This window comes from Phlebotomus papatasi, chromosome 3 (genome assembly GCF_024763615.1).
Source record: "Phlebotomus papatasi isolate M1 chromosome 3, Ppap_2.1, whole genome shotgun sequence".
Lineage (NCBI taxonomy): Eukaryota > Metazoa > Arthropoda > Insecta > Diptera > Psychodidae > Phlebotomus > Phlebotomus papatasi.
In genome coordinates this window covers 59,196,396-59,250,797 of record NC_077224.1, presented here as the reverse complement: position 1 = coordinate 59,250,797, position 54,402 = coordinate 59,196,396, and the positions used below count along the sequence as shown (strand labels likewise).

The window sequence follows — 54,402 nt, the reverse complement described above, 5'->3', positions numbered from 1 at the left end:
AGCTCCTAAACTAAAAGAGATATCGACTTGCGGTTTTCGGCAAAGGTTATATATCGGGTGAAAATTGCAACTTGGTGCATAGACCCCTCACCCCCCACCCCTCCTTCCGCCATTTTGAAGACCCCCCTTTTTTTGTTTTCTCAATAGCTCCGCCCCTATGGCATTCAGCGGACTCAAATTTTAGTATGTTATAGCTGGGCCTTAGAGCTTTCCATCAATACCAAACTTAAGGTCCCCTGACCCCCCAGACCCGAGCTATAAGGGTCCAAAAAAAATTTCTTAAAATGGCCATAACTCCGGTTCTAATTGTCAGAATTTAAAAAGTGAGGGCTTTTTGGAAAGCTCTCGTGAAATGCCACTTCCCCTTCTAACATCGCAAGTTCATAAAACCACCGCTAGGGGCGCTTTTTTTAAAAAGAAAATTTTTAAATCTTAAAAGTTAAATAACTCAAAAATTCCATTGTGCATCGGGCTGAAAATTTAGTATGTTGTAGCCGTTGATTATACCTATCAAACAAAAAAAACCTTAAGTCAATCTAAAACCCCTGACCCGAGCTATAAGGGGTCAAAGTTCGAACATTGACCGGCCTCTATCTCCGGTTCTAATTAACATAGCGACCTAAATTTTACCTTTTTGGTTTCGTCTCGATGAGCACTTTCAGATGGAAGTTCAAAAAGTCACCACAGGTGGCGCTGTGATAGCGTCAAAATTCATCGAAATTCAAAGTCACTTTTCTCAAAAACGGCATTGTGCAAGTTAATGAAATTTTAGTATGTTGTAGTCCAGTCTAGGACGTTTCCAAAATGGTGCGTATGCGCGCTGTGGTTAAAACAGAACCGGAGATATGAGGGGTCAAAGTTCACAAAATTCAAAAAATCATATCTCCGGTTCTATGTGACCGATTTTGATGAGTGAGGGCTTAAACGAAAGATCTCACTAAATGCTACAACTTTCTAGAATATTTGAACTTCGTGGGACCAACACCAGGGGCGCCCCAGTCGAAAAACCAATTTCAATATCACATAACCTCAATTATCTCTACTGTCGCTGAACCGATTTTGATGATTACTTCAACATAATTGTAGAGGACATTTGTCTCTACATTTCGTCCATACATCATTTTCCGCTCAGACTACGCTATCACTCCGATTTTGCCGTTTAAGTGTGAAAAAAATGATTTTTCCCATAAAAACGCTTTGAAATCACTCAGATGCCAATTTGACTGCCTCTACTCCACCAAGACACTTAAAATAGGGTTTTAAATGGAAAGTCCCACAAAATACAACAATTCTTTGAAATAGTTGAAGCTCAACAAATGACTACTTGGGGCACTCTGGATGAAAAAACGAGTTAAGAAACAAAAAACCTCGCTTATCTTGGCTTCTGAGTAATCGATGAGATCATGTTCTATGGGAAAATTATAGAGTACATTCTGGTCTACATTTCACCCATATATTACTTTTCTGCCAGTTCATCCAAATCCTTGATATTTTGGTTTAAATACAAAATTTGTATAATTTCACGAATTTGATTCAAGATAACTGAATGGCGTCTCCCAACTTCAGCTCTAAATCGAATTTGCATGCACTCCGAGCTAGCTCACGTTAAGAATCTCACCTACATAAGCCGGTTAGGATTATCTGTCCCTTTTTATTATTCGTTGCGGACATTTATTTCAGAAATGCCGCCAAATTTATATCTTGCGTGATTTTTGGAACACCCTATATATCAGGCTAGAATAAACCATTTCGATTTTGCTGAAATCTTTCTTTCAAATATTTTACTGTTCGAACTCAATCTTGGAGCTTAGAAAACGGTAAAAGATATCCACTTCCGGACTTAGATGAACCACGAACCCTAATAAAAACAATATCCCCAGATGCTTTTTTCTCCTCACTCCACTCCTTCCAAAACCATGTTTTTTCGGTTTTTCTCAAAATCGGCTCAAGCCTTTTCAATGGTTTAGAGGTAGTCTAGGCGAATATTTCGTCCAAACATACTAATGACCGGAAAATTCACATTTTGACCTAATGAAGATCAAAGGTTAACCACTTTGGAGGGCCTATTTTCAACCGATTTGATTAAATTTGGATTTTTATACCAAAAGATCATGCAAAAATCTAAATCACGAAGAGGTCTATCTCGTGAGTTCGAGCATTCCGAAAAGCTGGTACACTTTGCCATCTCTTTTTTTTTTACTATTTTCCTTTTCATAATGCATGATTTACAGTGCCCGGCAAAAGTTACCCAATATTTTGCAATTCTGTATAAAAAATTAAATATTATTTCATTATGTAATTAATATATCTACTTAAAGTCTTTTTCCTTAAAAGCTGCATTCTAAAGCTAGGGTCGAAAGAACACCTCTTCGACAGGGAACCCACATTGACACTTGTATCAAAATTTTGGAATTTATTAATTGGCTCTAATAAAATTCAAGTAATATGACGTTTTTTTCATTAATCTACGTTTTCCGATAAGGATAGGTATTCAAATTTTGTATTCCAAATAGTACAGAGTAACGTATCAATAGGTCCTGACACGAGGTGTTCCTTTCACCCTACTAAATGTGACTCATGAGGATTTTTGGAAAGGTACAAATATTTTTTAGAGCCTTTTTAAAAGATACACTTTTTTAGATACGTTCTGAAAAGGTCTTGACGTCAGCTACAACATACTAAAAATTCAGCAAAATAGGATGTGTTTTAGATTTTGACTGTTAGTCAAAATGGTGGAGAGAAACGTCAAATCAAGATAGCAACCACCCCTGCTTGTAGATCTCGATCATCTTACGCCCTTGACACACTTACGACTTAAGCCGAGAGACAGCTTATTGGCAAATGATAGAAATGCGATTTAACCATTATTTCGGATATAATTACGCTAAGTCGTCCCTCGGCTAATCCTCAAGTATGTCGAGGCCCTTATCCTTAAATGTGAAGACCTTTCAATTTTAAATTCAAATCGAGTTATCGATTCAACACTTCATGTTGAATCGATCGATATACATCACTGATCGCCTGATGCCAGTCAGTGCGTGAACATGGCGCTTTGAGGTGGGCCACACAGTCCAAAATCTTAGTCCCATGAATGTTTTTCCTCTTATAAGACTCTTCAAGTCTTATTCGGGCTTCAGACCTAAGGCTTAGCCATATAGCACAACTTCTCTAATTCTTTATCAGTCCAAATTTTTTTGGAAAATTTTGAATTAGGATTAGATTATTATAGGTAGGGTAAGTGTGCCAAATTTCGGCATAGTTGCATGCAAGCGCCAAGGTCTCAAGTTTTAAATGCAATTTTATTAAAACAAATTGAGTATTTTTATTACTTCTTCTTAAGGAGTATTGCTTGGAACCTTGTAGACAGTTTATCGTTTTTATTTACTCTAAAATCATTCTTAATACATTTTAAAATAAATAAAAAATGTTGACATAGCTTTGGTGCCTTATTTCGGCCACCTTCATTCTCATAGTTTCTTGCCCATCGGGAATTCTTCAAATGTCTTTTTCACGTAATTTTGTTTGTCGAAGCTACATTTTTTGTTATTCTTTTGCATTGTATAATCTCTAGAGTACGTAAAATCTAAAAGTTCATGGAAATTCGAGGAACAAAAATGGTGGCCGAAATTGCAAGCTGGCCGGAATTTGGCACACTTACCCTAAATGGTTTAATAGATTTTGAAAAAGTAATAAAACTGGTTGTTGTTTGGGATGTTCCAGGGCTTCAGGAAATGGGCTAAAACCTCTAGTTTGAAAACCACCTTATACTTGTTGTTCTTTTCGAAAAGAAAATCTTTATCGTATCTCTTTTAGAAGATTGAATTCACTCGAAGTATTTATAATGTAAATTAATAGAAAAGAATAATAGATTTTTTCAAAGAGCCCTAGTTGGAATTTTCGTGTTATAAAATATTTCTTCAGTTAGGAAACCTTTTCAAATTTTGGACTGCTTCCAATATCGCATAGTTTTTTTTTATTTTTTATTTTTCAAAATATTGTAAATAATTAGTTTTTTTTTTAATTTCTGGAGGATGAATAATGCCTAAGGAACATACGGTTATGGTCTCTATAAATAAAATGATATAGAAAAATTCTTGGACGAGTCCTTTCGAAAGGGCAAGGGACTACGGGAAGCTTGGTGTCCGATATTATATTACAAAGCAATTAAATTTATATTAAACTTTTATATATTATATATTTTATTAATGTTTGTTAAAGTTTTACTTTCGAAAGTTCAAGATGGCGATTTTTTTAGATCATAGGTATGTTTGGACGAAATGATTGCCTGGACCACCTCCAAAAGATATCCAAAAATAAAAGAAATCGTAGGAGCCGTTTTCGAGATAAACCAAAAATACATGGTTTTGGAGGGGTTGGAGGGGGATGGGGGAAAAAGAAAAAAAACGTCTAGAGATATCGTTTTTTTAACGGAGGTCTTCGAAGACTGGAAGTAGATATCTCTTACCATTTAAGCTCTAGGACGACAACAAATTGAAAAAAAAGTCGATAATATAACTGCTCTCTCTTTGAGTTTAAGCAGTAAAAGCAGACCGAAATGTCGCAAATTAAAAGAAAATCCTGAAAATATTTTGTAATACCCATGAAAAAAATTTCATTCAGAAACTCAATTGAAATTCTACTCAAGTTTCATTGGACATAATTTTAGCAGTTTATTACGTAGTTAATTTTGCAATCAAAAATTGAATGTTCCGTGATATTCAGTAATTGGAGGTTTCAAGTACCATAGTCCGTTTAGTCAAACGAAATTGTGCCAATTAGCACAAGTGCGATAATTAGAAACAACCTTGAACCAGTTCAATGCAAATTAAGGATAATTTTTGGACAAAATTTCAAAATTGCCATAGCAAGCTCTGCAAATTCTAACGTATACTTCCAAGCAACTATATACCCCTTGACTGGTAATTATTCTTCTGCCTCTTGCATCAGTTATTGCAATAAAATTGATTGCTAATGTGACTCTCTTCATGCTCCATTTGGTGCAACATAATTGAGGTGGAAGGACAGAGAACCAGCGTGTTAAGTTGTGAGAAGAACCACAAAGAACCGGGAGCTGCATTTACATAATGAAAAAAAACATCCATAGCATGATTCACTCTCGCATATTTACAATTAAAATATTGTCATTCGCTTTATTGATTTTTTCATTCGATTCCGGGACCAATAATCGTTTAGACACTAGCAATAAATTAAATCAGATCACGTCTCACGATGCATCTCTCAGCTGCCGCGACGAATGGCGTCTCAGTGGACGTATTCATTGGGCATGTGGTAGTTCTGCGGTTCCACGATCACGCTCGTGTACTGCGGCCCTGGCGTCGCCTTATAGTCTGCGAAGACGGGCTCATGGTGCGTCAGTGGCGCCCCATGGTGATGGTGTAGTTGACCAGTGTTTCCGGGAACAGCCGCAGCACCAACGGCGGATCCGGCGAAACAATTCATGGAGTTGAATTGCTGATGGTGACTCAGCTCTTCGCCGTAGCCGGTGGTTTGTGTCTGAGCTGACATGGGTGGTGTTTGAATCATATGCATACCTCCCATCTGTTGCTCACCTAAGGAATGAAAGTTTCATGAAAACTGTAATATTGAAATATTGCGAGAAATTCTGTGAAATTTTGCATCACACTGTGAAAACTTTCTATTTTTACTCAGGGAGCTGTTTAACGACCTTCAATTGATTTTAATAATTTTTTTCGTTTATAGGGGAAAGTACTCTCCCTTCGAACGTTCATGCCTTCGAATAATGTGAATTTTCTTTTAGTTTTCCTAAGAGACTTACACATTTCTGTTAAATATTACTTGGCTTATCATCAATTGTTGATATTTCCGTGACAATTTAGTGTAAATCTCTTATGAAAAACAAAAGAAATTCACATTATTCGAAGGCATGAACGTTCGAAGGGAGAGCACTTTCCCCTATGGCCCTTTACTGTCATAATAAATACTTTTAACTTTTTATGTTTCACTTCTCTACCTAAAAAACAACATTACACTGTTTTCTAGCAGAATTGACTTCCTCAAGCATAAGAAAAAAGAAAATAACTTAAATTTTCCAGTAGTTTTCCCCTATTGAGAGAAGGTTGCAATGAATTTTAATTATGTTGCTGATAATTACTTTGGGTTGGACAGAACTATTAGAATTAAACTTTTCTAAATCGCTTATTTATTTTAAAACTGTAAAGCCTTATCCTTTTAAGCTAGAAGTCCATTCGTAACTTCAAGTTGAATTAAATTTCAATTATTAGACTGCTAGAAAAATTACAAGAAAAGATATATGTTACGTTAGCTGTTCTAAAATATTCCTTATGGAACTGAAACAAGATTTTTGGAATTAACGAGTAAGTTATAGAGAAAAATATAACAGGAATTCCAATAAAAATTAAACCTGTTTTTTCTAGCACTACTGTTCCTCATGTGCTTCTACATAATCGACTTTTCTCTTGGTTCCGTCACGACTGTTTTGTGGTTTTAAAATACGGCGAGAACTAGGGAAAACAGTCGAGACAGGAATTAATACAAATTAAAGTCGATAATGCAGAGAGCACTTGAGAACAGTAAAACCATATTCATTTTTCCTTAGAATAGCACCGTTTCTTTTTTAATCCTAACCAAAATGTTCTTGATTATACCAAATTTTGCAATGTTTTTTTTTTCATAATTTCTTTTTAATTAAATAATTCCTTGTTTCCCAAAAAAAAGATTTTTTACATAATTATCCAGTAATACTAACCTTCAGAACTACTACAGCTATTGGAACTAGCTGAGAAAGGCCTCAGGGCAGCATTGGGATCATGTCCATCGTATGTGGCAAAAAATGTATCGTAATAAGCATTGTCCGTTACAAAATCCCCCTGCAGTCCTCCTTGATGGTGGAGGTAGGAATGGTAGTGCTCGAAATCCGAGTGAGTCTGGTAGTTTTGGGATATATCCTTCATGGGTTGCTGTGGTGGTGGATGATGATGAGCCGCGGCGTTTTGTGACGGCGCAGCCACTTGATGGTGCTGAACTGTTGCAGGAGCACTAGCAGCCACTGGGGTCATTTGAGGTGGTGTCTGGGGCGTAAGAATTGGGTCATTTCGAACTGGTCCCTGGACTTCATTTAAAAGCAGATCCTTGCACTCCTGGTCGCTCAGCACATAGTTAACGCTAACGATGCAGTGCGGCCGCGAAGAGCGAGTATTATGAACAACGGTTGCATAGGACTGCACCCACGTCCACCCACCACCCTTCGTTAGGAATCTGTAATACTTGGTGGTTACTTGCCCTTTGTACATTACTGAAAGCAAAAAGAATGAAAAGAATACCTTGTGAAAATTCTGTAGATACATAATTATGTAAGACATTTTTATATGATTCATTGAGTCAATAGGACAGACTGGGGCAAAATTTGTCAAAACGAAAATTTCAATATTCACTATTTTCTAAAATAAAAGAAACTGAGGCTTGAAATTTTTAATATAGATAGCCTTCATGAACCTTCTTAAACTTACAAAGTTTCAAGGGATTCAAGGAAGGATTTTGTAAAATAAAAAATAATGAAATTTTGAGCCCTATTTTTGGAATATTTGGCTTAAGGAAAATATCAATACATTAGCTCAATTTAAGCACATTTCTCGTTAAGATAGAGAAAAATTATCCTCAAAAAAGTTGTAGAGGAATAAATTTCTTATAAAAATATGTCTATTTGATATTTTTAACGTTTGCGAGAGTAAAACGTCACAAATTATCCGAAGACTGACAAAATTTGCCCCAGCAATTTTAAGAATCTCCACAAAATCGACTTTTAGAAAATGATTCGAAAATCACATTTCTTTCGAGATAGAGGAAAATAGTCTTTTGCAATGCTGTAGAGCTGTAAATTTCCTATAGGAATATGCTCATTATAAAACGTTTAAGTTTTCTCAGAGCTCGTGAAAGAACTAAATATGAGTTTTGACAAGTTTTGCCTCAGTCTCCCCTACTAGTTGAAACATAAGTATTTTAAATAATATTGCATTATTTCTCAATAATACTTAAGATATTAAAAGCAGTGACAAAGCGTAATATGCTCTGCGAAATGATCGATGACCGGTTCGTAACCGATTTAAACCGATTCATAAAGCACTCCCAAAATGGCTTAGGAGTAAAAAAATTGATTTTCGTATAAAAATTAGTAAACGGTTAATTACCAATTTATGACTGATTTGAACCAATTTAATCCTAACAGAAATTCCAAGACATTTTCAAAAACCCAATCATGATTATCATTCGGTTGAGAAATACGCATTCTAGAGCCTTTTAAACATTTAAACCTTTGACCTTTGTTTTAATATAAATATAAAATGTAAAAATTTCACAGACATTCGTTTTTAAAAGGAAAACTAAATATTTATAACAGTTTTCTTTTCATAAAAATTAGCATTGACTTTGATATCTAATTATTAAGGATACTACTGTTAATTTCGTAGATAATATGAATTTTTCAAAAGTGTATTATATTTGATATATTTCGCAAACTTGAAAATACTTCATTATCTTTAAAAATCAATTTAGTTATTTCTTGAATATTAATGTAACAGGAACATAATCTATTTATCAAGTTTACTTATTGAATATTAAAATATTATTATGGGCGACCTAAAATTGAAAAATACATTAGGGGCTGCCCAAAGGAAAAAATTTCATTTAAATTTATAACATGGGGAAGTGAAAGATTTTAAAACATTAATTTCATGATTTACCGTAGCCTAATTTTCAAGATACCCAAACATGCATTTTAATATTCCAGATGGCATAGGATTTGAGAGCACTTAGAAGAGTCGTTACAACAACCATTTATATAAATTTTAGTTTGCAGTAAATTTAATATTTTTTCTTAATTAGGTAATTAACCATCTGCAAGAAGTTAGATTCCTTCAGAAGAAGGATCCTGAAGTGTACTAACAATCTACAATTTTGAATGTGTTTTCGCTTACAAAATACAATGTAACGGACAAGATGCCTATCTGAGCAACTTCTAAAAATATAATCGAAAATGTTAAAAATTATTAGTAACCTTCTCTGGATATCGCAACAAGCAAGTTTATTTAAAAAAAAATTTTAAAAAAAAATAAGGTAAACGAAGCATAAGACATTATAAAAAAAAATAATACCAAGTTCGATTTGTGATAGAAAGGTCGCTCAAACAGGTAAAAGTCTATTATTAAGAACTTTTGAAATTGTTATCCGGTCGATTGCAATTTTTTTTAATCCTTAAGAAATTATGTAAAGCGGTCTTCAGACTAGAGGTTTAGCCCAGTTCCCTTAGGTCTCAAAATCCTAAATAGCGTGCAATTTAATTGCTTTTTGAGGGCCTAATAGGTTATTAATTTGTCTTTAATAATCCAATCCTAAGTTAATTTTTTTCAAAAAATTGTGATTAATTAAAAATTAGAGGAGTTAAGCCATTTCGCTAAACTTTAGGTCTGAAGCCCATATAAGATTCTCTTCCTATATTCATTTTCCCAAATTTCCCAGAGAATGTCTAATAGGGCATATTTAACAATTTTTGCAAATTAAAAGTCTTATTCGATTGCAATTAAAATTACCTCTATACCTAATTCAGTTTAGCGTGCGCTATACGAATAAGCTTTGAAAATTTATCATATAAAATAAGGACTTTATGAAGTAAATCTCAATCCAAATCAGTCTGTAAGTATCTTTAATCTTTTAATAAAAGGAATACATATATCCCATTTCAAATATGCAGTCCTTCTCGTCAATTCTGAGATAAATATTAAAGATTTAATTTAAATCTTTAATATTTAAAACAGTATTTTAAAGACTGTTTCTTATTCTACAATAAGTTCTTTAGTTTGAAAATGTATTTTTTTTTAATTCTTTAAATTAAATTTACTGTTTAATAGCACAATAACTAAACTGAAATGACCTTTCAAACTTAAACCTTTAAATACGGAAAATTTTAAGGCAAAATTGGAATAAATAATGCGTCACTACTAACTTCAAACTTAGAATAGACAAACTTTAACATTTTATTTAACTCAGATCTCTAAGCTTTCATTATTTAGAATTGAAAGTTATTACCCTCAATTTCAAAAAGAAAAAAAAACTTAAGAATTTAATTTCAGTATTTAGTGCCAAAATTAAAAATTTACGATTTTGAATTAAAGGCTTATGACACTTTATCAATTCCAATCTTTTCTCATTTCTTTTTCTGCATTTAAAGGTTTAAAATATCCTACAGAACAGCTTTAAAATTGAAGAAAACTTAAATGAGTTTGACTGTAACAATTCACTTCGGTTATCGTGAATTATTTTGATATATTTTATCTTAGATTTATTTAAAATTAAAAAGCCTTTATCGGGGAATACTTATCAGCTTTTAAAGGTTGATTTAAAGACATAACGTTTAAAGTTTTATCTCAGAATTGAGAGGAACATTCGTAATTAGGTTTATACTGTATCTAACTCCTTTGCCTCAGTGAATATAAAAAAATATTTACTTTATTACCTTTTAAAAGAAATGAGTATTGTCACAAAGGAAAATCTATAAAAGTTTGGACTGGAACCTATGGCACATTTTTTTTAAGAAATTGCACATCACTTGTTCTGATTGTTACCCCTTTCTGTGCGCAAACGCAAAAACTCTTGGGATTACGAACAACGAGCAGAAGTCTGTTCAAAACCCTCGCAGTGATTTAAGGAGTTATACGTGGTTATAAAAACTGGTAAATATCATTGTTTCTTAATTTTTTTCAGCATAATTAATATTCTTAGTTCAAGTTTCTTAAGCATATAAAAATACAACATTTTAAACTATATTTTCTGAAATTTTCATTTAAAATCTTAAAAATCCAGCCTTTGTGATCTTATTTTTGAAAAAAAAACTTACTTTTCGGTGAACAAGATTACCGACTTTCCCGTAAGTTTTCCTATTTCCGCAAAAGTCGCATTTGGATTTTGTAAATGTCAACTATCTGATGTCGTATTCTCTCCATCTTCTTGAGATATCTCAATCGAAAATCAATATTTTTTAACGAGAGTGGTATCAAAATAAAACTAATGAAAAGCACTAAAAATGACAACTGACAAACAAAAAGTAAACAATAGTTGAAACTATCAAAATCATATCCAATGTTGGGGAAATTCAAACGATTCCACGCTTTAGTTTCCCTCATCAGCTAACAGAAAATTATTTAGTTTTAATAAAAAAAATAAATTTTTTTTCGAAAAAGTTTCTGAAATCGAGTCTCATGGGCTAAATTTTTAAAATTTTTATATAAGATTTTCAGAAAACATAGTTTATATGTTGTGCTTATTGCCCAACGCACAATAACTTTTGTTTAGTAAACATGTTTTTGGCATTTCAATGAGAGTGATGACCAGCGCACAATAACTTTTGTTTGTAAACATGTTTTGAAAATGTCCCATGAGAATGAGCGATATGACTAGATCTAAATCTCACTCACTTTTAACATTTTAAACATGTTTTTGACATTTCAATGAGAGTAAGTGAGATCTAGATCTAGTCATCTCGTTCATTCTCATAGGAAATTTTGAAAACATGTTTACAAACCAAAGTTATTGTGCGCTGATCATATTATGCTGAAAAACAATTTTAAAAACTATGCAATTTTTTAGTGTTCTTGACCCATGTAACCCCTTAAGAAAACCTGTTAGATATTATTTATTTGCTATTGCTAAAGAATTTTATTTAATATTGATAAGTTAAATAACCTTAATACTATTTTTAAGGTTTTCCACCTCGTTTTTCAACAACTGACAGAGAATTGTTAATAACAAATTTCCTTTTGTAAGACGTGCACTAATTGTAACAATGTTATCAACGATTAACCCAGCTGTAATGAAGAGCTTTATTCCAACTTAAAGTTCCCTTATGTTATGCCTAAGATCTCAGTAAATAGAACAAACATAAAATAACTTTATATATACTTACAAATTTGATGTGAATATCTAATGTGAAGTATGTCAGCTGCATGGATGTACTGATAGAGTGTCTTCTCGATTAAATCCTGTGGCTCGTAGCCCGTCAATTGAGATACTCTGCAGACGATAAGATAGGAAAATATTTTTGAAAGAAAATTACAAAAAATAATGGCAACTTTCTTTCTACACCACACTCAATACACTTTGCAAGTGGAAAATGAGTGAGAAACAGTGTATTGTGCAAATGAGATTTAACACGTTCTGCGGATTTACAGTGAATTCACTTTGAATGAGACAACAAATATTTGTACAAAATAGGGCTGCTGCCGATTTATTGATCCACCATCGTTTTGGCGTCATTGTTATCAACTTTCACGCCACATCGAAGAGAATTTGAAGAGGGCGTAAGCAAAAAAAACGAGCCATAAAGAGACTTTTTTTAGCACCCTCATCTCGACAACCGGAAGATATCAAATTTCCCATCGACAATATTGTTCTTTATTAATTTACATGACAAATTTGCACGCGTAGAGTACTCACCTCGCATCGAGAAAGATCAATTTCAGATCCATGCTCGCCCTAAACATAAACATGTTCTGATGCAACTTAATTTCTGTGATTGCTGACGGTGGCAATGAATGCCCTACAGCGACTAGTCCTAGATTCTGGACACAACTGTGTCCCTCGCCATACATTGAGTCCATCTGAAAGACCCTTGCCTTCAAATAGCCCGAACAGTGAATCACCTGGAAAATAATGGAAAATAAACCCTTATCAATTGCAACTCAAATTCGAATTCAAAGATCAAATTCGGAAATTACAAATTAAAAAAAAGAACTCTTTTGAACAAATGGAATTGGAAGCAGATTGTTGTGCAATAATATTTGTTAAATATTGAAACAATGTTGCAGAATGTTTGTGTAACGTGACATTCAACAAAAACAGCACAGCTGAAAGACGTGATTTGTGGCAAATAAATAATTAAAATGCGCTTTGTTCCCATTTCACTTGATACACCAATGCAATTGCATTTAAGCATTACACTTTGCTTTGGAACCCGGCAAAAGAGCCCCCATTTAATTGGAAAAGCAACGTCAGAGACGCCCAAGAGGGGATTTTACGATGGGAGCTGAGAAACAAACTTTCTCAATGGAAAATTAAATTGAGTATTTTCCAATTAAGTGGTCCAATAAAAGCAACTTGTGGTGTTGTTTTTTTCTTTCTGAATGAAATATGCAGCATATTAATTAGTTTACGGTTTGATAGAGATTACTACTAATTGTTTCTTCAAAACAGCTTTTTTAAAGAAATTTGCTTAATGGTCAGCTGGGTAGCTTTTCAAAATACAAATAAATAAATAACTAAATAAATAGAAAAAACGGTATGATCTATTACCGAAAACGAAATATATAAGGAACAACACAAGAGAGACATGAGATTGTTAGAGTTATTTCTCTTTCTGCTACCACCGCCGTCTTATATAGGCTTAACGGGCTTAACCTAGTGAACCTAGTGATTGGTCTTATGGCTTAACTGCTGTAATTTCACGATAAACAGTATTTTTGATACAATTTTCATTTGGTATTGTATATTTGTTGTATCGGACTTAATATATATTGAAAAATTACTACAATAATTGAACGTTGTTTAGAATATCTAGTCCTTTGAAAGCTGCACTGAGAGAAATACGGGTGTGAAAAATGCACAAATCGGGGGTTATTTTTCACACCAAATTCTAACCCCGAATCAACCAAACCTCTCCGGTAGTAAATTTGGTAATAGGCGGGGGTTAAAAATATTGAATAGAAAAATCAAACCCCATCGAGTGTGGAATTTACACCGACGCTATAAAATAAATTAGGAACCCCTATCGAGGGTTATTTTCACACCAATGGTATTTAAAATATGCAAACCTCATCAAGTGCACATATTACCCCTCTTTCTTTGAGAGGTATATTCTCCATACATCCCATTAAAAAGTATAATTGGTTTATAAATTCTTTATTTTTTACTTGTTTTTTTTAACATATGTACATATCAATACAATAGTATTATATAAATATATTCAAAATTTCATTGCCTTAATATTTTTCCACTATCAATCTTCTTGGAAACTTATTTCTATCAATATTACATAAATTCTTTTTTCTTCTAACTCGTTCTCATAAAAATAGGCTACTTTACTAATCTTCATGTTTGTTTCAAAAATTTTAAGCTTCCCAGATAAAACATATCGTTCAAAATATCTTAAGATTTTATATTATGTTGGAAATTAATAAAAATAATTTTTTTTGGTTTATTCAAGTATTTTTAACGAAATATAATACTAAATTTATATAAAAAGTTGTATCTTTATAAAATTATTCAGGCCATAATCTAAAGAAAAAAATTTTGCCTCTGAAATCATTTGGGAGTGTAAAATGGCACAGTTTAAGGAATATTACTCTCGTTAAAATCAATATATTAATTAATTATTTAGAATATTTGTTCAGAATGGTAAGAAAAATTTTGGATTTGGACTATTCTTTTGAATATTAGAATGCCTTGTGGACACAATTTTCTTGTGCATATTTGAGAATTTGACGCTGTTATGTTTGCTATCAGTATGCACGTAATTTTTTTTAAAATTTAGAATATAAAATAAGATTATCTGCGCTAAACTTACTTGTACAAAAAAATAGAAACAGTTTAGTATCTTACTTCTTTTACAGCTTAGGTAGAGAGATTACTAATCTTCAGAGTTATTTTTTCCAGTACTGTACCATCCTGCGAAGTCAGTCAAGATCGACTCGAGTAGAATTTGATATTCCGGAGATAGTAGAATGGTTCCCTTTTTAGTAGATGGTGAACGGAAAGTGGACGATTCCTTTTTATTTTTGTGTCCTGTGTAGTTTCGAAAAGTTCAGGGGCCAAAACTTTGCGTAGACCATGAAGATTTACAATATTCTTTAAATCTAGAAAACAAAGGAATATAAGATTACTATGAATATTACATAAAGAAAAATTGTATTTTTTTAATTCAAAAAAAGTGCTTAAAACCAAGTAGTAATTTTACCTCTATCATAATATATCTGTAGAAGCAGACATCTCATCGTTAGGGTGTTTTTGAGGTCTGTAAAGATTTGATTACGAACTGCACAGCAGTGCCAGAAGATAGTGTTCTGCCTTTACATTTCCTGGAGTGTAAATAGTACCTACAATCTCTAATTCGGTCGTAGTTTAACTAAAGCCTAAAAAGAGGCATACGAAAAATAATCAATAAGAACCAAAATTAAGAAAAAAGATATATCACATACCTATAATAATTTTCTCATGAGTCGAGTGTATCCCACAATTGCAGCAGCTTGAATATTGCTGTCAACATCTACTACCAGAATTCCAATCCCTTTTGCTACACTAATCGTCACGCCATGGAAAATGGGGTATTTTTCCACAAAACTGTAAGGAAAAGTTCTAGGATTTATAAAAGAATACAAATTTATAAAAGAATACAAATTAATTTTATTAATTATTAAGAAACCATTAACAAAAGAATTAAGAAATGTCTGTAAAATAAGGATGCTACGAGTATGTTGCTTGTAATGAATTTCAGTTCTAAATTAGATTTTTTGAATCTATGCTTTTATGTGAAAATTTAAGCTCCCTCTACCAAAACCACTAAAATAATCCGTTAGTAATCCAAACAATTCACTTTATTTATAGAACTAAATTAAATAATACACGATAATTGCAAGTGTACTAAACACACAAACAAAAAAGTTACAAGCAGCACTTTATCAACACTTCCATAGAAAACTAGAAAAGTTTTCTTTTTCTGATAAAAATTTCACTTTTCCACCATATTGTAAATAAATTTATACACTTACCGTGCTTTTTACGCATAAATTTGGCCTCTAAATCACAATTTTATAACAGAATTACCGAAAAATACACGCACCAACGGATACGAAGCATTTTCTTAAATGGACGCTTTCGATAGACTGAAACAAAACGAGGTATGTGAAAAATTAATAGTGTCTTTTCGTTCAACAACACCGAGGAAGTGTTGCAAAAACACTGTTTAAGTGTATTTTTCACACTCGTCTCGCGTTTGCTTATCTTTGTTGCCAGGAGTGTAAACTTAACACTCGATGAGGTTTCAATCCGTAATACTGAACTATTTTCTATAATAATATATTTTTAATACTTTTTTCATATAATAATTAAACAAGAGTGTACTAAATTCATACAAGATATGTTCATGAATTTCTTGGATGACAAAAAAGACATTTTTATGTGCTGTATCAAGGATTATATGAACAGTGTAGATGTAACACTCGGCAGAGTTAATTTTTTTAAAGCAAAGTTGGTGTGAATTTAACTTTTTCCTTCGTTTTTTGGTGTGAATCTAAACCCCGATTGCCATGGTGCATATTCAACACCTCTTTCTAACCCCGGCTCCCAGATCCATTTCCCTCAGTGTGGGATAAAGCACTAATCCCCAGAGGACTCTTTATTTTGACCAATTTATGAACCAATGTGGTTATTTATTTTATTTAATTTGAGACACTAAGAAGCTACAAGCGTCTACCACCGTCTTAGCGTTGGTGGCCAACATCCAGAGCAAATCGGTGGAAAAGCTTTCTCGCAGTCTGTATGCTGTAGGGGAGACCGGGGTAGATTAGACACCAAATGAAATTTTTCATTGCGTATAATTTGTACAAAAAATGTTTGTATGAGGCTGATCTGATAAATATTTCAATAAATAGTAAGGTAAGTGTGCCAAATTTCGGCATAGTTGCATGCAAGCGCCAAAGTGTCATGTTTGAAATGTAATATTTTTAATACAAATTGAATGTTTTTGTTACTTTTTTATAAGGAGTGTTGCTTGGAACTTTGTAGACAGTTTATCGTCTTTATTTTCTCTAAAATCATTATTAATACATTTTAAAATTAATAAAAATGTAGACATGTCACTGGTGGCCTATTTCGGCCACCTTCATTCTCATAGTTTCTTGCCCTTCTGGAATTCTTCCAATGGTTTTTTTTTTCAGATCATTTTGTTCGTCGAAGCGACATTTTTTGTTATTCTTTGCATTGTATAATATCTATAATATGCATAAAACTAAAAATTCACGGAAATGAAAGAAACAGAAAATGTGGGCGGAATTGCAAGCTGGCCGGAATTTGGCACACTTACCCTAAGGGAAGTATATATTTAGAATAATGCGTGGTTTTCTCAATATTCCATCGAAGGCAAAATATAAGATACCACTATCTATTACTATACGTGGCTAATTCTGCCCCGGTTTCCCTTATATCCCAAGAGCAAGATATTGAATGTTCAGTAGGGGAATTCTGTGATAGTTTGGCAATGTAATATGTAATATGACAAATTTCGTTCGAATCTTAAGAGAGCTTTTTCGAAAATGTGATTCTGTAACCGTGACATTGCCATATCACATTGTCAGAAGTTACATATTTGAGATTCCTGGCAATTCAAATGACAATAAATTTTATAAAACAAATCATTAGGGTAGATTGGGGCAAATTTGTCAAAACGAAAATTTCAATATTCACTATTTTCTAAAATAAAAGAGACTGAGATTTGAAATTTTTATTATAGATAGCCTTCATGAACCTTCTTAAACTTACGAAGTTTCAAGGGATTAGAGGAAGGATTTTTCAAAATAAAAATAATGATATTTTGAGCCCTATTTTTGGAATATTTGGCTCACAGAAAATATCAATACTGATTAGCTCAATTTGAGGACATTTCTCGTTAAGATAGAGAAAAATTATCTTCGACAAAGTTGTAGAGGAATAAATGTCCTATAAAGATATGTATATTTGATATTTCTAACGTTTGCGAGAGTAAAACGTCACAAATTATCCGAAGACTGACAAAATTTGCCCCAGAAATTTTAAGAATCTCCACAAAATCGACTTTTAGAAAATGATTCGAAAATCACATTTCTTTCGAGATAGAGGAAAATAGTCTTCTGCGATGTTGAGAGCAGTAAATTTTCTATAAGAATATGCGCATTATAAAACGTTTCTGTTTTCTCAGAGCCCGTGAAAGAATTAAATATGCGTTTTGACAAGTTTTGCCCCAGTCTCCCCTATATTTGCATAATATCATTAATGTAGAGAGATTTGATTAAAAAGTCAAAGAATTATTTTTTCGAACACATGGGATATAACAATAAAAGCTCGATTGGCATTGTCAGGTTTCGTAGTCACTTCAAAAAAAAAAAAAACTTCAGGAGCATGGAAGAAGCATTAACTACGGTGAAGGTGTACCTGGGCGATCAACGATCAGCAGATTCTTCCAAAACAGGCCACATTGTAATTATTAGATTGTAATACCGGTAATACCAAATAAAGTGCCTAAATACGATTAATAATAATAAGTTCCGTTTACGATATCCAAATTCAATATGCAACTATTCCGACAAACTGCCCCACCTCCCCCTAACAAAAACTTCTATGGAATAATTTTCAGTTTGCAAAGTTTACATTGATATTTGGCTCTACTATCAGGACATGGGCCTACCAACCATTAAAAAATGATTATATGAACTTCATTGCAAACTTCCGAATGATCTTTTCCACTTAAATCATTAAAAACCCTTGCATTGTACTAGAAGAAAATACAAATAAGCTGCTTATTATGGAATTTTTAAAGAGTCCTCCAAAACATTCATAAATATGCATTATAATCCTTTTTGCAAATTGCATTTATTTGCATTTTCGTATATCCATACTGAAATTAGATGCAATTCAAATGTTGGGATTGATTGTGTCATCGTCCTGCGAGATTGCAGCTAATGATTAGGTGAGATTTTTGACTCGTGTCCTTGCATAAATCTTCCCCGTATAATCCTTTATGCCTTTGGCGCCAAAACAGAAATGCAAAACTGCATTTTGCTCAAATTTTAATTGGACTGCTGCACACTAATTAATGCAATTCACCTTAAGAATATGACAAGGAAGGAGATTGCATATTCTTGCTTTTATTTATTCTATAATGAAACAAAAAAGAATATTCACTTTTTGATATTGTAATTGGAGTATGTTATTAAATAAGTTAAATATGTTATTAAATAAAATATGTTCCACGTGGCATGGGACTGACAACCTCATCCCGTACAAGAAAAAATAATAATGCATGTCTAGAAATCCCTTTGCGGGAAGGCCTTGTTCCTTCATGGAATGTTGTGCCAACATTATTATTATATTATTATTATTAAAAACTTTTTCCTAACTTGTCAAAACTTATAGAACATTTGAGAAGATACTCCATTTTTATCCTCAGAAAGTCTAAACTTTAAACCTTTGAAACATCTAAAGTTGAATTTGGAATTTAATAATAATAATTTGCAAAATATTAAGTGGATGAATCATAAAAGCGTGAATAAAAACTAGAAATACTCATGCTCTCACGTTTCTTTTTATCTAAAAAGTATCATAATGTTTGGATCTTGTGTTAGTTATCTTTGTTTTTTTTTTGATAAAAATTATCGAATAATAGATGATTAAATACTGCAGTGGTCAAACCGCAAATACACAAGCTTTCCCTTTGTTTGATCTTCAACAAAATCTTCGAAAAGCTTTGTGATTTCGAATATTTTGTCTTTGTTAAGGGGTTACATGGGTCTCTCAGGTCAAAAAAAAATATTTTTTTTATTTTGTAGTATAACATTTGAAAAATATTTTCTGAAAATTTCAAGTCAATCGGAGTAAAACTCTCGGAGGTAGAGCAGTTTTAGTTAAGCATTCCGCCCGCGCGCGCATATTGTTGTAAAACTTTAAACGCGTTTTTCACCGTTTTACAATGCGGTAGTCAAGATTACTCAGAGTCTACTGAACCGATCTTTCTGAAATTTTGCATACTTGTTTTGAGAAGTATTATCTACTGTTGGATCGAAGCATTTGCACTTCCTTTAATCAGAACCATTTTTAAAATACAAAATGTGTTGAAAAATAGGGTAAAATTGATACTTATTTTCAAAAACTTTTGCCAAAAATCCAAATTTTGTTTTTTTCAAAAATCCTTCGTTCATCCAGAGGTCCAACTAATCATCTACCAGAGTATATTTGGTTTTTGATTTCAGATGAACCTACTGGGAGAAATCCTGCCTACCGCAAGGTCTGTTTTTTGAGGAATGGTTCCAAAAATCAGTTACCAACGGTCGAATTTTGAAAATTTTTCAAAAAAATTTTTTTTTTATTTTGTTCTAAAGTTACTCTTTCATATCCCAAAAGTTGGAATTTCTAAAATATTTTCAACACAATAAAAATTATTATCAGAAAAAAGGCCTATTTTTTGACCTGAGAGACCCATGTAACCCCTTAAGGCTTAAATAATTCTTTGATAACTCATAAAAGAAACTCAATTTAAAGCATTAAAAGCTTTTAACCCTTTAACGACGAGATATTTTTTACGGACTGAAAATCAACAATAAAAATTAAACTGAGAAACATAATCAATGATAAGTCTTACATCTAACCTTGGAAAGTCCAACAGAGTCTGATTCGGTGTATTTTGTGCTTCTATGAACGATAGGGACAAAAATAGCCCAAAAATTTAAGTAATTTTTCTGACGATACCAATGAATAATATTTTTCGCTTTAATGAAGAATATTACGTATGAGTATTGTAATTTTTATTGCCAAAAGAGTTTTGCCTAAAAAAATTGGAAGTATAAAAAAATAAATAAAATCAATTATGAATTTGAGAATTTAAAAATTCGCCATTTTTGAACATAAATATTTACTAAATAGCAAATAGCTATAAACTTGCAAAAAATATTGTAGATTCCTTCAACCTTCTACTTTACAATTATGTACAGACATAAGAACAAAATGACTTTAGGTTGTCAGGAAAAATTATTTTCTTTATGGGACACCGGTGTTCCAATCGTCCTTAAAGGGTTAAAGATAGAACATTCACACAATGTTTACCTTGTACCCTGAAGAAGTCAGTCCAGCGTTCCTCTTGGCGAGAACACATTTCATACGCAGGAAGAAAGATCTCTCGATTTCAACAGTTTGTGACGACTGTGCCTGATGATGGTTCAGGGAGTGTGAGACCCCATGAAGATTTGGCAGGTTCCCACTGTTGTTGATGGGATGATTTGGGTTCTGAGGCGGTGGCTGGGCCACAGGAGGAAGGTTTGAGGCTGGAGGAGTGCTATGCACTGAATTGGGAGGTGTTAGAGGAGCAGGAATTGCAACCGGTGGGACTTGATGGTGGGTCAGAGGATGATGGTGGTGATGAGGCCCCGGAGGTTGAGCTGGCTGATGAAATCCACCCCCAGTGGCTCCGAATGGTGGCACGGTGAACACATTCGGATGCAGAGATAGCACCGCAGTCATCTCGTCGTGGTCAAAGTTATGGATGTACTCATAAATAGAGTTACCGGTGAGTTCCACCTGACTGAGACCTAGGTGAACCGATGCCGTTTCCGATATGTACATAATCTTCCCATCAGGAGCCACCACGAAGATGAATCCATCCAGTGTTTGTAGTAGATGGGATCCTAATTCTTTGATAGCCAAGTCTCTAGGGTTTGAAGGCATGTGTTGCGTTCCCCAAGCATCTCCCAAACCTAGAATTGGAGAGAGAAAATAGAGAATTGCAGTCAAATTCATATATATTTAAACACTTTCAGTTGATTGCATGTCTCAACCAACTAAAATAAATCCAATATTTTTCACTCATTGATTTCCCTCCGCAAAAGATATACGTGAAAATATGCGGAAAATTGGTGGTGGAAATTTTTCTCAGTTATTTGAGGGATTTAAGTGGAAAAAAGCGATTTGTCAGCACAATTTTGCACATGAATATCCCTTGCGACGCCCATCCCTTTTAACAGGAATCCCTCTATGTTCCTATAGTAATCACCACCCCAACTGAAAACACATTTAATGGCACGGTGATGCATATAATGTGGCTAGGCGGTTGGCTGTTGAGTATTCGATCCCTTCAGCAACCCCTACCATTATCCCAATGTTCTATCCCCGGGAAAAATGTTTACTCAAGTACAAACCAGAAGCCGTCGACAAAAGATTGCACAATGCTTTTTCTGCTCTTCATCTATTCCTTTGCCAGAGACAGAGGACCTCATAAGGATATACTGTTATCATCTCAGTCTGGAGGACACTCCTTGCCAAGCCCCTTGGTTTCCTCCAGCTCTCCTAACTCTAATACATCCAAATGCACTTTGGCTTTAACGCTACTGCAACTTTGGCCAGAGAATGAAATTCATTCATTTTTTAATGACTACATTGAGAAACTGCGGCAACAATTTAAATTATAGGTGAAAATACTAATTGGCGCACGTGAAAGAATTTTAGAAAACTCTACACAGAGCTTATTGAACTAAGAGAAGACGCGCTACCTTCAGATGACTCGAGCTTCGAACAATTCATTTTTTTTTCGATTTTTTCTAAGTTCGTAACGAATTTGATCCATCACTGTTTTCAGAAAATTTGAGGCAGTGGACTAGCTATTAAAATGTAGTATTACAATGGGTCCAATCACGGATTACTTTATTCCTGGATAGTAGGTAGACATTTTTGTATCACATAGTAGTGCAAATAAAGTGAATAAAAGTACGAATAAAGACGTCGTAAAGACTCTACACACTAGAGAAATTTATGTCCATATTGAAGCAAATTACCTATGCTTGCGTAGGAAAAACTCTTCAATATGGACATAAATTTCTCTAGTGTGTAAAGGCCATAAAGATCTATGAATCCTAAACATTCAGTAATTTTTGTTGTTTTCAAAATCTAAAATTACTGGTCGGATTCTTAGGTTAGAAGGATTGAGAGGGAGTGGGCTCTATTAAGACAACTAATCGCCACACCATCCAGTACCCAGCCAGATTTCTCCAGACCGGACTAACTCTCTCGGCTCTCTCTCCAACTTATCGGTACAATGACAAATACCCATAAGGCAATGACACCACAACGGGATAGAAGCGGTCCAGGAACGGATTTGTTGAATAGTAACGTTTTTAAAAGCCACGATTTTTGCAAACGTACCTTATTCATCGGAAATAGGTTTACATACAGGGTTTACATAATGAATAATTTTCCCATTCTAATTAAGTCAAAGTTTTCCCAAAAATTTAGCCTAATAAGAAATTAGAGAAGCTAAGGTACGTAATTACGAACTTTGGACTGAACACTTCGTCGTATAGCTTAACTTCTCTAATTTTATTAGTCGGTAGTTTGGAATAAAGTTTCACTAATTCCCTAGACGCACTTATGACTTAAGCCGAGAGACAGCTTAACATAAATATAATCAAAATAATGTTTAGATTATATTTCCATCAGTTTCTGACTAACCAGAGCAGAGAAACGGCTTAGTTAGTGAGAAAATGATGGGGATTTAGTCTAATTTTTATACTTAATTATATTAAGCCATCTCTAGGCTCAAGCCGTAAATGTGTCTAGGGCATAAAGATTGAATATTAAGAGCAAATGATCCATTTTATTTTAAAAATAACTAAAATTGCTTATTATTTAGAACTTGAATGCCCTTGGGAACTGGACTGAACATCCAGTGTGAAACTCGTGTAAGCCATATATCTAGACCTTAGGTCTAAAGTGGTCTTCAGACTAGAAGTTTATCTCAGTTTCTGAAGGTTTAGATTCTAGATTGCCTGAAAAACAAGTCCAACAAAGAATTTCAGTGATTTTTAAAGTTATGTTAAGTCAATTGCTATACTAAATTAAAAAAGCAAAAATTTTCTAAAAAATATTGCTTATTGAAAAATTACTGTAAGCTATATGGCTTAGACTTAAATCTGAGGCATAATTCAGGCTTCAGACCTAAGATTTAAACCATATCGTTTCATTTCTCTAATTTCTTTTTTTAAAGTTTTTTAAAGAAAATATCTAAGGAATGAACATTAGAGACAAAAGATTCATAAGATTTAGAAAAAGCTATAAAACTGTTTGTTCAATTTTCTAGTCCTTAAGTAATTAGACTACATCTGGCTGAAATCCGTATAATAGAACACATTTATCAACTGACTGACATAAGTTTGAACTGGACCAGTTTCAAATATGAACCGAAAGATCCTAAATTGCTCAGATTTTACCCTAGAATTTTTTTTTTTAAATTTATATGACATAAACCGTTTTTATATTCAAATATTCATTCTTTCATTAATTTTACTTTTTTATTATGTCTGTGATATTTTTCGTGTTAATTGGTCTAACTAACTTCCCAAACATTCCAATTACCAGCGACGTCCTCCACAAGTTGCATCCTGCTGAGTCGAACGAGTGTCTCAAAGGGATTGCGTGTGTCGTTTGTCACCTATTTATCCGACCCTCTTAATCCAACAGTAAGTTTGTAGAGTGAATGGGATTCAATAAAGCGAATTTTTCGATCAACCTTCCAGATATTAAGGGTTCCATTGATGGTCCTCACAATGTCTCTGAAGAAAATACCATCAAGAGCGAGACAGATCGCGATTGTGGCGCAAAAAGCGGAAAAAAGAATACTTAAATAAATTTCATATTGATATTGAAATTAGGAACATGACAGAATCTTTTCATCGCCACCACCAAGATTAACGATATTAGCCGCATTCTTTTTCCCGGCCCCCCAAAAATATCTCCCCTAAAGCCATTTGTGCGTTGAAAAGATTTGAAATTTTATGAGAATGCTGAGAATATGCTGTGCCTCTTATCGGTGGTTCAATGTTGCAGGAAAACGCGCTGGATGGTGGATATATTGATTTAAATATCAAAAGCTGAGAGTGAGAATTTTGAATTAATTCAATGGCAAACTCATGAAGAGTCTCAAAATGGAAATTTGCTCATTAAATGAGCAACTTTTCGTTCTCCATTTTGCATGCTTTCCGTTCGCTTTATTATTTCAAAAGGGTACAATGAAATTGAGGGGTGGATTACTAAAAAGATTAATGCAAATGTAGCATGTTTTGAAAGAATAATATTTTAGTACATGCATGTACTAAACACTAAAATTAAATAAATTCCATTTTAAAGGGCATGATAAGTGAAGATATAGTTTTTGTTATAAGTAATTCTATTTATTAGATATTTTTTGACGTTTTAATAATTTAAAATTTACTGTAAATATAATCCCAGAATTTAATTTCCAAATTATGAATTTTCTGCATTTTTAATTATTAACCCTTTCAGATGTCTTTAAAATATTTAAAACCGGACAACATATTTTTCTGAGAATGGGCATTTTTAAGTAAAGATTGAACGAGTTATTTCAGCTTTAATCCTTTTAGCCTATCGTAGCTGAACGAGTGTATTCGGCCGTGACCTTTAACGGGGTCAATTAAGTCTATACCAAAAGACAACTGGTGATATTATTGAAACTGTTTTGAAGATTAACCGAAATATTTACTATTTACATATACGTTTTTAATACAACTTGCGACTTTTTTTCCTGCCTAATGCCCTAGACAGACTTTCGGCTTAAGCCGATAGGCGACTTAGTGGGAAACTGATGAGAATGTAGTCTAATCATTATTTTTATTATAATCACGTTAAGCTATCTCTCGGCTTAAACCGTTAGTGTGTCCACCACATAACTCTAGAAAATGCGAAAATAATATCTGTAATTTTGATTAGTTACTTTTCTTAGCTCTTTAAAACGGATGTCTACATTGTATAAAGCTTTTTCATCTCTTCTTTTCTCGGACATATTGTAGGGGACACTGGGGCAAAATTTGCCAAAAAAGATATTTTTTCTTCACAAGTTATCAGTGAATCTTAATGATTTCTATTTAGCATATTCTTATAGGAAATTTACCATTCTACAACTTTGCCGAAGTTATATTCCGCTAACTCAAAAGGAAATACTCTTTCCAAGCCATTTTCCAAAAGATAATTTTGTGGAATCTTCAGAAAAATTCAAGCCTTAAAAACACATTTGTGATGTTGGAAATTGTTCCAAAAAACTTTTAATCTCTTTCTGTTGCAATTGTGCTGCCTCAGAAATCATCTGCAGTTTAATCAGAACCAGTGACTGGATGTGTCTTTTCGCCATGTGAGATGTCGGAATTATTCGTTTTTTGCCAATTATTGCCACATGCCTTCTGACAAATTTTACTCCGAGTGTTCATTTTTAATAAAACTAATTCTGAAGGAAAATCAGTTTATAAAATTTATAAACGAAAAACAGATTCGTGATCAGGATATCCAAATTATATAGCAAACACACACTAATGCATCAATTTCGGAAAGTAACTGAATGAAAATTGATATCTCCTGAAAGGCAAATATTTTAAAAACAGGGCTCAAAATTTCAATATTTTTTATTTTCTATATTCCTTGCTCGAATTCCTTAAAAGCTTTAACGTTTATTGAGGTTTATGAAGGCAATCTATGATAAAAACTTGAAGCCTCGGCCTCTTTTTTCTTGGAAGATATCGAATTTTAAATTTTAGAATTGACAAATTTTGCCCCAGTCTCCCCTACATGTCTCTCATTCTATGACACTTTTCTACTACGTGTAAGCATAGGTATGAATGCGAAAAAGTGGGATACACATATGTTCAATACGTTCGAGAGAGGTAGAGACGGAAACTTTGACTTTATAAAATTTTCCTAGTTCTATTTTATTCACAAATTAATTTAGAGCATAATGTAGGGGAGGCCGGGGAGGTTTGGGACGGGGGTAGTATGGGACGAGGCGATTTTTTAATTAATTATTAAAAAAAATGGGATTTAACCACTACTCTATCGTAGGCAATATTAAGATGTATCTTGACTAAAAGAATGGATATCCTCAGTTTTATTGTTTTATTTCTTTTTTTTTTAAATTGACAAAAATTGTATATTTTGACGTCTCAGATTTCCTCTTTGTATTTTATATCAGCGAAATATAATCAAAACTTTTTTATCTCATTAGCTAGCAGTATAATCTGGGAACATATTTTTATAAAAGTTTCAGAGATTATACGCTCTTGTTTTTTCCTTAAAGGTTTTAAATACCAAAAATACCCGCGGGGATGTTTAGGACACCTGAAAGGGGATGAATGGGACGTTGATTTTCGACAATATTGTAGGTGGCGTGTAATTTTTCATTAAATGTTATGTACGTGTTAGATTTTTATTTAATTATTTATCAATAGCCACATATTTCTCCATTTCATTTCCGAATTTTGGTGTTACGCTAATTTTCTCCTGCATTTTAATACTTAAAACTCACCATCAGGAAAAACTTGACGCATTCTCAGGTACGATGTGGTAAGTCTAATGATAGATGCTTTGTCTAATTGTGATGTAATAGCGCTGGGCAGTGGCAGAAGTTTAGCCAATTCCATAAATTCAGTATTCTCTCTTTCCCGTCTCGTTTTTGCGGCATTTCTGCTCTTTTCCTTCATGGCGCTACGGGATGGCAATCCTGCAAATTATTTGGAATTATTTACTTATGGGATTTAGCTCATTATGCACTTCTGTTACACACATAGAGAGAGAATTAACACCCTCTCAATGACTCTAAGAAGTTAATATATTCAAAGTTCAATCTATGTTTGTCGAATGAGCAATAAAAGTAATTCCCATGGTAGTGAAATGCACAAATTGAGAGACTCCGCGACATTCCATAAAAATCACCATAAATAACACACAAGACACAATAGCAATAAAAATCCATCTCTTAATGAGCTTCTTGTTTGCTTATTGTGGTTCTTTAACTTATTAAATATGGGTTGGATTTTGTGTCCAATCCAAACCCCAATATGGATCACCATAAAACCTTCCTTCCACAGTAGAATAATTACACAAAACTGACATCCTTTCATGGGACAAATATCGTAAATCAGAACATTTTTACAGGGCACTTAAATTGCCATTTTAGTGCTCGAACTCAAAGAGAGAAAAGATATATGCAATCCGTTTTTTTTTAACTTATCATCTTTCTGGAGCTTAAACGAAAAGAGATACCATTTTCTAGTCTTCGATGACCCCCAATGATAAAACATTATCTTTTATTATTCCTTATTATTAATAAAATGGGTGCTATTGAGAAAAGTTCTCTTGAAAGCACAAAGGAGTTGTAAATGGTTTAAGATAGAGTTAGCGTCCACCGCCGTCTTAGAATTGGTGGCCAACCTCCAGAGCCAAACGGTGGAAATGCTCCTTCGCAGGTTGTATATGCCATCTGAGCCAATCAAAAACCAAGAAGTATAGACTGTACAATATTGAAAGTATAAAGAAAAGAGAAAAAAGCAAAAGACAAGTAATCAAGACGACAGAAAGGATCGAATGAGCCGCTACTTCTTCTCTCTGAGTAGCTGATTCCAGAGAGACATTTTTCTTTTTTTGTCCACCCCCTTTCCTTCATAAAAACCATTTTATTGTTTTTTTTTTCTCTCTAAAAATTGGCCTCAAAATGGCTTTTTGCAAAGATTTTCAGATCTTGGTAGCTCAGGTGAACATTTACACTATATTTTTGAGCGGAAAACGACTTCTGAGGCCTTATTTTTCAAACGATTTGGTTAAATTTGAATATTCTGGAAAAGTCTTGAAATTCCCCACCTCGCTAAAATCAAAACTTTAACAATGTTTTTCAGATATTGTTTTGCATATAGCAAAGGCGAACATTTCGTCCATATTGACCAGAAAATTCGCCATTTTGAATTTTTGAAGGCTAGAGAGTTCGATCACTTTTGGGGACTTATTTTTGAAACGATTTGCTTAAATTTGGATTTTTTGGAAAGGTTATGAAATTTTGAACCCGCATGCATTGGTTTCAATTAATTGATTTTTCTCGAAAATACTTTTTTATTTGACATTATATTCATTTCAGAATTAGGTCAAAGTTTAACCGCTTTAAAGGGTTTATTTCTCAACCGATTAGGTCTACTTTGCATATTTGGAAAGGTCTTGAATTTTTCTGCCCGGCTCCATCAGTTCCAATAGCTAATAAAGCGACAAAGTATTCATAGGGCAAACTGGGGTACCACCAAAGACGGGGTACCACCAAACACTGTGATTTTTTAATCGAATATTCGACTTCAGAGGATAAGACCTATAGGAATTTATAGGCACTATAGAGATGCTTGTCCACTGAAGGAATGGTCGTGATAGTCCAAGTAGTTTAGAAATAAAAATTAGTGTTTGGTGGTACCCCAGTTTCCCCTAATGGAATCGCCTTTCAAAAATATTTTTTCTTTTATTTTTCCAGAAGTTTGGTACAAAAGTCAAACTGTTCTGAAATTCACACTTCTTAACCAATTTTTGATTTCAGAACAGTTTTCTATGAGTTAATTTATTCGGTAATAAACCGGTAATGCACCAAAAATCCATGCAAAAACACAACTTACTGGAAGCTCTATCTCGTGAGTTCGAGCACTTAGCAAAGTTCGGCAGCTTTGCCATCTCTTTGATATTAACTCTTGCCGTACCCAAATAATTGGGATTGTGGATGGTGAAGGGTTTGCGACGCACTTTCATTATGCTCCTCAAACACATTAAAAATTCTCTAAACTTAAATATTCATGAAAATCTAAAGAGAAACTATCTCAGAATTCCACTTGTCACAATTGAAATTCTCAAGAGCAACTGATTGATCTCTGGTCGAGGGATTCTTCCGAGGTTAGTGCGTGCTCTGAGGACAAAAGGAAGGACGCCAAGGTGTCTGAGAACGTGATTGGCTATTGCAGCTGGAATCTACCTGTTTAAAAATTCCCATCGTCCTCTATATATGGGCTATGGGAGGTTCTCTTCAATTCTGCAACAAGGTGCGAAAGTTCCAAGAATCATCCAATAAGGCTCAAAAGAAAATATTGGACCTACATAATAAACTGAGCAATATATGTGGTAAAAGTGCCCTAATGTGGTGCATTTTATCACCATCTTAAAAAAAAAATTACATAATTTATGGTAATAATTTTCTAATAACATTTTGCCACAAAATGATCAAGCTCACGTGCATTACCGGTTTAAAATCGATTTAAACCGGCTTGTTATTCATTAGAAATCCATTTGAAAATTAAAAATTTATTGGAAAGTGCGTATTTGCGAATATTGTGATATAATAGTCCTAATCCATATGGGTTGCCAAATTTAATATTTGACATTGAAAAAAAATGACAAACAAAATTAATTACTCATTGAAACCAATACAGCCGGATTGGCATTTACAAGACCTTTTAAAATGTGCAAATTTAACCAAATCGGTTGAAAAAAGCCCCTGCTTTGATATAGATAAACTTAAAATTTCAAAGTTTCCAGTCAAAGGTATGGGGAGTAGATGCTAGCTTAGATATTTTTTAAAACATATCCTAATGCCCTAGACACATTTACGACTTAATCCGAGAAACGACTTAACGTAATTATAATCAAAATAACGATTTGACTAAATTCCCATCACTTTCCCACTCACTAAGCCATTTCTTGTTTTAAGCTGACAGACGGATTCGTCAGAAAGTGATGGAAATGTAATTTGATCAGTATTTTCATTGTAACACTGAGAAAAAAAGGGGGTGCGATTAACTTACATTCCTCATAACTTTAACAATTTTTAGGTGTAAAAATATATCAACATTTTTTAATGTTAATTTTACACCTTTTTGAGGGTAAAATTTACAACAAAAAGGGTAACTTTAATACACTTAAAAAGTATAATATTTACACCGATTTCGGATCAATACTGCAGGGTAAAATAAACATTTCCAGAATGTTATTTTAACTTTTTCGGATTTCTCTCAGTGAATTACTTAAATCCGTCCCTCGGCTTAAGTCGTAAGTGTGTCTAGGGCATAACATGAAAGAAATTGTCGCGGAACCGTTTTCGAAATAAACCATAAAAACAGTATTTTAGAAAAGATTGAGACTAGTGAGGATAATAAGGAGGAAAACATTACTTCCTAAGGTTTTTCATGAGGGCTCATCGAAGACCCAAAAGTTAATACAGTAGACTCTCTCTCAATCGGGCATATGGGGCAAAATGTCATCCAAATTATTGAGAGATTTTGACATCAAAATCATTGTAAATTCCACAAAAAGCGGTCAATTAAAAAGAATTATGATAAAACAAGGGGAACTACAGCGAATTTCAACAAATTTGCTTTAAATTCAAACGTGAAAATTGTCAACAAAATTTTGCGCCCGATTGAAAAAGAGCCGATTAAGCAAGAGTCTACTGTATCTCTAACAATTTGACCTCTAGGCCGGTAACAAATCGACAAAAGCGAATTAAATATATTGCTCTTCTTTTCAGTTAGAGAATGTTGAATAAAAGTTTGGTATAAAATTTTATTAAAACGTATTTTTTCTTCGATTTACTACTCCATTTTGATTATTAATTCCGTCTTTATGTTTCAACCGTTAATTATTCTTTGTCCAAGGTTTCGGAAGGCCACCATTTTTAGCGGCAATTGCCTTTCATTCGTCTACAGAGAAAGATGGAAGTAAATTGAGCTACTGGTATCTTGGGATTTTTATTTGTACACACAATTAGCATAAAAATCTTTCTATCTTTCTCACTCGTCTCTGTCCACAAAAACACATTCTCACCTTCAAGGGTTATCCCCATATCGATGGCCCTTGCTCACAATTATGCCTATTTACAGCCGAAATAAACACATTTGATCATTTCTTTGTGCTGACTGAGGCCCCACAGATGGTTGCACTAAAGAACTCTCCCACACTTTCTTCAGCAATTTCTTGTGGTGCCAAAAAAAGGACACGCCATAAATCGGAAGGAAAGTGTGAGAATGCCTGGACAGTAACAAAAACATGCAAATTTTCAGTTCCCATGGGAAAATTCTTCAAGTTCTCAGGTTGAACCATTCTTTCACAAGATCTTCCCACGGAAGAACCTTTAAGATTTTGGGAAAATACGTCATCAGGTGCAACACATGTGTAGGTTGTAAATGGCTTTACAATGCTGAGGTGTCTAGTTGAAAGGATGAGCAACTTGAAATTGCATTTGCCGCAGATTTTAGAGAATCCTACGGATTCAAGGGCTTTTGCAGGTGATTTTTTTAAACATCTAAACAATTCTTTTATTGCAGTATTGTCTCGTCTTTTGCTGTTGTGTGTTGTGCTCTTAAATCGCATTAGGATCAAGCTTGAATGGAATTTAAAACGAGAATTGTTGAATTGGGATTAAAAGTTGTTAAAAAAATCAGTGCCTCTTAACTTTTAAAGTCCTTTTGACAGACAAGAATTAAATCTTGCTAAACAAGAATTCATGACACTCAAATTATTTAACTGAAAAGATTACATTGAAAATTACAACATATTTTCTTCAAAACTAAAATAGATATTAGTCACGGATGTTTACATATACACGGCCCAGTCTTCTGCTGGCATATTAAGGATATGATTAAATTAACGAAAAGAAGAAATATAAGGTAATAATAATAATAACAATAATGGTGGCACAACGTTCCATAGAGGAACTAGGCCTTCCCGCAAGAAGAGTTCGGGACAACCATTATTATTTTTTCTTATACAGGGATAGGGTTGTCAATCCCATGCCCGTGGAATCAAGTGCAGTGAAGCTCACTGGATGCAATTCGAAAACCTTTAACGCCAGAAAAATTCTTGGTGACCTATAGGGGATTCGAAACCGGGATACTTGCATCATAGAGCGAACGCTCTACGACTTGACCCATTGAGTGTCCCAAAAAAGAAGTCAATATTTCCTAGTCTCTGATTAAATCTTTTAATTTAAATACTGCATTTATAAATTCAGAATCAAAATCGAGAAATAGGCAGCGACAAGATTGTTATCTATTTTTTTCAAAAATAATATCTCTCAATCGAATAATTAAAATAATTATTGTCTAACATGTCACAATTTTGTTTAATCCATGATATATTTTTTTAAAAGTTAATATATTTTGCTCAAATCAGTGATTTCTTGCATAGATTCCAAAATTGTTTCTCTTTATGGAGAGGTCCCAAGCTTCAGACAAATCAATTTTTTGCTATGTTCCCAATGGATTTGATCCATGGCTCTTTTTAGGAAATTCGAGGCATTAAACTAGCTTGTAAAATATAATATTATAATGAGTCAAATTCATTAAAAACATATTGAAAACATGAGTTATTCGAAGCTGAGTCGTCCGGAGGTAATGAGCTTTCCCCTATTATTTTTTTTAATTTCATTGAGTGCTTAAATTTCGTTTGAACTTTAATAACTAAGTCGCAAAAATTCAATAAAAAATGTAGACTAAATAGATGAAATATATAACTAATAAGTATAAAATGCTATAACAAAACAAGTACAAAAGGAAATTGTAGGGAAATACTTTTAGATGACGTTACCACGAATATAATAGATTCCATACGATTTGTCCACTACAGAAATAGTCGAGAAAGAAGTCTACCATTTCTTATTTAAAATTAAGAGATTTTAATATGAAGATTGAAAATGAAATGTATTCATTTTTTAATCTTAATTAATTAACATCCTAAAAACTCAAATTTACATCAATTTTTAAAGGTCACGTTCATATCTGTCCCAGATATTTTGTGACTAATGAAAACTGCAATGAGCCAATAACATAATTTTAATTTTTTCGGAAAATTAAATTGTTATAGAGAATCCTTATATTCCTTTATGAGCAACCTATACTCCAGGCTATAACATGTGCTGTGCAACATTTTCCTAAAATTCAAGATTTTCTTAGAAAGTCAAAGTATTTGTTTTAAAGAATATACTATTTTTTCAGAAATTCTGAAAGTAATAGAGCTTCCTGGTATCGGTGTTATTAATTTTACTGGTTCTAGAATATTATTGATCATTTAAAAAAAATCTTCAAATTCTTCTTTATCCCTAATTAATTCGGCCTTATGAAGTCAGAGACATTATTGCCTATAGTAAAGATACCTCTCTTATATGCTTTTCATATAGATGCTTTTCATAGAGTGCGACTTTAACGCTTGTTTTTGGACTGATGAAATATTTTTCCCCATTCCAAATCAATAGAATTATTCTATGTTTCATTTAGAATCATTATAGAAAAAGAATTTTAGCAATAATATTGAAGAAAATTAATTAAATTACGATTACATTAATATATGCGCTAGAACCTTACTGCGATACTTTTTTCTAACTCCGTTGAATTCGATCAAACTCGGATACTCATTTTAAGGAAAAGTTTAATGCATAAAAATGAGAAGGTATTATTTCAAAAATATTTTTTTAAGTTTTATTCCATTAATTCATTTCATTGATTTATTAATTCAATTACATTGTGCAACAATTTTAAACTTTTTTTTGTCCCTGGGTTCTCATGCTACTTTTTCTAGGTTCAAATGGTATTTACAAAAATACTTATCATTTTGATTTCATTTTGTTTTTGCGCCTAAATCTTCTGATTTGAGATAACGCTATTTCCAAAACACATTGTAGTTAGAATTTGACAAAAAGAAGCGTTTGATTCCTGATAATTATTTTCTTTATATAAATTTCGAATTGAAAATTGTACATAAAAAAAAGCGAAGAAAGAAAACCAAATAAAGAAAGCTTTTTGTCTAGTTTTTACCACATTTCATCAGATCGAAAACCTTCAAAATTTGTGAAATAAAAGTGTTATTTTTTTAATTATAAATGAAACAGGAAGGAAGGAATCTATACGTGTTATGCAGGAATACCTTAATGTTATAGATTTATATATTGAACTTGTTCTTTAGCCCTTCAAGGACGAAAGATATACCCATATCCCATAAGAAGAGGACACCGATATCCCCATCGTCCTTAACCCTTTAAGGACGAAAGTGACACCAGTAGTGTCCCAAAACCAAAAACATTTTTTTGGCTATAGAAAGCTATATTTTATCCTCTAAAGTCTAAATAAATAGTCCGAAAAAATAGTCTTTAGTTTTAGGACACCGGTGTCCCACTCGTCCTTAAAAGGTTAAAGGATTAAATGCTCTTCACTCAGTTTTATCCATATACATAATTTATCAATTTAGTTTATTGTAAGGCGAAATTTTTAGAAAAAAAATTGAAATGAGGATTAGAACTCCATAATGCGGATAATTTTTTGAGAAACCATTGAAACATGTTTGTTAAAGAGAAATTAGAGATCTTCATCTGGAACTGTCTAAAACACTAATCTTAAACTCGTGTTACATTACGACGATCCATAAAATGTTTTTTTATACTGTTCTTCTGCATAAAAACAGTGCGGAATCCGTGCTCTTTAAACTTAACCCAGATTTTAAAAACTCCCTCTCCAATTTTGAAAGACATATTCCCTCAATTCTTAACACTTTTCATTGCTTATTCTCCTCTTCTTGGCCGAGATTCTCAGTGTATTTTCGGGAGCAGTGTTGTACCTTACTGAAAAGGATAAACATTGCCCTCCTACTATTTACTAATTGGTTTTGAACGTGATATTGACAAGTACGTGATTTTTCCCCAAAACTTGCGTTCCCTTCAAAACATTGAACTGTTGAAGAAGAACAAAATCTCACTTGGGTTAACTTTTATATTTTCTTACACACAGCGGACTTCTTTTTTTGTGGGGAAAATTTATTTTCGGCAGTGGTCTTTGAGTTCTTTTTTTTTGTTGGCTGGAAGGGGTGGAAGTCAGAGGTGAAATTCCATTCGGGACCTTTTTGTCTGGGTGTTTGTTCCCTGTGATTTCTTATAGAGGGAGGTTTACCAGTTTAAGCTTAAATTCTCCATGGCGAATAAAATGGATGGAAATCGAGTGAATTGTTTGGTGAAGATGTGAATGAATGGGAGAAGGAATCAAACAACTGTGTCTGCAATGATATGCTAAATCTCAATGCCCAACATTTCCACTAATCCCCGTTCAGAATTCTCCGGCAGGCGTCCAATTGAGGCATCGCGCAGTTCCGTTTAAATTCTTTTGTACCATACTTCCCATTTGGGCTGTATTCCACAAAATGCCAAACTATCAGTCCATGTCACCAAGATCTGAGATTTTCATGAATCTCAGTCTGCTGTCCCATTTTGGTGGAGAGGCCCTTGTGAATTTTTGGGAATGAGGGTGAAGTCTCAGATGTTCTTACTATATATGCGACATTGAAAGCTCGCACGTGATTTTATGCCGAATTTTTCTCATGATGTTCTAACGGTTTTCTACGTCATGCTGTGACTTCAAATATCCTGAAGGTTACCAATAACATTGATTGCTTGAGCATGAGAGAATTTTCTCTATATGACCATTCACATCGACATCAATTTTCTTTCCTCTTTTTGTTGGGCTGTTCGGAAAGTGAAAGTCTCAGTGAAAGGCTTAAGATTTTTCTCAGAGAGGATTCTTTTAGTATGAAGATGAAATTATGTGAAAATTAACCACCTACACATTAGAAAAACCGATTTAAGTTTGAGAAATAATCCCAGAAAATTAATGTCAACGTTAAGCCTTTCATAAAACGTCTAAAACCTTAAGAATTTATTGCAAATTTTTCTTAACTAATACAAAGAGAAAGGTGCGTGTAGCCAACAATATAAAATAGAAATTGTTGTTACACCGAATTTATTCTAATTACAACTAACCCTCAATAAGTGTTAGAGTTACACTTATGTGTTAATATTAAACACATTGAGTGTTGATGTGAATACATTATTTTAACCTTCTTATAGTTTTTATTTTCAAAATTTAATACAAACTGTGAAATATTATTTCAAATTATATCGAGAGACAATTTTCAATAGGGGAAGGCTTTCAGGTTTCGCACACACTCTGGCTATGGCTTCGAACACTTCATATTTTCCCATACCTCTATGAATCTGACATTGCATTGCATGGCATTACATTTCAATAGCAAGTATTAAGTCATACATTTCCTGAAAAAAAAAATGTCAAATTTATTTACAAAAAAAAGTGTTTGAAGCCAGATTGTGTGCGAAGCCTGAAAGCCTTCCGCTATATTTTTCTGTTCAATTTCTCTTGAATAAAAATTGTGAACTACTGATTTTTAGGAAAAGTGCTCGAACATACAAAAATGCAATTTTATAAATAAAAAAACAGCGTTATTAACCTCTTTGATAAGTTTTAAAAATTTATTAAACAACTCTTATTTTTCAATAAAAAATAGAAATGTTTTAAAATTATATGAAATTTTACAAAATTTGATTACCTGGTATTTAAATTTTGGTTAGTGAATAAAACAGGAAAATATGTACCTTCATTTCAATTGATTACATAAACAGAAATAAGCATATAGGGGAGACCGGGTTAGAATTAGCCACGAAATTAAATTTTTCATTACGTATAATTTGTACAAAAAATGTTTGTATGAGGCTGATAAATATTTCAATGAATAAGAAAGAAAGTATATACAGTGGAACCTCGATAGAGTCAACTAATAATTTCCAGGTCTGTTGACTCTATGGGATTCGTTGATTCTATTGGAGTCCGAAAAAACTCAATTAAAATGTGAAATTTTGATAGAAAAGGTGTATAATTTTATGTTTGTACTGGATCATTCATAAATTCAAAACGATAGCATTGTCTAAATGGAAATATCGTTTAATGGAAGGGGTAAAAAATGTGCCTGCAGAAAAAGCAATCGCAGCGCCATAAAGGATACAATAAAGAAAACTGAGTCTTTACGGGGCTATTTAGTTCCAAAGACAATGACGATCGTTTAATATTATTGAATTAACCTATAAATTCTACACCCTCTGGCCCAAAAGAGTCGTATTTTTAGGTAAAAGTTGGAGATAAAAAAAGATTGATTTTACGGAATGTTTTTTATTAATATTTTAAGCATAAATTACTTTCCATGCGGTAATATTGAGGTAACTATACCCACGATTTTGATTTTAGATAAGAAAATGGTGTCTTAACATTTGTTTTTTTTTACTTTTTTTAATAAAGATTTCTTCACTATGTTATACCCAAAAAATCTAGCATCCCGTAAGTTTTCTTTTTGTAATTCGAGTTCTTAATGATGGCCCAAAATTCCTTACATTGCGATCAAAAAATCTAAAAAAGCTATGTACAAAATTTGTCCAGGTACGTACGTACACCTAATTTTCACCACACTGAGAGAAATCCGAAAAAGTTTAAATAACATTCCGGAAATGTTAATTTTACCCAGCAGTATTCATCCGAAATCGGTGTAATTATCATGCTTTTTAGATGTATTAGGGGTTAAAGTTACTCTTTTTCATGTCATTTTTACCCTTAAAAAGGTGTAAAATTAACATTAAAAAATGTTGATATATTTTTATACCTAAAAAGTGTTAAAGTTATGAGGAAAAAAAGTTAATCGCACCCCCGTTTTTTCTCAGTGCATAAATACTACACTTGGATACGAAAACTTTCACATCAGAATCTACATGAAGCATAATCTACTCGTTTTAATTGTTTTTAATCACTTTTATGCAATTTTTCTAAGAGATGTTTTTGTGACACTTGGAAAAGCATTTTTTACTGACAATGCAAACCGTCAATTAGGTGTGATTATAAAAGAATCACATCTATTGTATCTATCATATTTTCTTGACCATCTCCAATTGGTCTTCCAGAATATTTTTATAACAACATAACTAATTCCAGAAATCACCAGTCACAAATGTAAAAAAAAATCTGAAGAAGCCTTATTTTGGTTTGGAATATTAAATATTTTTTCACTGTCTTTCAAATATTTAGGGGTTGATTCTATCGGGGTCGTACTGAATTTTAAAACAACTATTGCAGCAATACACGGAATAAAAAATTTAAGACATTTATCAAGCACAATTTAAGTGTTACATTTTACACTTTACATGTGCCGAGGCGGTCTCAAAAACAGGTTCGGGCACCGCGACTGTTCAGTCTATTGTACCGATTGTACCCATCCTTATTATTTGTTAGATCTCTATTTTGGCGTCCTTAATGAAGGACAAAAAATCTCCAGGTTGGGAATATATCCCGGAATTAAAAAATTAAGCGTATTATCAAGCACAATGTAAGTGTTGAAACAACACTTGTTTAAAAACACGCGTGTTTAAGGTTGTTTCTAATACTGCTATCAATCCACATGATAAATCCCACGACAATTAAAAGTCTTTGGCGAATCTCAACTCAACACGCGCCTTTGAAATAGGAGCTAAAAGCTAGAAGTGCCCTAAATCTCCTCCTCAAGCAGAATAAGCCCATTTGTAATTAAATCTCACTTTTTATTGGACCGTTGAGGATTTAGTAGCTGGGATTGTCTAAGACACGTATAAAAATAAATAAACAGCAAATAAAACTGAGAACTCTTACTTCTAGCATCATCCATCTTGTGGTATTTTCTCAGAGGATTTATTCCTATATCCCTCTCACAGCAACATCCACCAAAAAAAAAAGCAAAACAATCCTGCGCCCACAATTTTCCAAACCACTACAGCACCACAGAAAAAGACAAACCGGAGTTTAACAAATAAATAGCTGTGAAGAGGAAAAGTGGTAATCACTTGAGGGAGTAAAATCTCTTTTGGCAATAAATCTCAGAGATTTTTCTTCAACCCGCGCGAGCACTTTTTCCATACGACTGTCTCCAATCAACTAAAGAGTTATGGGCATGAAAATGAGAGAAAATGGGCAAGAGGGAAAAAAGGCTGGCAATTAATCCGAAAAGACTCTGACATTGTCGCGAGACACTAAAAACAATCATGTACACGTTCTAAGACACAAACTAAAGCATGATTTTATTTTTTTGTACTACCAACAGTCGCGAAAATTTTCTATGCAAAATAAACCGTGACTTTGTGCCAACAATGCATCTATGTTAATTGTTTACTCTTCATTTCTCTCTCTTTTTTTTCAATAACTTCAAAATGGAAATAGTAAAGAATACTTTCTAGGTCAACTGCCTATTGACTTCGCTGTTCACTTGACTGTTTTTGGATTATGGCAAATAACAAAAAATAGTCAATGTAATTGAAGTCACTTTTATAACTAGATATTAATTTATTATGAAATTATTAAGAATAAGTGAAACTTGAGAGAGCTATGAATTAATTCAAATGAAATTTTTAAACATTGTTTTACAATTTTGCAAGAAGCTTTGCTTTTTTATTTAAATTGGAAAACAAAAATTGAAGCTCACTATTTTATTTTAGGGGCCCTAATATGAATATGAACCATCAAAAGCTATCCTTTAAAATTGTCTTAAATATTTTAGAAATGGTAATTCCGACACTGAGGACCAAAGGACCAAAACTATAAAGCACTGCCGATCTGCCTGAGTTATTGACCGATACCGGGTAAAACTATCAGTAAGACATTGTTGCTCGTTACAATAAATCAATTTTACCCATAAACACAATACATTAACATGGATAGCTGAGTATCATACCTTCGATACCTTTTAAATTTTTTTAATAATTCACCAATAAAGTTTATTTAACCACTTTCTATGGTGTCCGTTTTAACATAAAACCTACCGGCCGTTTCTGGAATCCCTGATCGTTTTCTCCCCGCGCGCGGTCAAATGACAGATCACGGCAGGTGGGATACTTAAAATTTTTTTCTTCGAAAAGAGGAGAAAAATAAAATTTAAAAATTTAAAAACTGAAAAATTTATTACTTGTATATTTTAAGAAATTCATAAAGTTTAATAGTGACGTTGTACCGCTATAATATTTGGTAATTTTAAAAGTTTTTAAGCCGGTCAATTTGACCAGTCTTGGTAGGTTTAGTGTTAAAAGAAATAATTTTCCTTCTACATTAATCTAAAAACCTTCAATTTTTGTCAAAAAAAATATATACATACACTCATGTTGAAAACTTAAAATTCGTTATTAATGTTTGTGTCTTGCGGCTTACCATGACACAAGCTGCATAGTTTTCAATCTTTCTGTTAATTGAGCTTTTAGGCTTTTTGGCTGAATTTTTATCTGTTTTAGTAAAACGATATTTTAAATATTTGTTTTTCTTGTTAAGTTGCTAAATAAAAGAAATTTAATGCGCAATAATTACTTTTTTTCAATTTCTTAGCGAGTTTGTGTCTCAGCTAAATTTTGACGTATAATCTAACCCGGTCTTAAATTTATAAAGGTTTAAACTAGCGAAATCTAAAATCGAATACATTAAAAAAAATTAGTTCAATAAGTCTATCTCTCAGACTATATAAAAATCTTAACAACAGTTTATTTAAACATTTTAGACATCATTTTGAGGAAATTCTACTTCAGTAGGGAGATTAGCGTAGATTAGCTACCAAATGACATTTTTCATTGCGTATAATTTGTACAAAAAAAGTTTGTATGAGGCTGATAAATATTTCAATGAATAGGAATGGAAGTATATATTTAGAAAAAGAGTGGTTTCCTCAAAATTCCTTTGCAGGCAAAGTATAAGATACCACTATCTAATACTATATGTGACTATTTCTACCCCGGTCTCCCGGTCTCCCGTTCTCCCGTTCTCCCGTATTGACTTTGAAGTGAATCTTATAAAAATCAAGGATCAAATATCGCTACAAATTTTCTTTATTGTTAATAATTTAAGATTATTAAAATACAGATAGATTAATTATTTATTCATTTGAAGAAAAAGAATTTATAATACCGTATATGTGGTTTATTTTGGCCTCCAGGAATTGTTCCTGGTATTTATAAGCTTTTCTTTCATTTCAGCACTTAAGGTTGGTTTTTACCTATCCAATCTACTATATCCGATCGATGAAGACTACCCTTACATGCTAGATTTAAGGAAAAGTTAACGAACAACAGGAGGCAAAAGTCACGATCTACGATAAATTCAATGCCAAGATAAAATAAACTCAAGCGAGGTTTCGCACATAGGGGAGACCCGGGAAAAATTAGCCTGAGGAAGAATTAGCCTGAGGAAGAATTAGCCAGTTGATTTTTCTCATTTAAAATTTCGGCTGGAGAACTGCTTGCAATTAGTACACTGAGAAAAAGAAAGAGGCTACGATTAACTTTTTCTCGTCATAACTTTAACACTTTTCGGGTGTAAAAATATATCAATATTTTTTAATGTCAATTTTACACATTTCGAGGGTAAAATAAACATGAAAAAGGTAACTTTAACCCATAATACACCTAAAATGCATAATATTTACACCGATTTCAGATCAATACTCCAGGGTAAAATTAACATTTCCGGAATGTTATTTTGACTTTTTCGAATTTCACTCTCTCTCAGTGTACCCTGAAAATGGCTATATCTACCCAGGCCGGGGCACGTGTAGGCAATGTGTCATACTTTTTTTCATTATTCTCTCTAGAAAAGTCAAGGATTTTAGAACTTTGAACTACACGGTTTTATACAGCCAAAATCCTAATGCTTACTTATGAAACATAAAAACATTAGAGAAACCTTATGATTTTTTTACAAATCATACGCGAAGAAACAGCTTTATTTATTGTCTAAAAGTACCCCGGTCTCCCCTACTCTGATTTGGAACATTTCATATTTTCCCATGTTAATTCATCCATAATCTGCGTATTTCTTCATTATTGTTCTACGAGACTTATGCCCTAGACACACTTACGACTTAAGCCGAGAGACGACTTAGTGGAAAATTATGGAAATGTAGTTTAATCATTATTTCGAATAGAATTACGCTAAGCCGTCTCTCGACTAATTCTCAGGTCTGTCGAGGCCCTTATTGATGAAAACGGCGTGAGGAATGTTATATGGAATACCGACTTATGGATATTAGTCAATTGCAATATTCCGATTTCTGAAAGCCAACCCAACGAGTTCAGTAATGAAAATACTCAGAGCCATTCTCCTTCTAGCCTTTACAATGAACTTGTGCCACAAACTATCAATTCCGAGTCATAATTGTTTAAAAAAAAAGAAACAAAATAATTAAATAAGTCCAATGGACACAAAGTACTTAGGTCAGCACTTTTCCAGCGACATGGGTCGCTTTCATGGAAAATGTCGGGACCACCTTCAGTTGGGACACGAAATTTGAGGTGGATTTTTGTGGGAATTAGCAAGAGCGTGTTAATTGAAATTGATTTGTGATCCATTTTATCTTTCACCGCGATAATTGGAACCACCCATGAGACGAAAATTGAGCATCTCTGTGAGAGCGCATCACTGGGACGGACGCGGACATCGTTAAATTGGCATTCTTCTCGGTGTATTTGCAGGCGTTTTGTTTGGCAAAAATATTAAAAAAAATTTGCAACAAATGAGAAGAAGTGCAAAAAAAAGATCGTCACCATCATCCACTAAACACTCAATTCGTCATGGTGTTTTATTGTGCAAAATAACTCTCGTGTCGTTTTTTCTCGCAGCACAAAGGAACAACATCGAGTATTTTGACAAATATTATGAGTCGCACATGGATATGCGATAAAATTATTTTTGCTGAGGACTTTCAATTGTCCAACTCCAAAGAAATCCTCCCCAGCTGAAGAGAAAGACATCAACTCCAGCTTGCATTTAATTTTGCAGACTTTTCTTTACGCGCCATGCAAATTTTATATTCTTCACCTCAATCGCCCTTTGTGCAGTGTTTCTCTTTGCCTTTTGAGATGATTTTGAGTTGCAAAAAAAAATGAAAGAATTGGTTTTGACGAATATAACTCAATTATTAATAGTGATTTAGCGAAGAACATAAAATAATCAGCAGAAATTATTAGGAAAACCAGTGAAGGTGATTTTGAGATCACGTACTGTTAATTTGACTCATAATACAAATTATCATGTGTAAACGTCAATAATGGTTGCAAATTAAACGTAGAAGAAGTCAACAGTAAAAAGAAATGATTAAATTAAGATAAATCAATTTGCAGGCTATTAACCTGTGCATAACATTTTCTTTGAACTTTATCTTACAGTTATGGAATAGAACTATAGGAACCTAAAATATAGCGCTAATTAAACTAAACATTTCGTTTTCAGAATGGCTACAGCTTTTAACGCTCTCATTATTTTAACCAATCAAAGAACATTATGTAACTAAAATATTTTAATTAAAGGATGGATAAGCCACGAAACATTGTCCTAACGTAATTAAACACTTGATCTTTTGCAAAGGATAGATCAAATTTCAAACGTTGAATGCACATTTATCATAATAGAACACGTTAATTTGATTCATCCTTTGCAAGAGGATCAAATTTGGATCAATTTGATCTTTTTATTTTTACCAGTGAGTAAGTTCCTTAAAACAAATATTTTAGTTCCATTGCGTACTCTGACTAGCTAGAACCCGAAATAATTCAAAGCGATCCATTATATACTATAATTTTTTTTCTAATTTTTACTCGAAAAATATCACATAATAACGCTATAATTTACTGAAATTTTCATTTGAAAATTTGAAAAATTCAGTAAGTCAGTTGAAAATTTAAAATTACCAGAAAAATATCGGTTTGCGAATACGTCAAAGCATGAAAATAATATAATCTACTTAAAAAAGTAAAAGAAATAAGTAATTTATTTCGTTAAACTATTTTTTTATATTTCTTTTATTTATTTTATGCTCCAAATATTTTCAAATAGCATCTAAAAACTCCGAAATTGTCTAAGGATATTAAATTTAAATTAATTAAATTTAAAATAATTTATATTTTAAACATTATATTTGGAAAATTTTAATTTCAACTATATTTTCTAAAATTTTCATTTCAAAATTATAAAAATTCAGCCTTAGAAACCTGATTTTTGGAGACGGTTCTTGAAAAAAATACACTTTTTGGTAAGATTTCTCAGGGTATATTCATCTGACGTCAAAAAACTAAACATTTCTTGTGAAGAGTTAGACTTGTAACTTAAGACTAAACCTACCGACCGTTTTTGGTCTTTTTTCATAGCCCGCTCGGTTACATAACAGACTGCGGTAGGGTAGGATACTCAACAAATTTTTCTTGAAAAAGAGGAAAAAATTAAAATTTAAACATTGAAAAATATATTACATGCATATTTTAAGACATTCATAAAGTTTGATAGTAACATTGTACCGTTTAAATATGTGTTAATTTTAAAAAGTTTTAAACCGGTCAATTTGACCGGGTCCTTGTAGGATTAGTATTAATGGTAGATTTTTTTTTACCTTAATCACAACTTATTTTACAAGACAAAACGTGCTGCGATGATAAATACGTCGAAAGTTGTATTTTTTTTTCTTTTTTGTATAAAATTCTGCCAGAAATCCAAATTTATTTTTTTTAATATATCGTTCAAGTATGAGTTTAACTCATCAGCTAATAGAAAATATTGAGTTTTTTGACGTCATATTAATATACCCACACTAATCTTGTGCACTGCAAAGTAAGTTTTTTCAAAAATAGTCGCCGAAAATCAGGTCTTAGCGGCTAGTATTTAAGATTTTTAAATGAAAATTTCAGAAAATATAGTTGAAATATTGTACTTTTAAAATTTATACTAAAAATTTAATATGTTGAAAAAAATAGAAAAATTATGGTGTTTTCCAGTCTTTTGAGACCACACTTAAAAATTTGAATGCTTTCAATCTAACTGATCAGTAATTGTCATGCGACTAAAATATTGCCGAGATAGCGGTGACCTGGGTAGATTAGCCACCAAATGAAATTTTTCATTGCTTATAGCTTGCACAAAAAATGTTTGTATGAGGCTGATAAATATCTCAATGAATAGGAAGGAAAGTATATATTTAGAATAAAGAGTGATTTCCTCAATATTCTTTCGCAGACAAACTATACGATACCGCTACCTAATACTATACGTGGCTAAATCCGCCCCGGTCCCCCATAAAATATAAAATTCTTCTCTAAAATTAATTTATGAAAAGGGAATTAAAAAGTAAACAAAACATTTTTGAAAAGTAAATTATTCTATTACGGTAATAATTTAAAATTATCTGATATCTCTTTGAACTACTCTAGTAATATTTATTCTTTATTCAAAATTTAAAATTTGGTTTTTAATAATCATTTTTTACTAAAGTGCTGAATGCTGATTAATCTTCAACAAGTTTTCAAAAAAGCTTCTTAGAGTTTACCATAATATTTAAGAAATTATCTAGTAAATGTTGTAAAAATATGTATACTTGAAAATTTTTTTAGGGTTTTACGTTTTAAATTACATTCGTTTCTAAAAGTTAAAGCATATTTTTATTTAGTCAAGGTTATATTAAATTAAGTGAGTTTTCAGTTCTATAATTTAGGAGTATTTAGTAAATCATTAAACCATTTATTTAATTCATAATTTAAAGGTATCTACAAATTTAGAAGAATATACGTCAAAATTTAGATTTTTTAAGTAAATTTCCACCAAATCACTAATAAACGAAGACGATTTGATTCAAAATGTTAAATCTTGACATAAATTTCTTACAACGTGAACAGGACTTTAAGAATTACCTATCTAAGGGCCTTTACACATTGGGAGCAATTTTCCTCAAAAAACGTCCTTTTAAAAGAACTTTTAAGATTTCTTTCTAAAGTAGTACAATCGATTGCCTTACAAATGTTTGACGGAAATTACTCCTAAGCTTTGCGGACCACTCGAAAATAAATAAAAGAAATCTATTGTAATATTTTCGAAACATAGTTTTGGAAGTGATAGAGGGGGTGAATTGAAAAATGAAAAGAAAAACGTCTAGAGATATTTTTTTTCGGGTCACCGATGATCGGAAGTTGATTGGCAAGTTGGAAAAAAAGCAGATTAGAAATATTGATGCTCACTCTTTGAGTTCGAGCAGTAAAGTAATATTTTAAAAAATATATATATTTTTAATATATTTTCAAAATTGCATAAGATACAGCAAGAACTTTCATGTTTAGTGCACTGCTCGACAACATTTATATTTGAAGCAACTTTATTTAAATATGTTGGAACAACAAAAAATATTGAACAATTCCAACGTCGTGCAATAATTAATTTCTTTAACACACTATATGTTTATACTAAATATTTTATGGTTTTGAAAGTCAATGTGTTTTAGCCCTCAATGACATTTTTTTCTGATTTGAAAAATATAAATCCCAATAAATTGTAAAATATCCATAAAAGGGTTGTTTGTTCTTTGAAATTGGAGTGTTACCAAAATATTTGTGCCAGATGGACGTATAAAATAAAAATGTAGAGTCGTAAAAATATTTCAAAAATCCTTGTGATCGGAAATTGGAGGGACTATTAAAAATAACACGCTTGAATTGGTTGCATCTTCCTGTGGAAAGGCGAGAGAAGCGGGAGAAAATCTTCAGTCCGTGAAGGAAAATTAACGAGGCATAAAAATGCTGACACTGGGATTTCCTTACCGAGCACGAGAGACAAGGATTTAAGGAGCATCTTCAGCATCCTCCCTTTGATTGTTAATTAAGAGGAAGTTGATGTTTCGCTTGTTGATGCGACTAGAAATACATAGTTGCTGTTGGAATCACATGAAAATCCAATAGGAGAATTTTCTCCTCAATGCCTTTGTCTTGGCTGAAATCTTGAGGGATTGAAGAGAGGTACTCTCCTATAGTCTTTTATTTCAATTTTTATATATGAACCTCGTCATTGAAACCCACACCAGACGGATGAAGAAAGACCTCTCGCTCTTTCCTTGGGTTAGTTCAAGAACTCTGTACACTTGGGAACAATTTGTGCTATCGTCAGCTAAAATGATTTTATGTTGTTATTTTTTTTTGTCCATCTCTTATTTCTTGTTACATGAGTAGCACAACCTAAACAAAAATTACGAACTTGAGCCACTACATTTGATCTTTGGATGCTGCACAGCTCCCGAGAATTTTGACCAGGAATTGAACTCAAACTTGACCATTTGTTTTTGTTTAGTTTGTTTGAAATAAAACGAAATTCATATGAAGAATCTGAGAATCAAAAGCAGAATATGAGAACTCTTTTTATTCTATTTGGTATAACAAATTAACTTAATCAATATCTTCAGAAATAATACTTTTAAAGAATTAATCAAATAATTGAACAACTTTTAGCGATTGATTTAAACTCGTCTCTAAATATTTAACTTTTAATTATTTTTATATGTGCGTTAGGTAAAATAAGTGATTTAACCTTCAATTCTTACTGGTTTAATGTTTTTGTTTTGTTCACTTCGGGTAACTATTTTTATCTAATTAGTTATAATTCTAAATTTATATCTTTATGCGCAAAAAAAAACATTGTACATTATTCCATTACCCTGGGTATCATACTTGATAATTGAAATTTGAATACCCTTCTCATTAATTGTCGCTAATGAGTACTCAAATGTGTGATAGAATCACTTAATATTACGAATTTTAAGATATATAGATTAAATCCATATTCAGAGATCTAAGACCTATTGAATATTAATTTAACTAAATTGGTACAGCATAAAAAAAAACAATTTTATTAGTTAAATGATAAATTTATATTCAATTTTAAATTAATGAATGCTCTAGAAAATGCAAATAACGTGTAAACAAGAGAAAAATGTATAAGAAAAAACTCGTAGGGTGGTGGCATTACTTATGGCCAGTCTATACTTGTGGCCTCTTCCCAGAAATCTTCAATTTTTTCTCACAAAATGATTTCAAAGAACCACAAAATTACCAATATTTGGTGTGCTAGGTGTGCTATCAATAAATGAAAATTTAAAATTGATTTACTTTAATATTTCGGTACAATAATAAACAATTTAAGGAAAATATTTTACTGATGTGGATGACGATTAAAAATACGACGAATCGTTAAGAAATTTACTAACGATCTCAAAAATTTTAACAACTAAATATTGTATCTTCAATCGGAAATATTTAGTACTAATTTTCAAAACTTTTTTCCTTAATAACTATATGTTCTTTTACTATTAAATTTTGATATATTTTTTAACAACAATTCTAAAATTAAGATGGGGCCATAAGTTATGATCAAATTGATAGGATTAAGGACTTGAAACGCTCATAATTCGTATAACGAACAGAAAAGTTCGTTAAAGTTTGTGATTTTCACAAAAATTTTGTTCGTACATTTTCGCAAACACACTAAAACATGATCGTAAAATTTTGTTATTTGTTCGTAAAGTTCTGCCAGATGAACAAAATTGTAGGAACGTATGTTTGTAAAAGAACAAAAAAGGCTCGTCAAGTGCTCAAGTTACGAACAATGTTTGTGAAAAAAGTTTGAATTTTCACGAACTTTTTTGTGGGTTACACGATTTACGAGCATTTAGTAAATATCCAATAGAAATTCACAAATATTTATGAACAATTTTATGAAACAATTTTATTTATTGTGTCGAGGAAACAGCAGCACCATTGCACACTTTTTAAAGATGCGAATTTTACTTAATTTTTTCGTGGAACATAGTTAATTTTTAGAAAATTTTGCATAGTTCATGTTATAGCCTTGGGTAGCCTATACATCAGTACAAATAAGGATTCAGTAAAACAATTCAGTTTTCCAGGAATATTGAAATAATGTTACTGTACACTTTTCACTTATCACAAAATCCCTGGGGCAGATCTAAACACGACCCTTTAAGAACAACATTTCCTTAAACTGTAACTAACTGTTTTGTTTTAACATTATTGTTAAAAATCTTTAAGAAGATGTAGTGACATTTTATTTACTTTATTTAATTATTTCTTTTAGATAAAAATCTGAATGACAACATATGCAGAATCTTCTAATTTTAGAAAAAAAACATCGGAGCTATCCTGCCCTATTATTTGTGCCACGGTATCTCCTTTATAATGTTTTATTAAGGCCCTAAGGGCCTAAATAGAATCAGGCTGATCCTCGAGAATATTTAGCCTGTAAAATTTGGCGGTAAAGGAAAAGATTAGATAAAGAAAATTTATGCAAAGGACTTCTAATCAATGATCCTAAGCCCTCAGTGTATAACAGTTTGGGATAAATCTTTACTGTCAAATTTTACAAGCTAAATATTTTCGCGGATCAGCCTGAGTTTATTTCGGCACTTCCGTTATAAAGGATATTAAGTACGTTAAATTACTATTTATTCTGAGTCTCGAAAATGTGAGTTTTATGCGCACTTAAGAAAGACCTTATAAACAATAGCAAATTAAATTTTAAACATTTTCACTAAACTGAATTTAAGGATCAATGCTTTTTGTTTTTAAAATATTTCTAATAAATAATATTGTGCAAAAAACCAAATTTATTCACTAATCTTTCATTTTTCTGTTTGAAGTTCGAACCTAATTAAAAAAAAAATATATATATATACAGTAGGACCTCGATAGAGTCAACTAATTATTTACAGGTCTGTTGACTCCATTGGTTTCTGTGACTCTATCGAACTCAGAAAAAAATCAATTAAAATGAAAAAAAATTATGTAAAGGGGTATTATTTTATGTTTGTACTAAATAATTGATAAATTTAACACGATAGAATATTTTATTTAATTAACCCTTAAATTCTACACCCTCTGGTCCAAAAGAGTCGTATGTTTGGGCAAAAGTTAGAGATTAAGGAATCATTTTACAGAATGTTTTTATTATTAGTAAGTATCTTAATTTCAAATTACTATCCATGTGATAATATTGAGGTCCATTCACGATGTTAAGATAAGGAAATGGTGTCTTAAAGATTTCTTTTTTCACTTTTTTTTAGAAGAACTCCGGTAGATATTTAATTGTTGAAAATTCTGATGCAATTAACGTTATTAATTAGAATTTATTTTAAACTTTTATTGTATGAAAAAAGAGATTGATAGTTGTTCTTTTCGTTATGACACAACTATGGCTCTAAACTTCACAAAAAGAGCCATAAAACAAATTTTTCTCATTTTCCTCTTGTTTTGAAAAATGGGCGCTAAATGGTTAGAGACATCTACTTGGAGCCTTCAGATGACCCTCTAATAAGTCAACATAGGGATTATGTCATTTCATTGTGTCATTTCCTTCCTACCCCACCAATCGTTTTTTTTTTGTGATTTCAGGAAAACATGTCATTCGCGATCATAGGGCTTAATCAAAAAATCTTAAGACAAGAGAGAAAAGACAATCGGTCAATACGCTTAAAATAAAGAAAAGAAAATTATTTTATCGAAAATTGATTACACTGTTAATATACGAATTTTATCATAGTTTTCTTGTGTTAAAAAATTTACATTGATACACCAAAACACTGATTTTAATTTCGAAAAAGTCATACAATATTATTAGTTCAATAATAATGGAAAAGTTGACTCTATCGAGGTCCCACTGTATTATTTATTTTCTTGAGAAAATCGTTAAAAAATTAAAAGTAATTAAGATTAGAATGTATTTCAGATAAGATCATTAGGAAACAAGTTAATCCACTTAATTAAGAATTATTCAAACCTCTCCTTAAAGAAGTTTAAATTAAATAAGTAATATCATCTTCTTTAAATATTTGTCTATTTTTAAATATATATTTTATTCCGTAAAATATATTTTAGTCCCATTGCATTCTTTACCTAAAACATTTAATGCTTACAGGGCAAATTAGAGTCAATCTAAAGAACAGGATAAGATATAAATATTTAATAAAATTAAGTATTCAATCATGGAGTAAGAAAATTCTAGAAATTTTCTAACGTTCAAAAATAATATACAATGTGATGCGGGCTCATTGTGGCTTCTTCCTGTCCTTCCTGGTTGCAGGATTAACAATAAAGTATAGAAAATTCCTCTCTATTCTATCCTTAGGAAGTGCAAAACGTGATCAGAACAATCATTTCCTCAACATTGAACAACTTGAAACGTGATTTCCCACCCAAGAACACATTAGAAAAATTTCGACGGCAGAGGTGCAATAAAGATCAACAATTGAAGGATCTTCTGGATGAAGCAAAAAAACTCACCAATTCACGAAAAAAAGAAGGTAAAAACCAAAATTATCCAAAGTTTTTTTTCAGGAAGTCCTGCTAATCCAACATTTATTCCGGTTTTTTCGGAATAAAGCAACACTAGCACTATGAAGATTTACTTCCGACGGCAAAGCATTTTTTAGCACTTTTGCAATGAATAAATTACTAAAACTGAGTTTGTTTTTCAATGAAGATTTAATTATTGTAATTATTGGTCCATTGGGGACTTTTTTTTTAATAAAAAAAAAGAAATTCACAGCAGATTTTCGGAAAATTTTTCCGAATCACTTAAATTCACTTTTCTGTTTAGTCAAAAGTCTAAGAAAAGCTCTACTTTGGTCCTGAAATACGGGTTCTCACGTCCAGAAAAGTTCACAGTGAAAAAGTCCAGGTGAGAAAGGAGGTTCCCAAGTGCAACCAGCGGGATGCCTAATCAATTAGCCAAGGATGTCCACTGAGTACATTGTGAAGTGACAAATGTGTAATAGATGAGGTGCCTTTTTTCACAGAAGTGAGCGCATGTTTTTCCCACCACGCACAAATGTAACTGAGAACACGAGATTTGAGCCCAGCGATTCCTCCTCTTGCTTCGGGATTGTTGTTCAATTTTTCCTATAAAGTGTTGGCTAAACAAAGCCACTCTCTCGCTCGCACGTTGATGCCTTCTGGGCCGTGTGTCAGAGGGGAACTGGCGACATGACCCATGATGTTGTTCCTCGATGGCGCAGCCGGGGATTCGAAATGATGCGACTCTCAGTTACTGAATGAGGCGCGAAAGAGATGACGGAAAATTTGATTCCTCTCGAGGTTCTTTAGCATAGCATTCTCTGGACAGAGACCGCCACAGCTGCCATCAATGATGAGAAGAGTTGGAAAATTTCAACTAGGAAGATCATGTTTAACAGGAAGTGAACTAGAAAGATCTCTATTAGGTTAGATTTATATTAGGTAGTAATCTGACCTATTCTAATTTTATATCAAAATTGTTGTAAGAAGATTCGTATTTTTTAGGAAATAAAAATTTTTCTTTCATTTTTAGAAAATTGATCAGTAAAAAGCGTTTTAATTACGAAAAAAATAGAATTAATCAATACATTCAATTGGTCAGAAAATTTACTTGAAATCGATCAAGAATCCCTTTAATCGTATCTAAATTATCCAAGACAATTTAAAACTTCTGTTTTTTTTTCTTTTTCCGGTAATATTTCACTGATTAGATTTTTTTATTATTAATTCAGAAAAGACTTTCTATTCTGCTGAAGCCGAAAAGAAAATTTTTGATTTTCTATTTTTCATAGTTTTTATAAACCAAATTATCAAAATCTTTGAATTTTGCTAACTCAGAAAAAGTCTCAGAATTAATATAAATCAGAAGTGCGCAAGAACCGTTTGAAACCGAACAAACGTCAAATGAAACTTGTATGTCATTGGTCAAAACGCTACCTGAACAAATTTATTTTGACGTTTATTCGGCTTCATACGGTTCTTGCACACCCCTGATATAAATATTCCATGTCATAACCTATTAAGTCTGAAATTATTGAAATTTGAAGGATAACCATTTGTAAAATATAGTTTACATTCAATAAAACAGGAATAAATCGCAATTTTCGATTATTTTTTTTCTTAAAATTAACTTCAAATTGATTTTATTAAAAACTCTCTACGATAATAATATGTTTTATTTAATATTACCTTAAAAAACATAAAAACATAAAATAGAAAAATTAAACAAGAAAAAACAAAGAATAATGTAATGAATAAAAACTATCCTTATCCTTATGATTTTGGTTTGATTTAAATATCAGTCAGTGGATAGTAATAAAACTAAAAAATATTACACGAAATAGTTTTCACTGTAACTTCGAACTTCCGAGATTTAAGTGGCATACCATTTAACGTGTTTCGAAGTAGAAGCCTTCAAGCAATTAATAGCCTTTTACATACACCTAATAAAATTCAAAAATGTTCACCCCAAGAAGTAGATGGTGTGGGTTTTACGTAGGTCCGATCAACCTAGATGTGGATCTCAGTGGCTCACTATAACCCATATAACCATTACATGAAAAGTCGAATGAAATTCCTGCAAAATTCAAATAGGTTTACCATACCTTTTCACCACATGCAAATTACAGTAGAGTCCCGCTATAGGCCATCGCTCTATAGTCCACAATTTATCGACCGTTGATTGCAAAACACTAATTTTAAGTTAGGTTATGTTTTTTTAGTACGCGACATGCAATGTTATCATAATTATTTTAATATTTTTGGCAAACTAAATTGAGTAGTTGTGATAATTGTGATCCATAATGAAGAGAGCGAGGACAAGTACCACAATCGCAAAGAAAGTGGAAGCCGTCGAGCAATTTCAATACTAAAAGTCGTTGATAATTTAAAAAAATGACATGGACCATAGTGCGACCCAAGTGTCAAATCTGGAACCGAATATGGACTATAGCGAGACTCTACTGTATATATATTTTATGTTGCCACCTCTGTTCTAAGGTAGACCGGGTACAGAAAAAAACCTCTATTCAAAATTACACTGGCTTTAAGTATTGTGGTTTTTCGGCTTTCGAGATTTGGACTTTTCGAATTTAGGCTTTTGGAATTTTGGCTATTCGGGCTATTCGGGATTTTGATGTTCGGGATTTTGGCATTCGGAATCTTGGGATTGGTGGTTCGGAATTTTGGCTTTTGGGATTTTGGCTTACGATATTTTACGACAGTTTTTGAAGAATCTTAGGTTTTATCGATCATCTCTTTCAAGGCTGTTTCTTCCAAATTCGTATTGT

General features: G+C 32.4%; 1 protein-coding gene across 3 annotated transcripts; it reads right to left on the bottom strand.

The window, feature by feature from the left end:
• Nucleotides 1-5,123: 5,123 nt before the first annotated feature.
• On the bottom strand, nt 5,124-51,801 carry LOC129807045 (single-minded homolog 2). 3 transcript variants are annotated; one of them, XM_055856025.1, is made up of 7 exons: nt 51,602-51,801; nt 27,140-27,334; nt 20,890-21,536; nt 12,484-12,689; nt 11,954-12,060; nt 6,749-7,294; nt 5,124-5,570 (listed from the first exon to the last, which is right to left on the bottom strand). In XM_055856025.1, exons 2-7 carry the CDS (start codon nt 27,312-27,314, stop codon nt 5,263-5,265), a joined length of 1,989 nt encoding a protein of 662 aa, XP_055712000.1. In that variant the 5' UTR covers nt 27,315-27,334; nt 51,602-51,801; the 3' UTR covers nt 5,124-5,262. The 3 variants fall into 3 exon arrangements, with proteins under 3 accessions (XP_055712000.1, XP_055711999.1, XP_055711998.1); XM_055856024.1 differs by lacking the exon at nt 51,602-51,801 and adding an exon at nt 39,126-39,435; XM_055856023.1 differs by lacking the exon at nt 51,602-51,801 and adding an exon at nt 31,453-31,941.
• Between the last annotated feature and the right edge of the window lie 2,601 nt (nt 51,802-54,402).

What these genes read in the sequence shown, in the direction of transcription:
- LOC129807045 (XM_055856023.1), bottom strand. An exon ending in GCGTCAAGTTTTTCCTGATG is followed by an intron (nt 21,537 to 27,139) that starts GTGAGTTTTAAG and finishes CTCCAATTCTAG; the next exon opens with GTTTGGGAGATGCTTGGGGA. An exon ending in TTGATCTTTCTCGATGCGAG is followed by an intron (nt 12,061 to 12,483) that starts GTGAGTACTCTA and finishes TATCGTCTGCAG; the next exon opens with AGTATCTCAATTGACGGGCT.